Source organism: Hibiscus syriacus, unplaced genomic scaffold (genome assembly GCF_006381635.1).
Source record: "Hibiscus syriacus cultivar Baekdansim isolate YM2019G1 unplaced genomic scaffold, ASM638163v2 tig00015919_pilon, whole genome shotgun sequence".
In the NCBI taxonomy this organism is placed as follows: domain Eukaryota; kingdom Viridiplantae; phylum Streptophyta; class Magnoliopsida; order Malvales; family Malvaceae; genus Hibiscus; species Hibiscus syriacus.
The window spans coordinates 238,084-310,172 of record NW_024062375.1 but is presented as its reverse complement, the minus strand read 5'-3'; the positions used below and the strand labels follow the sequence as shown (position 1 = coordinate 310,172).

The window sequence follows — 72,089 nt, the reverse complement described above, 5'->3', positions numbered from 1 at the left end:
TTTTTCTCCTTTCTCTTGTTTTAGGAGGAAAAAATGTTGTAAAATATGGCTCCTTAATTGAATCAAATTGTAAACATGAGTTCAAAGAATATCAAAAGAATAAATAGCTCTTTCAGGCTTTTAGAGTTATAGCTCTTTGACAAATGTTCAAAATGGATGAGTTGATTTTAGGTTGGCCTCATATTTTCTAAGGTTTCAGCCATAAAAAGGTCATTTTTCTCGGTTATTGCAACATGCTTTGCTTTGGCTTGATATTTTAATCGGATGTGGACAAAATGACGCAACTAGCATTATCAATTACTAGACCTTTTATTTTGGTCCTCTGAAATCTTCCATTTGTTCAAGCTTCGTAGGCTCCTCTAACAAAAGCAGTGCAGAAATATCGGTCTAAAAATGAAATTCTTGAGTGCTCGTGTGAAATTGACTATAACATGTGTTCCTTAACTCCCTTAGTCCATCATTACCGAAAATTTCATGCTTATATAAATTTGATTTAACTTGTCGTTATCTGGCTAGCTGAATCCATAAAGCCGGGGCGGTTAACCAATTGCTTTAGAGGGACAACTTAACATTATAATCATTTTTATCAAGTTAACTGAAGGGTCCATCTCATCACAAAGTCTTCGGCCGGACAATAGCAGTGGAGCAAACACTGAGTTGCCAAGTGTCCGAGCAATGTCATGGTTTGAACGCAATCTATTCATAAAGCCAGGGCTTTCGAGTTTCCTCTATAACCAATTGCCTTAGCGGAATAGCTCAGTTTTTATGGATTTAATTTCTTAAGATTGTTAACAAGAACCTGTTATAGTCTAGGTGTTTGTTGAAAGTTAAGAAATCTCATCTTTAGAGTTCAATTTCCAAACAACTGACCTAGACTAGATTCACCTACTCGACTATTCCATCTGTAAAGATCATGATCATCATTGAACATTTTAAACAAAAAATATAGTAATTGTCATATGCAAAAGATGCCCCATGTTGTCCGCACCTATGCACATCTAGATACCAAGCCTTTTTCATTCATTTTATGAGAGGAGAAGGCTATATTGGTTACAAGAGAATGGTATAGTGTTTGAGCGTATCTTTTGGGGTAAGGTCAAAGTCATTGTTTTTTTTAATCATGTCACAATGTCAAATATATGTAACTCCGATCATTTGCAGAGTTTTTCAATTCATTTGATATTCAAAGAATTTCAATTTGTAAAGTTGATTCAATGCTCCGCATAAATTCATTGAAATGTCCAAAGAAATTTCAAAAAATAAATTCCAAATATGAGAAATTAAAAAAAAAAAAATTCAAACAAGATACCTCAAAATTGAATAAGGCCTCATCAGGATGCCCCAATATTTCCAGAATATTGAGGATTAGGGCCTTCATCTGTTTTAGTTGCCAGGACTTCTTTTGATGTAGACCAGATAATTTGGCCATAATTTGATCGACCAAAGACTCTTGGCTCTTTGTGATTGCATACAGAGTACTCCGACTGCTCTGGTCTATCTAGTGCACTCTGGCTATTCTGATTTATCTTTTCTTCTAGCTCTTTCTGTAACTTCAGCATGTTTGCCTCGAGTTGAGCAATTTTTGCCTCCATATTCTTCTTTTTCAAGCGGGTGTTATGCGGATGGGGTGTGTCCTGAGCTTGAGGTGGTATCTTCAGTATTTGTTCCCCTTATCCATGAGGCATCTTTTTTTAGTTCATGTGAATGCAATGAAAAAAGAAAAATTATGCGAAGTATGCAAGAATGCATGATGCATGAAATGTTTGAGGCATTGATCCAAAAATGAGTCTGTTATTGTAAATAATCCTTATTGGGGACAAAACTGTTACGTCTTAAGAGACAAAAAACATTTTAATGGTATAGATCCCGAACAGCCTCTGACGGGTTGATTCATCTTCCGTCTTTTTTGTCGCTGGTTGAATACCCTGTCGAACTGTTCCAACTCCTTTTGGCTAAATTGCGCAAGCGACGAGCTACTTGCCCCAAAAAATCTTGAAGGACTGCCTTTCCAGCTTTCACTCTCTGTTGGGTCCTAACGGAAATGCCTTCGGAAGCCTCTACTGAAAAGAGTTATCTGAAACTTACTTCTTGGATTTATCAATAATGGCATGTCGTCTTTGAAGGGACTCTCCAGGTCAGCAACCTTTTCTTGTCTTTCCCCTGCAACCTTTGTCGGCTCAAAAAGTTGACTTTTGGTGTGCTCGGTGTAAATCCCGGTCCATTCTGAGTATTTTTTGACCATAGTAGGATTTTTGAGCTTTCATCTCTTGTATTATAACCCCTTTGTCCATTAATGAGAATTATTCATGTTTAACAAACACGTTTTTGGTGGATCAACACCTCTTTTAAATGATACGAATGATGAAAACAAAATAAAAGAAAATAAAAAAAAGAGTTAGTGAGGCAAATCAAAACAATAATAAAAATGAAAAATCCTATCCCACATGATATCTACCCCACATGCTTATTATTCCTACCCGGACATGATCTCTATCCCACATGCTAATTTCAAACAAATCCTAACTGCATATTTGTCTAGTTCGTATGCTTTGAACAAAAAGTAAAGCAGGAAATAATTCAGGCATCCTAGGGTTTGAAATGAGGTTTCGGGGTGGGCTCTAATTCTTTGTACTCTCCCGGTTTAGGTTCTAAAAAAGGTACCCGAGTTCTCCTTGTTGGTGCCCCCTTGGGCTTGCCAGACCCTTAGTCCTAAGCCCATTACAAGCTTGTGTGGACTAAGTTAAACTCGAGGGGAAACATTCCCTTATGCCCATACGGAGAATAAATTCACACGAAGACATAAGGTATATGAATCCCGAAGGTTACTTGCTAGGCCCATACGGAGAATAAATTCTCACGAAGGCGTCGCTTTCACCCCCACTTAAAAGGGTTCGGAGCTCGGGTATAGAGCTTTAGATGGAAAAAGTTTGAAAAAATCTGAAATCATTAACAAACGTCAGTACAACTATTTATTCAAAAAAATAATCAAAGATAAATAATTGGAATCGAATAAATAAATTAAAATTTAAATTTACCATTTTCGCATAAAAAAGACAACCGAAAAATTAATTTCGGTCTGACTCACTTACCTGTCCCCAGCAGAGTCGCCAAGCTGTCGCGACCGTCTTTCGTTTGAGCCCCGGAATTGGGCTTCGACTTGAATTAATTGGGTTAGAGTCGCCACCGACCAGTTTAAAACGAGTTTAGGCGGGTCGGACACCATCTTACCTGATATGTGTTGTACCAGAAACGTGTCGGGTTCAGGAGTCGATTACGGTCAATGAAGGATTAGCATCCTTGAACCGCCCTTTCGGTACCAATTAATTTTTCGGTTGTCTTCAATTGCGAAAATTAAAAAATTAAATTCAAATTTAAAAATTCGGTTCGAATAGTTTACATTTGATTGATTGGAATTTCTCTAGAAAAGGCCGAAAAATGTTAGGAAAAAAATAATAACAAATAAATATCAAATAAGTAAAAAACAAAATAATAGAATAATAAAATAAGAAGTCAAAATGCAATAATAAAAAAAAGATAATGATAATTCTAATAAAGCACATAAATGAGAGAGAGAGAGAAAAATTAAATAAGTAAATTAAAGCAACTAAATAAAAAATAATAAAAAAAATAAGAGAATAAATAAAAAAAATAAAAGATATAAAAAACGAAATTGAATAATAAAAAAGGGTAAATTTAGAGATAAAGAAAAATATAAAAAAATTAAAAAATTAAAAAAATTAAAAATAAGTTAATTTTTATTAGTGACCAAAACATCAAAATTGAAACTTTCATGTTCGAAATAAAATAAAATGAAATTTAATAAATGACTGAAACAAATTCTCACAAAAGGATGGGGAACAAAACACAATTACTCCATTATGCTGAAATACGCGGACCCTATGAGCTGGATCGGGTCACACGTGCGGGTCGGGTTGGCCTATCGGGTTACCATAAAACCCCATTTTTTGCCCACAATTCTCATTTCTCCTATTATCTCAGAAATAAACAACCCCAAACTCTGGCGGTGGTCAGAAAAATAAAAAGGCCCCTCACGCGTCCCTCTCAACACCGTGAACCCAAAACTAGCCACCAAACCCCCAAAATCGACGCCAGCAACCGTAGATCTAACATGTAAGCCTCGGTTTTCACCTTTTTCGTCATGGCCTTCCTGACTCCCGTCGTGGTTGTTGATGTTTTTTGGTTTTGCTCCTTCCTTTTTTGTGTTGTGATATGTGTCTTTGGTTCTCTGTTTGATTTTTGATATATTGTCTCGGTTGGCTTTCGATGATGCTTTCGTTGAATGTTTTCGGTGTTCTGGGTTTCTCTGGTAGTGTACTGTTGATCGATGATTTTTGGTGTACTCTCTGTTGTTCCTCCCCTTGGCCGTGTTGATACTGGGGCTTTTATAGCCCTGGTGTGCTTGATGTTGGCCCCGAAATAGTTGGGATTGTGGCTGTTACATCCGATCTTCTCGGGCATGTGTGATCGGTCATTCCGGGATGGGTCAGTCTCGGGATGTTCGGCCGGTCGTTTCGCCTTTTGACCGTTCGATTACTTCTGTGTGGCGCCGTTGCAATATGTGTTGACCCAAATGATATATTAGGGTTTTGCCAATCCTAATCCCCTGTTGCGGCGCTGTGACATACGCTGGAACCCTAATCTGACCTCTGGGCTGGGTCAGGCCCAACTTGGCTCTCTTGGACTTATTTTTGGACCTGGACCACAAAACAAAATAAATTAAATTAAATTAATAAAATGAAATAAAATAAAATAAATAATAATAATACTATATAATATATATATTTCAAAAATATTTTTTAAACTATATATTATATTTTTAAAAAGAGTTTTCAAAACTATATATTATATAGTTTTCAAAATGTTTTAAAAATATTATATAAGTTTTCAAAAAAATATTTTTAAAACTATATATTATATAATTTTTCAAAAATGTTTTTTTAAAACTATATATCATATAATTTTTCAAAAAATGTTTTTAAAACTATACATTATATAAGTTTTTAAAATGTTTTAAAAACTATATAATATATAAATGTTTTCAAAAACTTATATATTATATATATTTAAAAATATTTTCAAAAATTATATAATATATAAATTTTCTAAAGTCGTTTTCTGAAAATTATATATTATATTTTGTCAAAAAACATTTTCACAAACTATATTACTATATACATATGCATATATATATATGTATATAATAAAATAAAATAATATATATATATATATAACAAAATAACTCCGGGCGAAAATGAGTGTCTACAGCATGCTTCTGTCTCTGCAACATTCATTAAGCAGATTCCAGAGCTAGTTACTCTCTCACTATTGCCAAAAAGCCAATGGCAAAGCTTGATCAATTTAGACATTATAAAGGTTGCTTAGATTTGCTTCTGCTCATACGGTGGTAGGGAAGCAGAAAATGAATCGCAATTAATAACCACTTCTGGAAGGGACCTAAGAGTTTAGTAGTCATAATAAACTCACCTGAGTTTTGACTGACCAGCATAATTTTATAGCAGAAGAGATAGATCATTATATTAAATATAGAAGCATTTTCTGCACAGGTGTTTTGCAACTGATTCATATACATGCATTTCTGACAACGATGTTTAACAAATAATTCTAATACATTGATTTCATGCTTATGCTGGTGACATATAGACGTATAGCTCTTAGAGCCTTGGAGATTTTAGATTTTGTGATACATGAGATTTGGTAGGATTAGTGGATATATGGTATCCATTAAGGTGATTTACTGATTTGCAACACTTGGAGATGTGCCATAGATGAGAGGTCCAAACAAATTTTGTTCAAGAATCTAGATACAATGATTCTCAATCAGAGCTGCCTCCTTGTTATGGTGCAAGATTTTCAATCAGAGCTGCCTCCTTGTTATGGCTCCTTCAGCTATACGTAGATTTTAGGATGATGATGATCTTTCTTGGTACAGAATTGGAGAATTCAAGAGAAAAAAAAGATGATGGGAGTTAGTTAGCTACACTGCTTGTCATAACATCTGTTGAATCCTTTGATCATCTTTGAAGTGTTATAATTTACATGCCTGACCTGCAGGACTAAACTTAGTTTGTATGCAGAATTCTATTGCTGCTTTTAACTTTTCTTCTGAATTTTATCAACACAGCAATATATGATCCATACATCTTTTTTTTTTCTTCTTCTTCTTCTCTAAATTGAAAATAAATAACAAATAGAGTGATGAATATAATTTGAGATGATGAAGATGATTTCTCATTTACACTTTTAATTTATACCTTTAGGTGCTAGCACGGTTGCTGTTAAAAGTCAGCACCGAAAGGTGCAAAATTAATGCACCGAAAAGAAGTTGGAAATTGTTGATTTTTTTCAACAATGGTAAAATCTCATTTTTAGTCATTGTAATTTAGGGTATTTACAAATTAGTCCTTAAGCTTCAACTATAAATACCCTAGCTCATTTAGCTTCAAAATCATCCCAAAGCATTCTAGCTTTCTTCCAATACTAGAGAATTTAGAGAGTTTCTTGATAGTTGTTTTCTCATTTTTATCAAGAGAGAATTATAATTGTTTTCTCCTTGGTAGATCGAGAGAAGTTGTAATTTATATTTTCTCATAGTGAAATTCTTCTACCGTTGCCCGTGGTTTTTACCCTATATTATTTAGGGGTTTTCCACGTAAATTTTGTGTCTCTTATATCTTCATTTTTATTTTCTCAAATTATTAGTTAGGATTTTGCTCTATCCGATAGCCGTCTTCCGCAACAGTTACTTCAAACCTCGTAAAGCTTTATGCTATATTGGTCCAATTTACATTTTATTGAGAAAGTGTAACATTTTATATTTATTATATAAATATATTTTAAAATTAAATTTAAATTTAAAATATTTTTATTATATAAACTGAAAATAAATAGAAAGTTTTACTGAAATTTGAGCCGATTTAGACAAAGAGCCGACCCACATGAGACGAGCCAAGAAGCAAAGAGCAATGAATAGAGTTGGTCCGTAGAAATGATTGGTTCAATATTAAACCTATTGAATTATTATAAAATATTATAATACCGTTTTAAGATAATTATTAAATTTATTAAATAGAGTTGGTCCGAGCCAAATTAGAGTGTGTAATATATACTTATTGTCTTTGTGGTTGCCACTAAAAGGTGGATCCTCCAACATAAGAAGGTAAGAAGTTATTACCCATTCTTTGAAGGTTCCAGAGAACTATTCACGATAGTGAAATAGTGGGAGCTATCCGTAATAGAAGCTATGGAAACGAAATTTGATATTGAAAAATTCAATGGGAGAAATTTCTCATTGTGGAAATTGAAGATGAAGGTCATCCTGAGGAAAGACGGTTGTCTAGCAGCTATCAATGAAAGGCCAGTGGATTTCGCAGATGACAACAAATGGATCGAAATGGATGGGAATGCTATAGAAAACTTTCATCTAGCATTAGCAGATGAAGTATTGTCAAGCATCGAGGAGAAGAAGATAACTAAGGAGATATGGGATCATCTCACCAAATTGTACGAGGCCACATCGTTGCACAATAAAATTTTCCTTAAGAGGAAATTGTACACTCTTCGTATGCCAGAATCTAATTCAGTGACGGGTCACTTAAACACACTGATTACTTTGTTTTCTCAGCTTACATCCTTAAGTTGTACAATAGAAGAACAAGAACGTGCTGAACTTCTACTTCAAAGTCTACCTGATTCATATGATCAACTCATCATCAACTTGACAAATAATAATGTCACCAGTCTAGTCTTTGATGACGTTGCAGCTGCTGTTCTACAAGAAGAAAATCGGCAAAAGAACAAAGAAGATAGACAAGTAAATCTACAACAAGCAGAAGCGTTGACAACGATGAGAGGGAGATCAACAGAATGTGACCAAAGCAGCAGTCACAAACATGGTAGATCGAAGTCGAGAAGCAAGAAGAATTTAAAGTGCTACAACTGTGGAAAAAAGGGTCACTTGAAGAAGGATTGTTGGAGTCTAAATAAAAACTCCAATCCACAAGGCAATACCGCAAACACTTCAGATGATGGAGATGCTCTATGCTGTGAAGTGTCAACCACCGTGGAAGGAAGAAAACGATTTGCAGATATATGACTCATTGATTCAGGAGCAACATATCACATGACCTAAAGAAGAGAATGGTTCCATCATTATGAACCTGTCTCAGGAGGATCTGTGTATAGTTACAATGATCATGCCTTAGAGATCGTTGGCGTGGGAACCATCAAATTGAAGATGTATGACGGAACAATTAAAGTTGTTCGAGATGTACGACACGTGAAAGGCCTGAAGAAAAATTTATTATCCTACGGATTGTTGGATAATAATGCAAGCAAAATTGAAACACAGAAAGAAATCATGAAGGTTTTCCGTAGAGCGCTTGTGGTGCTGAAAGGCGAAAAGATAGCTGCAAACTTGTACATGCTGAAGGGAGAGACTTTGCTAGAAGCAGAAGCCTCTGTTGCCTCATGTAGTTCAGATTTTTCAATGCTATGGCATCAAAAACTTGGACACATGTCAGAACAAGGAATGAAAGTCCTTGTGGAGCAAAAGCTACTTCCAGGCTTAACAAATATATCACTTACTTTGTGTGAGCATTGCATAACAAGTAAGCAGCACCGATTGAAATTCAACACGTCAAATTCTAGAGGCAAAAGTGTTCTAGAATTGGTTCATTTTGACGTATGGCAAGCACCAGTTACATCCCTAGGCGGAGCAAAATATTTTGTCTCATTTATTGATGACTACTCCAGGAGATGTTGGGTGTACCCTATTAAGAAGAAGTCAGATGTGTTTTCAACTTTCAAAAACTTCAAAGCGCGGGTGGAACTTGATTCTGGAAATAAGATCAAGTGTTTCAGAACAGATAATGGAGGATAATACACAAGTGAAGAATTTGATGACTTTTGCAGGAAAGAAGGCATCAAAAGACAGTTCACAGTGGCGAACACTCCTCAACAAAATGGAGTGGCAGAGCGGATGAACATAACCTTGTTAGAAAGAACAAGAACAATGTTGAGGGATGCAGGCCTAGAAAAATCATTCTGGGCAGAAGCAATCAATACCGCCTGTTATTTGGTGAATCGAGCTCCATCAATTACAATAGAACTGAAGACACCAATGGAGATGTGGACTGGAAAACCAGCTGATTATTCAAACCTCCATGTATTTGGAAGTATTTTGTACGTGATGTACAACTCCCAAGAAATTTCAAAGCTGGATCCAAAATCCAAGAAATGCAAATTCTTGGGGTATGCTGATGGAGTAAGGGGTATCGCTTGTGGGATCCCACTGCCCGTAAAGTGATCACTAGCAGGGATGTTATCTTTGTAGAAGATAAGCTACAAAGAAAAGAAGACGATGATAGCGCTGAAAAGTCAAAGACTACACAGATTCATGTGGAAAAGGAGGTTGAACAAGGAGATTATTCTGAAGCAGAACCAGCACATGATGAACAAGAACCAGAGAGTTCTGAAGCTCCAACAACTCGTCAATCAGATCATGTGAGAAGATGTCCCAATTGGAACTCAGATTATGTTATAGAAGGAAATATTGCATACTGCCTTTTAACAGAGGACGGTGAGCCATCAACATACCAGGAGGTAATAAATAGTTCAGATGTTTCACTATGGATGATGGCGATGCAAGAAGAAATTGAAGCCCTTCATAAAAATAATACATGGGACCTTGTGCCACTACCACAAGGAAGGAAGCCAATTGGTAACAAATGGGTCTTCAAAATCAACCGAAATGGTGACGATCAAGTGGAGATGTATCGTGCAAGATTGGTGGTCAAAGGATATGCTAAAAAAAGAAGGTATTGATTTCAATGAAATCTTTTCTCCTGCGGTTCGACTAACAATAGTTCGAGTAGTCTTGGCAATGTATGCTACATTGAACTTACATCTAGAGCAGCTAGATGTTAAAACAGCTTTTCTTCATGGAAATCTTGAAGAAGAGATTTACATGCTCCAGCCTGAAGGTTTTTGAAGAAGACGAAAATAAGAACTTGGTTTGTAGGTTGAACAAATATTTGTACGGTCTAAAGCAGGCACCGAGGTGTTGGTATAAGAGATTTGATTCCTTCATTATGTGCCTTGGATACAATAGACTTAATGCAGACCCTTGTGCTTATTTAAAGAGGTCTGGTGATAACGATTTTGTTATATTATTGTTGTATGTGGATGACATGTTGGTTGCAGGACCCAACAAAGATTATATTGAAGAATTGAAGGCACAACTGACTAGGGAATTTAAAATGAAGGACTTGGGATCAGCAAACAAGATTCTAGGGATGCAAATTCACCGAGGTAGAATTAATAGGAAGATTTGGCTTTCACAAAAGAATTACTTAAAGAAGATCTTGTCACGATTCAGCATGCAAGATTGTAAGCCAATTTCTACCCCTCTTCCTATTAACTCAAATTATCATCCAGTATGAGTCCTAGCAGTGAAGAAGAGAGGATGGAGATGTCTCGAGTACCGTATGCATTAGCAGTGGGAAGTTTAATGTTCGATATGATATGCACAAGACCAGACATTGCACAAGCAGTGGGAGTGGTTAGTCGGTACATGGCGAATCCAGGCAAAGAGCATTGAAATACAGTAAAGAGGATCCTAAGATACATCAAAGGGACCTCAAATGTTGCATTATGTTATGGATGATCAAACTTACTAATCAATGGGTATGTAGATTCTGACTATGCAGGGGATTTGGATAGAAGCAAATCTACTACAATATATGTGTTCAAAATTGCTGGTGGAGCTGTAAGTTGGGTTTCAAAATTGTAGTCAGTTGTGGCTACATCCACAACAGATGCAGAATATGTAGCAGCTACACAAGCCAGTAAAGAAGCAATTTGGTTGAAGATGTTATTGGAGGAGCTTGGGCACAATCAAGAGTATGTCTCTCTGTTTTGTGACAGTCAAAGTGTCTTGCATTTAGCAAGGAATCCAACATTTCATTCAAGGACAAAGCACATACGAGTTCAATACCATTTCATTCGTGAAAATGTGGAAGAAGGGATGGTAGATATGCAGAAGATCCATACCAAAGACAACATAACGGATTTCATGACGAAGGCGATCAATGCTGATAAATTTACTTGGTGCCGATCATCTTGTGGCCTGTCAGAGACGTAAGCAATGATGGTACAAGGTAGAAAGAATAATGTGAAGATATGATTGAATCAAATCTTCAAGTGGGAGATTGTTAAAAGTCAGCGCCGAAAGGTGCAAAATTAATGCACTGAAAAGAAACTGGAAATTGTTGATTTTTTTCAACAATGGTAAAATCTCATTTTTAGTCATTGTAATTTAGAGTATTTATAAATTAGTCCTTAAGCTTCAACTATAAATACCCTAGCTCATTTAGCTTCAAAATCATCCCAAAGCATTCTAGCTTTCTTCCAATACTAGAGAATTTGGAGAGTTTCTTGAGAGTTGTTTTCTCCTTTTTATCAAGAGAGAATTATCATTGTTTTCTCCTTGGTAGATCGAGCGAAGTTGTAATTCCTATTTTCTCATAGTGAAATTCTTCTACCGTTGCCCGTGGTTTTTACCCTATATTATTTAGGGGTTTTCCACATAAATTTTTTGCCTCTTTTATCTTCATTTTTATTTTCTCAAATTATTAGTTGCGATTTTACTCTATCCGATAGCCGTCTTCTACAACAGTTGCTTCGAACCCTGTAAAGCTTTATGCTATATTGGTCCAATTTACATTTTATTGAGAAAGTGTAACATTTTATATTTATTATATAAATATATTCTAAAATTAAATTTAAATTTAAAATATTTTTATTATATAAACTGAAAATAAATAGAAAGTTTTACTGAAATTTGAGCCGGTTTAGACAAAGAGCCGACCCATATGAGACGGGACAAGAAGCAAAGAGCAATGAATAGAGTTGGTCCGTAGAAAAGATTGGTTCAATATTAAACCTATTGAATTATTATAAAATATTATAATATTGTTTTAAGATAATTATTAAATTTATTAAACTATCATAAAATTATCATAAAATTTTATAAATTAATTTCATTAATTTATCAAATTAACACCTATCACATAATTGGATTTGGTTTAGGGTTTAGGGATTTAAGTTTAGGGTTTAGGGTTCATGGTTTAGAGTTTATAGTTTAGGTTTTAGGGTTTAGGGTTCATTACAAATACATTAATTAATCGACTTGGTACCGATTTATGAGGTAAGTACAATATAGTATCTTGATATTAAATGCTCAAACCCTTGATATTTATGATATTTGAACCCGAACCCTCAAAATATAACAACAATTTAAAAAAATAGTTATTAAAAATATTATCATTCGAAATATATTAAATATTTGTCATTAGATAAATAATTTTTTTATTAATTTAAAATAAATATAAGAATATTTATTCAAGAATAATTTTTAACCATTTTCAATTTTTCTATTGTTTGGTGGTTTTTCTTATTTCTTATTTTATTTTTCTACGTTGTCAAGTACTTGTGCAGTAAAAAGTTAAAAAATAAAGAAAAAAATCAACCAAACACTTGTAATCTAACATGTGCTTAATTAAATAAGCTTTTATTTTTCTTTTAGTAATATACAATGTAACAATTGGACTTGAGATGGTTAATTAAAAAAATTAAAATTTGAGGGTAGTTGTATTATAGAATTTTTAATATATTTTTAAAATTTTATAATTATCAATAATGTATTTTTAATATATTTTTAATAATGTAATTTTAAAAAATCTAAAATTATAATATAATATTTTTTTCGAGTTGCTCACGAGCTTTTCGAGTCGAATATCGAATAGCTCGTTTCGGCTCGTTAAAAACTCGAGTCGAGCTCGAGCTCGAGTCGAGTCCATTCGATCCGAGTATTTATCGAGCCTTGATCGAGTCGATCTCGAATAGCTCACGATCTATCTCGTCTCATTTACAGCCCTAGTAATAGGATGCCATCTCCACATGATATTCATGATATACCCATGAGCATTACTTTATCATATCAAATGATGATTTTAAAATCGTTGTGAGGAGACTGACTTAATTTATAAGGAAGTCTCTTTCGATGATTTTAAAATGAAAGCGTATCCCAAAAGTGAAACCCCTAAAATTTGACCTCACCTAAAATTTGAGAACTAAAGAAAAAGAAAGGTTCGTCTATTTAAATTCATCGAGAAAAGATCGTTAGAATTTATCTAAAGCCCGATCTCGGCGTCTTTAAATAATCGAATATCCTTATTCTTTCTAAAAGGATTGGCAATTTCTAATTTAAATTGATTTATTTTACCATTGTTCATGCATTTTGATTCAACAATGAATTTTCCAATGGAATTATAATATTTCTTTATTTCGATTGGAGTAATAATTGATTGCCTCAAGGTATGAGGGGTCGTTTCTTCTCGATAGGAAATAATTAAATATTATTAAGTTTTGTTCTAAATTCATAAAGTATTGTTTTAAGGGATCTTAAACTAAATTAAATTCGAACTTGTAATTTTCATCGCAAAGACAATTAATTAATCGACTAGGTACCGATTTTGGACGATGTGGGGGTGTTAATCCTTCCCCACATGTAACCGACTCCCAAACTCAATTTTCTAGTACGCATACCGTAAAGTTGTTGTTTTAACTAAAATCAATATTTTTATTAAAGTGACAAATATGTTTTTGGGTGCACAATCACACCCTAATCAAAGATTGGTGGCTACTCCTCTAACCATATTTTATTTTATTTAAAGGGAATCCCAAAATGTGTTTTTTTTTAAATATGGAAACGATTGTCTCGAAAAACGTTTTAGTGTCTAAACTATTTTTTTCTAAAAACAGGTGCATAATGTTTTTTCCGTTAACATTTTAGGTGACCGAGCGTTACCGTTGTTATAAATTTTCGTTAAGTGACACATGTCATGTTATGGTAATCCCCTAAATCTATAAATTCCTAGACATAAATCCTTCAAAACCTTAAAACGAAATCTTTCATTTACACCAGTTTGGGTTTTCGATCGGTTGCGAAAGTATGAGGATTTTAGTGGTGGGTGGTTGGCCAGTCACACGTCGTAGGATGTACAGCCGATTAACGACAGTGGTGACAGCCGTCGGTGACAGTGGGAGTAAAATTAAAGTTTTAAAAGTTTTTAATTTTTTTAAGATTTGAAAAAATTTAAGTTTTTTTCTTAAATTGTTTTTTATTGTAAATAAAAATTTCAAAATTATCAGAACATGACATGTGTCACTTAACAAAAAATTTTAACGGCGATTAATGTTCGGACACTTAAAATGGTAACGGAGAAAGACACCTATTTTGAGCGAAAAATTCTTTAAACACTAAAACGTTTTTCAATGCATTGTTCGGGCACTTATTTTTGTGTTAAGCTTTTTTTCATATAAAAAAGGTTATCCGAAATAAATAATTGCACTGGTGTGGTAATAATCCAAGTTATTTTGATGCGTGTAGAAAGTAGGAACGGGGAATTCCTGCCTTATCGAAAAAGAAAAAGAGAAGCATGAAAATCACATGCGAATGTAACTATTATATATGGTCTCTAAGAAGAAACTTGTGGGAAATTTTGACTATAAATACGAAGTATATAGCAGGAAATGATATGATTTGATGCAATTAGAACAAATTCAAAATTGTAGTAATAACAAAAGTTATCATGATCTTTCTAGGAATTAGGAAGGCATATTTGATCCTAAAAAAATAAGAAGAGAGTGTGAAAAAGGCAACACGATGACCGGAGTTTATAAACGACCGAGAACTAATATCTACAGTAGAAGTAATGGACGGCTGCTATGTATTTAGGGATTTACTAAAATGAAAATAGAAAGGAAATAATTTATTGAACTTGTATTCTTCAATCCAACGGTATTACAAAAGCTTAGCTCTTTAACCCACTGTATTAGTGGGTTTTTATACTCAAAGATTCAATTTCAACAATCATTCAATATTATCCAACTGAATTAATAACTTGATAATTAACTACTTATAGTTAACTTAATCTAATTCTCTAACACTCTTCAATTCTTCGAATCCTACCACCGTCACTCTCGGTACCTACATAAATCCCAATTGGATTTTAGGTATGTACTGGTCTGGGAGAATCACTCCTGACTAACTTTTTGTAACAAAAAAAACACTCTTCAATTCATCAATGTCGACCCAATAATCTTATCTATTTCTCTCTCGACCTCAACATTTTGATCTTCTGCTCAGGACCCTCACTCCTGACTTAAACTTTTGTAACAAAAAAAAAAAACAATTCAATTCATCATTGTCGACCCAATAATCCTATCTATTTCTCCCTCGACCTCAACATTTTTTTCTTTTGCTCAAGACCCTCAATTAATAACTGTAGCTCAATAGCCAAATTAGATATGTTGAAATTCACCAACAATCAAGATGATGATTTTTTTCTTTCATACAAATTTTACGTGTCACATTTTAACGGTTCCCAACTTCTTTAATACGAAGAAAAGTAAAATTTATTAAATATAATTATTTTATTTTATTCCAGAGACAAAAATTGTACTATAAATCTTTTGGATTTGAGAAAATCATTTTTATTCGTTATTGTATATATTGTTATTGAAATTAAGTTGTCGTTTTTCAACACCGCAAAAATGGCATTCAAAACCTTTAAATTGTGAGTAGCAGTTCTTGTCTCCGCTTCTCTATTGCATAGCTAGTTGTTGTGTACAAGAACTAGTAAAATAAGAAACAAGAGAAACATTAAAATCACATGCGGATGTATATACATTAATAATTAAAATAGATGATATGAAACAAGAATAATCAATGATTGGATACATTAAGATAAGCTCTCACGATTACTTCATATCTTCGATAAAGATTGTCTCCATCTCCCAAGAAATTTTCCTTAGTACATGTTCGATAGAGTTTCAAGAAAATATTGAATTGACAAGTTGCATACATTTCACGCACCTCTTTTTAATCTCAGTTCTCAAGTCAAATAAGGGAACCTCAAGTAGCCTATAAATTTGGGCACCCTGGAAATGATTTCAAGACAAAACAATCTGATTCATAGGAAAACTAGAAATGGATAGATCAGTAATGAGCTTAAGTAGTCTTTTGGTGTTAGCTTGTTTGGTTGGTTATGGCACAGCACAAAGCGTTCAAAATGTGTCTGCTCATTGGGTCGACTTCTTTGCCAAGGAGAACGACTGGGACATGAATAAAGCTAACGATGTTTACTGCAAGATATATGATGCCGATAAGCCCTACGAATGGCGCAGCAAATATAATTGGACCCACTTCGGTGATGTCGCCGGTCTTTCGATTGACGAAGCTTGTGGCAAGTGCATCCATGTAAGTAACGCTTTCAACAACTTAGTTACTCCGATTTCAATTGAAAAAGAAAGAAAAAAAGAAGCGCATATTCATCAAGTTTTCATTACCGATGCAGGTCACAAATAGAGCGATTGGCTATGAAACAACAATGAGAATCGTTGGCCCAACCGGACATGGCCTAGAGTTGGATAAGCCGGTGTTTGATCAGCTCGACAGTGATGGGCAAGGCCAAGATGTAGGACACCTTATTGTGAGCTATAAGTTTGTGGATTGTGATCCTACACCACCAGGTCTTGGCGAGTCTAATGTCCGAGCTGATTATTCTAAAGACTACAATCCTATAGAGAATGATTGGACCTATCCTTCCCATGCCGAGTGCGCCATCAAGGATGGCGGTAAACCTGTCAAAACTGTTTTTTTCTTAAAGAGCGAGATTTCAAAAACCACGTCGTTTTTAATTATTCTCTTTACGATTGAATTTTTAATTAAAAACGATATGATTTTAGAAAACCTCTCGTTTCGAAAATTTGGAAATTCTTTTACGATAAAAAACAAATATGGTTCGAGGAGTCGCCACCAATCTTTGATTAGGGTGTGATTGGGCACCCAAAAACGTTGTCATTTTAAATAAAACTTAATTTTAATTAAAACAACAAATAGTGGTCTACATTACCAGAAAATGAGTTCGGGAGTCGGTTACGTGTGGGGAAGGATTAGCACCCCCACAACGCCCTAAATCGGTACCTAATCGATTAATTAATGTCTTTGCAACGAATTTTACAAGTTCAACTTTAATTTAATTTTTTATCCTTTAAAACAACAAAAATGTGAATTTTATAACATTCAAAACCAACGAAATAGGTTAAATTAAAATTATCAAGCCATTAGAAAGATAAAGAATATTCGATTATTTAAAAATATTGAGACCAGATCTTTAGGTCAGTTCTAACGACCTTTTCTCAACAAATTTAAATAGCCGAACATTTCTTTTTCTTTCACTCCCAAATTTTAAAGTGAAGAATCAAAATTTTTTAGTGACAATGACGGGATACACTTGTAATTTAAAATCGTCAAGAACAACTTTCCTGTAAGTTAAGAAAAATCATTCTAACAGTTTTAAATTAAAAGATTATTACCCTTAATCCGATTATGTGATCAAGTTGAGTTATGCACGTAGGGCTATCATGCAAATCATACAAAAATGATGTCATGCAAAAATTAATTAAACAAACATTAAGATTAAACATATCATTCAATGTGACATTTTAATACAAAAATTCTATTAATATTTTTCATAGCTATAAATTATAAACTATATATATATATATATTAATATGTAATGCTCAAATGTGACTTAAGTACAACAAATAAAAACATAACATCTCAAATTATACGTTTTAGGAAATAAATATACTCATTAAAATAGGGACTAAATAATATTGAACACAACTCTACTGGCTTTATTACAAATAAAATAATAATTTGGGTAAAAACTAATATTATACTATAATAAATCATGAAGCTAAAACAAAACAGCTTAACATTATAAAGGATTAATATCGAAATAAGCCCTAAACATTTAGGATTAAAAAGAAACATGCAAGAATTAAAAATCCTAATGTCTAAACAAGCAGAAACTAAATATATTACTAATTAAGGACTAAAATAAAAAGTGCGCAATATATGGAGTCAAAATTAAAAATAGGAAACATTTCGATTTGAGGACTGAAATGAACTAGAGTGAAAACTAGCATGACTCTTACATAGATAAACCCATTCGGACAAACGTGGGCTACTCTAGTTCCAAACAGAACGATGTAGTTTCAATTAAATAAACCTAAATCTAAAATTGAAACTTAACCTAATAACTAAAACATAACTCAGCCGCTCCTCACTTCTAAGCCTCCCTCTTCTTCTTTGTTCGAGAGCTTCAAAGCTCCCTAGTCTCGCAAACCACCATTCAACGTCGCCGGTGATCTAGTCTGACCAGGCGAAAACTAAAGCGTCTCTTCCTCGTTTAACCCCTACAACCGAGTGCCTAGAAGCCCTAATCTGACCCCTAACACGATCAAAGGCCCCAACTTTCCACTTTCGGTGACATGGGACCATGGATTCTGACGATGAATATTCACATAGCAAGGTAAGTTAGATCGAGACACCCCCCGTTACTCTTACTCTTTTTTTTTTTTTTTAAAAACAAATCTAAAACTAACTTATAATCTACATGCAAGCCTGGATTTGAACCTTTGAGTCCTTGGACTCTCCAGTTTCCTTTTCCGACGTTCGACCCCCACAATCCTGAACTTTCTTGACTCTGGTGACTATCAAAAAGACCCCAATTAAACTATTTTACTTCCTTTCTCTATTTGCTTATTTTTTGCTTCAGATTTTGAGTACCCTAATGACTACTGATGATGATGGGTTTCGATTGGTCATTTTGAATATTGACTTTGGTTCTTTCTTGTTTGTTTCGGATATGGGAAAAAATATGTTACAATTTTTTAGAAAAATTATCATTCAATAACAATGACAAACATCTAAGCAGCACAAGTTACACAAAACAATTCAAAGTGTTACTGCATAAGAGTCTTATTTGTTTTAGTGCAAGAAATGTTTTTAACAACATAACTAAAGCAGAACAACTTACAAAGCACAAAATGAAAGTGTATTCTTCCTCGGGTGTAGTTCAATCCCTGAGAGAATCAATGACAGCCTTGATTTTACCATGATACTTCTGTTCCCATTTTAAGAAAATAGAAACAGAAGATATCTCTTTGAGCAGCAAACGTTACCCAAGTATCTTCCCAATCTTGGCAGCGGCCGCAACGCACCGGGTAGATTCCTCCTATTTTTCGTTTCTTGTGTTTGTTAACTTCTTCCCCCCTTGGTTCCTGAATCCTCCCTCTTTTTTATCACCAAATCCCATTGCATGTTGTTGGATTAGGTAGAAGTAGGTGAATTATTTCTCTGATTTGGTGAAGTGAAATCCCGAAAGTTTAGGGATTTTCGGTTGCTTTTTTCTTTTTCTTTTTTTTTTTGACTTGGATGATAATTTTGGTGATTGATTGGTGTTTGTTGTGGATGATTTGTGCAGTATCGGTATCAAAACTGGCATGATTGGCGGCAGCAGCTAAACATATCAATTCTGGATTCGGGTCACACTTGGGGTTCGAGTTTTAATTTCTTCAAGACTGTTGTAATTGGTCTTTGTAGTTTGGGCCTGTAAACTTTGTAAAAAAATAATATTAATAATAATTATAATTTATAATAATAATAATTATAATACAATATTTATTATAATATAATATTTATTTCTCGGACAAAAACGGGTGTCTACAGCTGCCCCTCTTTGCTCATTCTTGTGTTAACAAGAATAAAGCAAAGATAAAAATGACAACGCGTTTTTGTTCCGTTCTATATCTGTGCTTTAAAATTTGATAAGTGATCCGCTCCACCCTTTCTGCTGGGGAAGTCGGACTCGAAATCGATTTGTTTCACTACTCTTTGGTGAAGGCTTAGGATTGATTTGCTTCACTACTCTTTGGTGAAGGCTTAAAATGGCCCGGAGGACTTCATCATCATGCTTGGAAGGTTTATTGATGGATTTTCTTCACTACTATTCTGTAAAGGCTTAAGATGGATTGCTTCACTCCTCTTCGGTGAAGGCTTAAGATTGCCCGGAGGACTTAATCATCATGCTCGAGAGGCTTACTGATGGATTTGCTTCACTACTCTTCTGTGAAGGCTTAAAATGGATTGCTTCACTCCTCTTCGGTGAAGGCTTAAGATTGCCCGGAGGACTTAATCATCATGCTCGGGAGGCTTACTGATGGATTTACTTCACTACTCTTCTGTGAAGGCTTAAGATGGATTGCTTCACTACTCTTCGGTGAAGGCTTAGGATGGATTGCTTCACTACTCTTCGGTGAAGGCTTAGGATTGTTTACTTCACTACTCTTCGGTGAAGGCTTAAGATGGTTTGCTTCACTACTCTTCGGTGAAGGCTTAGGATGGCCCGGAGGACTTAATAATCATGCTCGGAAGGCTTACTGATGGATTTGCTTTACTACTCTTCTGTGAAGGCTTAAGATGGATTGCTTCAATCGTCTTCGGTGAAGGCTTAAGATTGCCCTGAGGACTTAATCATCATGCTCGGAAGGCTTACTGATGGATTTGCTTCACTACTCTTCAGTGAAGGCTTAAGATTGACTTGCCCCAATCGACCGATTCGCTTCTTCATACACAAAAATATTTGTTTTTCTTCTACATCTGATGGTCATCACTTCAGAGTAATTCTTCTTATGTGGATTAGACCTCTCAATTCTTCAGGGTATCCTTCTTTAAACGTGACTCCTTACGTTTGAGGTTTGAAATTTTCCTTTCAACTTGTTGGGCTTTTGACATCATGAATCTTCTCTTTTCACTGAAAGATCTGTCAAAACCATGTGTTTATGCATGAAACACGAATGCAATTAAAAGTATTAGTGTAATACATTTTCTTTTATGCAAATGATGTTCTCATGAATGCATAAATGTTGATTCAAACTTCATTTGTCTCCAAAGTGGCGAACTCATTCTTCGTCTACTTGATCATTCCTTTCCAGGGTCGGCTTTATATACTCGTGTAGCAACTCATAGTTTTCAACTTGCATTTTTTGACGAGCCCTTTGATCTTCTTCTATCTTCTTGTCATCTTTGTTTTCTTTCTTCATTTCGAAGAAAGTGTTTTCTCTCTCGACTTCTTGCTATGGTCTGAAATAGGACTTTGTTGTCCCATTTTTGGAGACTATGTATATGATTACGCCAAACTTCATAAAGATCAATGTGATATCAGCATCCATTCTGATTTGACTCTTGCAGCACATCCCAAGAACGATCTACCCCAATTCTTCATGTCACCACATCATTTCTCATTTTAACCTTGGAGTTGCGTAGGACAACCTTCATCTTGGGCAATAGAAACAACACATGATCGTTCGTAAATCATTTGACAACATATTCATCTTTTCATGCGGCTTTTGCCCATATCTTCCAATCGGATAAGCTCTTCACATAGCATTCAGAGTTTTTGTTTGGTATTACAAGGATACCAAAACTCAGCGGAAATCACAAGAGTAATGCAACTGGTGATTGACAAAATGATCGTATACAGTAAACCCCACTGTTTCACCATTTTCACTCTTCATATACTTCTATCCCATTGGAACTATTTATTCAATTCAATGATCTTTCCACAGGTTGTCATAGATGCCCCACATTAATACCTCTAGCTGAAACAGGCCTTCACTTGTGCCCCAACGTTATCTTATATTGGTACGAGTCTTCAAAATGCCCCAACGCCTCAAATTGTAAGGCTCATTCTCAATGCCTTCTTAGTTTGAATCTTGTCATCTCAACATGATGTGGGTTCAGTCATGCCCCAACATTATCTTATACTTGTACGGGCCTTCAAAATACCCCAAAACCTTAAATTGTAAGGCTCATTCTCAATGCCTCATTGGTCTGAATCTTGTCATCTCAACATGATGTGGGTTCAGTCATGCCCCAATGTGGGTATTCATGTCTCCCTTCGTACCAAAATCTCTTGACTTTGAATGCTCAAATTCTAGTGCCGCTACACAACAGTATAGCCGAATATCTTGAGGGCTTCTCTTCATGTTTCCCTAAACACTTAAGAAGTGATCAATTCTTCTAACAAATTATCTTGCACTGATATATAAGTTGTAATATATGATTCTTCTGAATGATGAGACCATCTGCTTCAAGATTGTGGAATGCTTCACGTTCTGACATCGCTTATTCTTTTTCTCAAATAGAGGCACAATGAGCATCACCAACTCCAAGAACCTTTCACATTTGAACTGTCCTGTTTAAAAATGTTTTTCCCCTTTCTCTTATTTTAGGGAACAAATAATGAAAGAATTTATAAAACATTACCCCTTAATTCAGGCTCACAATCAAATCAAATCATAAACATGAATTCACAGAATATCAAGAGAATCAATAGCTCTTTAATGTTTTCAGGGTTATATCTCTTTGAAAAATGTCAAAATTGAGGGGTTGACTTCAGGTTGGCTTCCTATTTTCTAAGGTTTTGACCACCAAAATGTCATTTCTTTCTTGATCATTGTGAACATCGCAACATGCCCATCTTTCTTGGCTTGGTATTTTAATCGGATGCGGACAAAATGACGCAACTAGCATAATCAATTACTAGACTTTCTAGAACACTTCTATTTTAGTTCTCTGAAATATTCCATTTGTTCAAGCTCCATAGACTCCTCTAACAAAGGCAGTGCAGAAATATCGATCTAAAAATGATATTCCTGAGTGCTTATGTGAAGTTGACTATAACAGGTGTTCCTTAACTCCCTTAGTTTATCTTTACCGAAACTCCTTATTCATAAATTTGATTTAATTTGCCATTGTTTGGCTAGCTGAAATCAGCTTTATTGTAATTTGTCTTTATCGGGCTAGCTAAAGGATTCATCTCATCACAAAGTCTTTAACTTGACAATCACAGTGGAGCATACACCGAATTGCCAGGTGCCCGATCAATGTCATGGTTTGAATATAATCTATTCATAAAGCCAGGGCTTTCGAGTTTCCTCTATAACCAATTGCCTTAGCGGAATAGCTCAGCTTTATTGTATACATATAATTACATTCTGGGTATACGGATTCAATTTCTTAAGCTTGTCAAGAAAAACCTGTCATAGTCTAGGTGTTGTTGAAAGTCAGAAAATCTCATCGTTAGAGTTCAATTTCCAAGCAACTGACCTAAACTAGATTCACCTACTCGACTATTCCATCTGTAAAGATCATAATCATCATCGAACTTTCATAAAAAAAGTGTGGTCTATTCAGTTTTGTAACATCATACACAAAAGATGCCCCATGTTGTCCGCTCTTATGCATACCTGAATACCGAGCCTATGGTTCATTCCCTTATGATAGAAGAAGGCTATATCGGTCCCTGCAATAAAAAGGTATTGTATTCGATTGTATCTTCTAGGGATAAGGTCAAGGTACTTGTTTTATCAGGTTTTAACCTTGTCATATTGTCAAAGATTTATAACTCTAATCATTAAAGATCTTTTAATTTAATTGATATTCAAAGAATTTCAAGTCATAAGTTCGATTCAATGTTCACCATCCTTAAAGTAACATGAATTCATTTAAATATCATAACAAAAATTGATGAGAAAGTCCAAAAAAAACATGTTCAAACAATATGTTGCAAATGACATAAAGTTTCATGAAATGACTTCTTCCTAATTAGGATGCCCCATTATTCTTCTGATGTAGTAGCGCTTAACTCGATCGGGTGTTACACATTGCGCTCTTATGCCCTACTCGAGTTCGTCATCCATTGTTCCACCAATTATTGTGTCAACGTCCCATTTTCAACAAGCCTCTCTATCTCATTGAACAACATCCTACAATTCTCCGTAGCATGCCCCAATACCCCTAAGTGGAAATCATAGACGTTATCTCGATCATAATTGTGGGCAAAAGGGTTTGGTGGTAACTTTGTTGGCTTCAGTTTGAGGTGTTGACATTTAATCAAATGTGGGTACAAATCTGAGATAGGAATTTGGAACACCTTCAAAGTATTTTTCGATCGTGGGACTTTCTTTAGACGACTCGAGCAACCACTTGCCCCTTTTCTTTTACGACTATGAGAGCTCTGGACGTGACATTCATTCACCTCATCAGCTCTTCCCTCTTGATTTCTTGGGCTTTTTGAAGTGACTTTCAAGTTTCCTTTGCTGATTGCATCTTCAATTAATTCCCCAGCTGTCATAAGATCCTTGAAGTCATTCGTCGAATTTCGCAGCATTAACTCAAAGAAAGGAGCTGGAAGAGAATCGTGAAACATATGTGATATTTCTTCTTTTACCAAAGTAGGTTGAACTTGTGCTGCCACTCCTCTCCATCTTAGGGCATATTCTTTAAAGCTCTCAGTAGTTTTCATCCTTATCTTTTGAAGGTGGTGACGTTTTGGGGCTAAACCTTTAACATATTGAGATTGCCCCAGAAAAGCATCAGCTAGGTTGATCAATGTCTTGATATGCTCTTTGTTCAAACAATTGTACCATACTACAGCTGGCCCAGTAAGACTATCATGGAAGTAATGAATCAACAGATTATCATCATCTAAGTACCCTTCCATCTTTCTGCAAAACATTTTCAGATGAATTAGGGGGCAACTGGTGCCATCATATTTCTCAAAATTAGGCACCCTAAATTCATGTGGGATGATCAAATCATGGACCAAACTGAGTTCTCTGGCTTCTAACTCCTTGTGAGTGGCATTAACAACCTTTATATTTTTAACGGCTTCATTCAACCACTTGAATTCGTTCTCAAATTGCTCATAATTGACGAGGCTCTTCCCTTTGTTTGAGTTAGATGCTCCGGGGCAAATTATCACTCTTGATGCATTAGTATGATGACATTGATTTCCTTTATCATCCATTTTTTCTTTACCAACAGCTCGTCGTGCCAACACCTGGATCATTTGATTCGATGCGCCTTGTAGAGAACCCGATACTTGATTCCTCGTACCTTGTTGTAACCCAACCAACTGCTCTTGCAACTGATCTTGCGATTCCTTATTAGATAGCTCCATTGCTTCCATTTATTTGTCCATGATGATGAGGAAGTAGTATGAATGAATGATCTTGTTATTACTGTCACATAATCTTCCATAAGTTATTTCCATGTTTTCATAATTAATGCATATAAAATACTTAAATAAATATATGCAATGTAAATGTAAATGCTAAATGCAAGTACAAAAGGTGTCATTCCAGAGTGACCATCTTTAAAAAAAACTTTCATTGAACAAAAAGGTCCCGGTACATCAAACAAACTTTACAAATAAGGAATGGCTTTCACTCCTAACTTTTCTATCTTATTCAAAAGCCAAAGTAACTTCCACTCATGTTCGGGGGTTGAGTTATCAATCTGCTTCAATTCTCTTGCAAAACCAGCTAAATCAACTAATTTGTGAGCCAAAATGCTTGCTTGGGTCATAGCTTCTTTCATGACGTCGTCCCTTTTCTCTATCTTGAGTGCCGATTCCTGGAGCTATAGACACTACTGTTGAATCCTCCTTGTAAGAAAGTCATTTTGGTTATGAAACTTGTGCATAAGATCACTACAATCATCCATAATCCTCATCAACTTCTTGTTCTTGGCTCTAGTGGCTTCTAGCTCGGCTTTATTCTCCCGCTTGTGGCGTTGATATGAAATTTCCATGTTGGCTATGGACCTTTTTAACGTCTGAATTTTGGCTTGATATTTTCCCAAATCATTTATAGTTGTATTGCGCCTCTTTTCTGCAGTCTGTAAATCATGAAAAAACTTCTCTGCTCGACTTTCGTGCACCTTGCAGTTCTTTCTCCATTGTTCAGCATCATTCTTCAGTTTAGCGACCCCTGTTACCCACTCATCTGGGACATTCCCCATACCAGAAAAGTTAAAAGCTTGACTGATCTTTTGAAAACCATCTCGCATGGCTTCCATATCTCTACTCAACTTATCATTTTCACTCTTTAAATGGCGAATCTGAGCTTCATATTTTGGCAAACAATCTTCCTCCTGGATGTCCTTACTAATACCCTTACCTTTGGTCTCTTTTGGCTCAAACTCAACAGGACAATCTGTTACCAAACTATGTTGAGCTTTCAATTCGAACTTCAATACTCCATGATCTAGAAGATGTTGGACTCGACACTTGAAGGTAGAGCAATTCTCGATAGAATGTCCTTGAACTCCAGCATGATAATCATAACGAACATTGACATCATACCAACGTGGATATGGAGGCTGTAAAGGTTTCACATAATGTGGGGCCACTTCTCGGGCTTCTAACAGTTCATCATACAACTCTTTATATGATATTGGGGTATAATCAAAATGAGAGCCACCTCTCGACTTGGATTGAACTGGAGCTTCAAGCTTTACTTCCTCTGATGTTGGGAGTAGACTATCACACACGAACGAGTTCTGACTGCACGAATTATTTTCATCCTTCTGAACTTCTAGAGTTGCCACTATTTCCCTGGCGTTTCCAAACAGCTTGTTGATACGGACAATGATTGTGCGTGGCTTCTCATACTGGCTAGAATCAGCAGGTTCTAAAGTAGTCCCTTGTGTATCTAACATCTCGAGATTGTTTTCATTGAGCTTTCTCCTTTCTTTTGTAGAAGTCTCTCTTCCTCTGGCCAAAACATCTATTCTATCCATCATCTTCGACATCTGCTCTTTCAATTCTCTTATCTCCTTTTGCTCTTCGTCAGCCATATGATCTTCGGGTGCAGATCTCTCCACTATTCTCGAAGTTTTCTCAAGATGCCATTTCTCAGTTGTATTATAGTTTGCTTGATCATGAAACCCCTTGTCCATCATGAAAACCTTCTACTCTGATGACCACTCACAAATCAACACCTTTTGATTATGTAATGATCATGCAATGCAGACAAAAAGAAAAACCACATTAAAAACAAGTTAGTACAAATAAGATAACAAAATGACAAAAAGAAACAATAGAAAAATAAATAAATTAATAAGCTAATGCAAAAAAAAAAAAAAAGAATGCAAATGAAAATGCACGAGGTGTTAATCCCAAAAGTGACCACTTATAGAACAACCTTTCATTTAGACAACAAGAATTCAGTAAGTACACCATGTAGTCAAAATACATATGTGATTCTTCATCTCTTCATTTCCTTGAGTCGTACTCTTCATGAAATCTAGTATTGCACCTCCAAAATTGTCGGCGTATTTGATCATCTTTGATGACGTCGGATGTCCTTAAATTGAATCTTGAAATCTCCATTCTTACCTCCAATGCGAAGTGGTCTTCATGTCTTTGTGAAAGGTCTTCTTGTCCTTGGTATGGCTATATCTATCTTCTGAGGGAATCTCTCGACCTTTGCTCCTTTAAAGGAAATCTTCAATCAGCTTCAGATTTCTTCATTCATCGGACGTCTTTCTTCATGACTCATTTGAAAATCTTTGGATCTCCCGGTTTTGACTACATGGTGGAGAATTTCTTGCCTCAATATGACCAGCCTTCTTGTTAGTCAATCACTTGCGAATTAACACCCCTCGATGACATGAGGATGCAAATGCAATAAAATCACAATAATAGACATAGAACGCAAACGAGTTAGTACACATAAGATAAACAACAAGATAGTAAGCATCGTAAACATCAAATAAAACCTACCCTCACATGCTGGCTACCCAATCATGCTTTAGTTGATCCTACCCAACATGATATCTACCCACATGCTTTTTCATTTACAACAAATCCTAACCTCATGATATCTAATTCACATGCTTCGTACGGAAACTATAAAACCTAACTGCATGTTTTTCTAGTTCTCATACTTTTTGCAAAAATAAATAAATTCGAGGAAAGTGTCAGAATGAGTTTCCTCTTCATGTCTGTGAACAGAGATTCAACGTAAGATGGGCAGAGGTTTGGTAATACTAACATGGTCCTCGAATTGTCTTTTGCTGGTGCCCCCTTGGGCTTGTCAGACCCTCGATCCTCACCCATTATAGGCTTAAACGAGTCAAGTTCAATTCGAGAGGATACATTTCCCTATGTCCATGCGAGGAAACTCAATGTTTCGCTCGTAAACATAAGGCATGTACCCCAGAGGTTACTTGCTAAAGCCCATGCGGAGAAAAGTAATTTTTCTCACGTAAGCGTAGCGTTCACCTCTACTTAACGGGTCAGAGCACAGTTAGAAAGCTCTAAAAATCGAAAGGTTATAGCGACAGTGGGGGAAAACTCATAATCTTTTGCCTCGATCCAAGAAAAACAACATACAAAAATAAAGGTCAGAAAGCTAAAACATGTAAATCACACGTTAGTACAACTATTTATTTGTTAATCAAATTACAAATTAAAATGCAAACAAAAAATTTAAAACAAACAAAGGATAAAAACCAAATTAGAACGAACTTATAACTTTCATTTGCAAAGACAATTAATTAATCGACTATCGGTCTGGCTCTCTAAAAAAACTCCTCAGTGGAGTCGCCAAGCTGTCGAAACTATTTTTTTCTTAAAGAGCAAGATTTCAAAAACCACGTCATTTTTAATTATTCTCTTTACGATTGAATTTTTAATTAAAAACGATGCGATTTTAGAAAACATCTCGTTTCGAAAATTTGAAAATTCTTTTACGATAAAAAACAAATACGGTTCGAGGAGTCGCCACCAATATTTGATTAGGGTGTGATTGGGCACCAAAAAACGTTGTCATTTTAAATAAAACTTAATTTTAATTAAAACAACAAATAGTGGTATACATTACCATAAAATGAGTTCGGGAGTCGGTTACGCGTGGGGAAGGATTAGCACCCCCACAACGCCCTAAATCGGTACCTAATCGATTAATTAATGTCTTTGCAACGAATTTTACAAGTTCAACTTTAATTTAATTTTTGATCCTTTAAAACAACAAAAATGTGAATTTTATAACATTCAAAAGCAACGAAATATGTTAAATTAAAATTACCAAGCCATTAGAAAGATAAAGAATATTCGATTATTTAAAAATATTGAGAACAGATCTTTAGGTCAGTTCTAACGACCTTTTCTCAACAAATTTAAATAGCCGAACATTTCTTTTTCTTTCACTCCCAAATTTTAAAGTGAAGAATCAAATTTTTTTAGTGACAATGACATGATACACTTGTAATTTAAAATCGTCAAGAACAACTTTCCCGTAAGTTAAGAAAAACCATTCTGACAATTTCAAATTAAAAGGGTATTACCCTTAATCCGATTATGTGATCAAGTTGAGTTATGCACGTGGGGCTATCATGCAAATCATACAAAAATGATGTCATGCAAAAATTAATTAAACAAACATTAAGATTAAACATATCATTTAATGTGACATTTAATACAAAAATTCTATTAATATTTTTCATAGCTATAAATTATAAACTATATATATATTAATATGTAATGCACAAATGTAACTTAAGTACAACAAATAAAAACATAACATCTCAAATTATACGTTTTAGGAAATAAATATACTCATTAAAATAGGGACTAAATAATATTGAACACAACTCTACTGGCTTTATTACAAATAAAATAATAATTTGGGTAAAAACTAATATTATACTATAATAAATCATGAAGCTAAAACAAAACAGCTTAACATTATAAAGGATTAATATCGAAATAAGCCCTAAACATTTAAGATTAAAAAAAACATGCAAGAATTAAAAGTCCTAATGTCTAAACAAGCAGAAACTAAATATATTACTAATTAAGGACTAAAATAAAAAGTGCGCAATATATGGAGTCAAAATTAAAAATAGGAAACATTTCGATTTGAGGACTGAAATGAACTAGAGTGGAAACTAGCATGACTCTTACATAGATAAACCCATTCGGACAAAAGGTGGGCTACTCTAGTTCCAAACAGAACGATGTAGTTTCAATTAAATAAACCTAAATCTAAAACTGAAACTTAACCTAATAACTAAAACATAACTCAGCCGCTCCTCACTTCTAAGCCTCCCTCTTCTTCTTTGTTCGAGAGCTTCAAAGCTCTCTAGTCTCGCAAACCACCATTCAACGTCGCTGGTGATCAGGTAAGCTCTAGTCTGACCAGGCGAAAACTAAAGCTCCTCTTCCTCGTTTAACCCCTACAACCGAGTGCCTAGAAGCCCCAATCCAACCCCTAACATGATAAAAGGCCCCGACTTTCCACTTCCGGTGACCTGGGACCATGGATTCTAACGATGAACATTCACATAGCAAGGTAAGTTAGATCGAGACACCCCCCCGTTACTCTTACTCTTTTTTATTTTTTTTTCAAAACAAATCTAAAACTAACTTATAATCATGCAAGCCTGGATTTGAACCTTTGAGTCCTTGGACTCTCCGGTTTCCTTTTCCGACGTTCGACCCCCACAATCCCGAACTTTCTTGACTCTGGTGGCTATCAAAAGACCCTAGGTAAACTATTTTACTTCCTTTCTCTATTTGCTTATTTTTCGCTTCAGATTTTGAGTACCCTAATGACTACTGATGATGATGGGTTTTGATTGGTCGTTTTGAATAATGACTTTGGTTCTTTCTTGTTTGTTTCGGATATGGGAAAAAATATGTTCCAATTTTTTAGAACAATTATCATTTAATAACAATGACAAACATCTAAGCAGCACAAGTTACACAAAACAATTCAAAGTGTTACTGCATAAGAGTCTTATTTGTTTTAGTGCAAGAAATGTTTTTAACAACATAACTGAAGCAGAACAGCTTACCAAGCACAAACTGAAAGTGTATTCTTCCTCGGGTGTAGTTCAATCCCTGAGAATCAATGACAGTCTTGATTTTACCATGATACTTCTGTTCTCATTTTAAGAAAATAGAAACAGAAGATATCTCTTTGAGCAGCAAACGTTCCCCAAGTATCTTCCCAATCTTCGCAGCGGCCGCAACGCCCCGGGTAGATTCCTCCTATTTTTCGTTTCTTGTGTTTGTTAACTTCTTCCCCCCTTGGTTCCTGAATCCTCCCTCCTTTTTATCGCCAAATCCCATTGTATGTTGTTGGATTAGGTAGAAGTAAGTGAATTATTTCTCTGATTTGGTGAAGTGAAATCCCGAAAGTTTAGGGATTTTCGGTTGCTTTTTTCTTTTTCTTTTTTTTTTTTTTGACTTGGATGATAATTTTGGTGATTGATTGGTGTTTGATGTGGATGATTTGTGCAGTATCGGCATAAAAAATGGCATGATTGGCGGCAGCAGCTAAACAGATCAATTCTGGATTCGGGTCACACTTGGGCTCCGGGTTTTAATTTCTTCAAGACTGTTGTAATTGGTCTTTGTAGTTTGGGCCTGTAAACGTTGTAAAATAATAATATTAATAATAATTATAATTTTATAATAATAAAAATTATAATATAATAATTATTATAATATAATATTTATTTCTCGGACAAAAACGGGTGCCTACAAAACCCTTGGAGTGGCGCAAAAGATATGATTGGACGGGGTACTGCGGAAAGTATAAAACTTTGAACCCGGAAGACAACTGTGGCAAGTGCTTAAAGGTAACCAACACAGACACGAAAGATTCGGTAACAGTGAGTATCATGGATACATGCGGCGGAGAAGTGGAAGCCTTGGTGTTGAACTACGAAACAGCTTTTAAACCGATTGACACTGGCGGCAAAGGGCATGAAGCAGGCTATCTTACTGTGGACTATGAATTTGTGGAGTGTGACGACGATGTTCTTGTCTATTCCCAGTAACTTTGCTTTATATTAATTACCAAAGGCTTGAGATCTCCCACTCCATTTCACATGAATCTTGTCAGTGTAAAAACCTGTGTAATAAACATGATAATGCGGAATCATAAATTCCGCTTGCAGATTGTAACATGAGATAAATAAGAAGTGGGATTGTGCCAACTGCTTAGGATTTCGTTTCTATAAATGGAATTATATGAGCTTTATAGATATTGAAATTTAAGTATTATATTTGAAGATGACTACACTTCCAATTACACTTCAATAACACTTTCGATCGGATAATAATTTAATATAACTGAATGTTATATCAAACACAAATCAATCATCTTTTATGCAAAGATGATAGCATTAGTTTGGTGCAAGGCATTGAAAGAAATTAACTTCCTAGATGAGAAGCTGTGGTAGAAATGATCTGGGGCATGAGCTGATTCGAGTGACGTTCAGATTAGATTGAAGGTAATTTGGCAGCCTCCTTGCATGGGTCAGATGAAGTTTAAGGTGGATGGGGCAGCTTTGAAGGATGCAGCAGGTTGTGGGGTGTGTTAAGATCAGCAGCTGGGTATGTGGTGGTAATGTTTTTTGGGCCCATCTCATGTGTTAATTCTGATTTTGCCGAGCTATTAGCTATCAAAACTGCCTTAGAGATATTTAATGAGTTTAGCTGGTTTGGGGAGACTGAGCTGATTATAGAATCTGATTCGAAAGTAACATTGAACTGGGTTCATTCCTCCCTCATTCGCCCTTGGAGGTGGCGAGCTTTATTTGAAGAGATTGATCGAAGATTAGTGACTGTAGGGAAGGTACAAACTTGTATATACTCCTAGGATATGCAACAACATGGCAGATTACCTCGCGAAAATCGGAACAAGCAGACAAGAAATGTTTAAAGCCTGTTGGTAAGATAGTCTTCGGCTCTGTGTCTGTATGCCCTGCTTAGTTTAAAGCCTATATGCTTTGCTTAGCTGGTCTTATCTAGTAGGATTACTGGGTTGTTTGGTAGCATGAAGTTATGTTGGTTGCTCTTTGTTATCAACTTCTTTTCGTGTTGACTGTCTGGTGTTGTTTTGTACGTTATGTTTATGAAGATTATTGCCTAGTTTTGGCATAATGAGAGCCCATGTATATTTTTTGGACCGGTTGTATGTATCCCAACCTTGGAGTACTCTTTTCCCCTATTTAGGCTAAGAGGAGTTTTTAATGAGGCTCTCGGTTGGAGTTTAAAAATTACATGTTGCTGAGTAAAAAAAAAAATCAAATAAGGCTTAAGATAAAATGGAAACAACGTTCATAAGAATTTCATTTAATGACACCTGAAATGATATTCATTGAAATTATCTGGAGTCCACACTTCACTAAATCATCTGAACACATCTGATCGACCGAAAACTCGAACCAAAAGGAATTTAATGATACATCTGAAGCATTTATGGAATAAAACTTACGGAACTCAAATTCATAAATCTTGGTTTTTAAGATTTCAAATTATTACAATCTCAGACCGAACAACTTCTCTCTCGACATACGCATGGATTATCACAATGTTGGCTCTTACAAGAATCTGTTACACAATTTCGAGATTTAGTTCTGCCATTGAACTCTATAGAAAATCGACTAAGTAACATCATTTTTAAAAATCATGGGAAGAAAATTATCAAAGCTGAGAAGACACTGACTTGTCGAAACATTAAAGAGCTCTATCGAATCACTCTAATTTTAGAACACACACAAAAACATCATCAATGAAATCAACCATAAAAAATGATAAGATCACATTGGAGCATCAGATTTAGAAAATTTGCAGAGGTGTCTATCAGAACGATTGACCTCAAAGGTACAGTAGAGAACTTTCGATTGATAGGAACCAGATGGAGGACCACTTTGATTATCATATAGGTTTTGCTAAACTTGCTTACACAGGTCATCGACTTAGTGAGTAAACACACACTTTTCTTTCACAATGACTTGATCAACTGACTCTGGTTCACACACGAAATTTTAGTAATTAACTGTTCATTTTCATCATGATATGTATATTTTGCTTTCGTTGTGCACTCCACTATTTGAGACATGACTGAGGGAGAACTTACAACTTTATTTTACAACCACGACATTGACTAAAGAAAGATATTCGAATCAACTCATTTTTTTAGGAATCAACTATTGCTTAATTTGTCGAAATTTCAATTCCACACATATCTTATCACTTAAGTACTAACTTTTGCATTGTAACCTCACGATATAACTTTTAATCAGCGTTTTCACTTTTGTTTTGACATTTTTTGTAACACTCTGAAAATTGGTGTAGAATTTTTTCGACGTCTATCAATTGGAAAAGTCCGTGAAAAAGATTTAATAACTAAAATGGAAGAAGTGAAGAATTTAAAAAAAAATTAGTGAAACTGGTAAAACTTAGGTGTCAAAGTGAAAACAAAGAATAAATTAAATGGCTAGTAATTAATTAGAACATAATAAATTGCAAGTGGTGGAGAGATGGATGACTAAATGGTGTAATTTCTTTGAATTTCTTTAATTTTACTTCAAAGTAAGCAAACCCAGTTGCCAAGAAACATAGAAAGCCTTTAGAAGCATGTCATCATTTTCAACCTAAGAGAAAACTCCATTGTTGCCGTGAGAAGCCTTATAACCCTAAAACGTCTCTCTAAAAATTAAAGACCTTTCTTTTACCCGATTTAGAAATTGATTACATATTTAGAATTTGTATGCTATAATTTTCATTGGTAGTGTCAATTTCAAGTTTAGGTAAGTTGATTCAAAACCCTAAATGAGATTCAAGTTAGGGTTCATAGCAAAATCAAGGGATTTTGCTTAATTTGATCATTTTTGTTGATTAAGTGTTCTTATACCTTTCTAGTGCAAGAAGGAACGGTGGAAGCCATCACTCCAAGAGGAAAAGCTAAGGTTATCGGGAGTGGATAATCGAGCTAAACCGAGCTACTTCAGTTAAGGTGAGTGTAGTCCTTATTCTTTGTGCTAATATGTATTTTAGGTCATAACCTTGTAGGTTATATCTATGTGAATTATTGGCTCACCTAGAGCATCAAAGGATGGCAACTTGTGCAAGTGGATATGTTGGTAAGATTGGTAAGTTTTGTGCATTTGATTGTTATTGAAACATGTTATGTATATTCATATGTATATGATGATGTCGGAGAGTTGCTTCAGACTTAATTCAAGCCTGTGAGATGAAATGTGTTTATTGTAAGTTATGTGTTAAATTGAAAGTACTCATGGTTAGCATATCGATTTTGAGATACAATTGGCATGCTATATGATCCATAGTGTTTATACGAGTATTGTTTGGACTTGGGTACCATTAGTGACAGAGGGATGATGATTTGGTCAGACTTATGTCTTTCGCAATTATAGAAGGATTGATCATTACGTGGGCTATATGCATAATCGGAAGTGAGAACAGGATTCGTATACCAATTGTTCGAAAGTGTTCCATCAGGCTTATGTTTAATGAATTTAACATGATATTGCATGACCACTGTTGTGCTTAATGTTAAAGATGAAAAGAATGCTATGTTAATACTATGATCATTGAACTTGTCATCCTAGGTAATGATATGTTTATGATTATCTCATTAAACTATATAAATTTACCTTGTGTGTTTCAGTAATTTCAAGACATCACTCTACTGAAAGGATTCAGGATTGCGGTTAAGGGTTGCAAGTCATCATCTTTTGGTCATGTAAATTTCTTGCTAAAAACTTATCGAATGGTTACTTTGTAAACCAATGTTATTTTGTGATACATGTTGAAATGTATATTTTGTATTGTTATTTGGTATGATGACGATGTTGAAAAGATTAGTGGAGCTCAAAATCCGGCAGACATGTTAACAAAGACGGTGACTACGGACAAACTGAAGTTGTGTTCAGCTTCAGTTGGCATGCTAGAGTAACAATACCAGAAATGCTGCATCGATCAAAGTGTGAAGACAGATTAAAATCAGTCTTCAAGTGGGAGATTGTTGAAAGTCAATTAAGGGGGCAAACAAAGTCAATTAAGGGGGGCATCGAATTCGGTGGATTGGGCACCGAATTCTGTGGATTGGGCACCGAATTCGGTGCATTTAATTTTTGTTGAAAATTGTAATGAGGGAATTGCATTTTAGTCCCTGCACTTTAGGGTATTTACAAGATTAGTCATTAAGCTTCAACTACAAATACCCTAACCCATTTAGCTTCAAAATCATCTCAAATCATTTCTTTCTCCCAATACTAAAGAGTTTAGAGTAAACACCTGTAAATTTTCTCTCTTTAGTGAAAGATCTGCAGCAGTCCGGAGACGTATAAATAATTGGCTGAACTCCGTTATCATTTTCGGGTATTATTTTTCCGCTTTTATTTCGCATTCTCACTAATATTGTTATAGGAAAATTACTCGTTTATTTCTCAACAATTGGTATCAAGAGCTTTTGGTGGTAAATTTTGTCACTTTTTCTATGAGGTTATTATTCACATGAATAATAAATTTTATGAATAGTAAAATTTGGTCGGAGATACAAATTTGTCGACGGAGGTATTCTAATACATGGTGGTTCGCAAGAATTGTCAGAAACAATCCAAAAGAAGCCAGATTCGAGTGGGAGCGATAGCTGCAGACGAAGGGAAGGTGAAAATTGAGAAGTTCGATGGTGCAGACTTTGGCTTTTGGAAGATGCAAATTGAAGATTTTCTGTACTAGAAAAATCTATATCAACCTCTCTCAGGAAAGCAACCAGAGGGCATGAAGAATGAAGACTGGGCTCTTCTCGACAGACACGCCCTCGGAGTTATCCGACTGACGTTATCTCGCAATGTTGCTTTCAACATAGCAAAGGAAAAGACCACGGCGGGTCTTATGGCGGCTCTCTGCAGTATGTATGAGAAGCCATCGACCTCAAACAAAGTTCACTTGATGAGGTAATTATTCAATTTGCGGATGGCAGAAGGGGCATCAGTGGCTCAACACCTAAATGAACTCAACACAATCACAACCCAGTTTAGTTCCGTTGAAATTGAATTTGATGATGAAGTTCGAGCTTTAATTCTCTTATCATCTATACCAGACAGTTGGAATGTTACTGTTACAGCAGTCAGTAGCTCGTCGGGAAACAGTAAATTGAAATTCGACTTCGGGATCTGGTATTGAGTGAAGAAATTCGACGGAGAGAATCGGGTGAAGCATCAAGCTCCTCAGCCTTGCACACAGAGTCTAGAGGGAGAACTTCAGAAAGAAATTCAAATCGTGGCAGATCGAAATCCAGAAGGGGAAAATCAAGAACGAGAAAGAAAGATTTTAACTGTTATAATTGTGGCAAGAAGGGTTACTTTAAAAGAGATTGTCGAGCACCAAAGAAAGATATTGGCGCACATGAATCTGCCAACATGACAGAGGAGATAGGTGATGACATGATTCTAAGTGTCAACAGTCTGATTGAATCATGGATCTTGGATTCAGGGGCATATTTCCACTCAACCCCATGCCAAGAAATCATGGAGAACTATGTCAGTGGTGCTTTTGGGAATGTTCATCTAGCTGATAATGAAACCTTGAAGATCGTCGGAAAAGGAGACATCCGATTAAAGTTTCCAAACCAGACCACCTTGAAGCTGAAAAGAGTGAGACATATTCCTGACCTCAAAAGAAATTTGATTTCTGTAGGACAGGTTGATGGAGAATGATATAGTACAACCTTTTCAGGCTGTGAATGGAAGATTACCAAAGGAGCACTCGTCATTGCTCGTGGTAAGAAGACTGGTACGCTCTATGTAACCTCAAATTTAGAGAATATCATTGCAGTAGTAGATGCTGATGGAAAATCAAACATATGACACCAAAGACTTGGCCATATGAGCAAGAAATGGATGAAGACACTTTTGTCAAAAGGGAAGATGCCAGATCTAAAGAGTATAGATGTCAGACTATGTGAGATTGCATATTTGGCAAACCAAAGAATGTTAGTTTTGCAAAGATTGACAAGACACCCAAGGCAGAAAAGTTAGAGTTGGTTCATACTGATGTATGGGGACCATCTCCAGTTCCATCTCTTGCAGGCTCACTTTATTATGTCACCTTCATCAATGATTCTACAAGGAAGGTGTGGGTTTATTTTCTGAAGAAGAAATCAGAAGTCTTTGATACCTTCAGAAAATGGAAGGCCATGGTGGAAAATGAGACTGGTTTGAAAGTCAAGCGGTTGAGGTTTGATAATGGAGGAGAGTACAGAAATAGTAGATTCAGAGACTTTTGCGTAAATAATGGGATCAAGATGGAGACAAAAGTTCCCATGACACCACAGCAGAATGGCGTAGCAGAGCGCATGAACAAAACTCTGAATGAACGTGCCAGAAGCATGAGGATACATGTCGGCTTGCCTAAATTGCTATGGGCTGAAGCTATCAACACTGCAACTTACCTGATCAACCGTGGGCCCTCAGTTCCTTTGGATGGTGGAATACCAGAGGAAGTTTGAAGCAGAAAAGAAATAAACCTTTCACACTTAAGAGTGTTTGGTTATATTTCTTATGTACACATAAATTCTGCTGAAAGAAGTAAACTTGATGCTAAGTCCAACAAATGTGTCTTTGTTGGTTATGGATGATGAGTTTTGGTTACCGGTTTTGGGACTATGGAAATCGAAAGATCATCAGAAGCAGAGACGTCATTTTCAATGAGAATGTGATGTACAAAGACAGGTCAACCATAGAATCAAGTAGCTCCAATACCGAAGCTGAAAAAAAGGAATTTGTTGAGTTCGAGGAGATTTCTGGAAATGATGTTCAAATCAGTCTTGAAGCAGTTCAAGAAGAACCAGGCACACTAGAACTGAGACGCTCCTCCTGAATTCCTAAACCAACCCAGCGTTATTCTCCTTCTTTGCACTACTTGTTGCTTACTGACAACGGGGAACCAGAGTGCTATGATGAAGCAATGCAGGTGGAGGATTCAGTCAAGTGGGAGTCTTCTATGAAAGATGAGATGGACTCGCTTATGTCAAATCAGACGTGGGAATTAACTGAATTACCACCAGGCAAGAAAGCGCTCCATAACAAGTGGATTTACAAGATCAAAGAAGAGCACGATGGGAGCAAACGCTACAAAGCAAGATTTGTTGTCAAAGGTTTTCAGCAAAAAGAAGGTATTGACTACAATGAAATTTTCTCTCCAGTCGTGAAGCTGTCTACAATCAGACTGGTGTTGAAAATTGTAGCTGCAAAAAATCTACATCTTGAGCAGTTAGATGTAAAGACAGTTTTCCTTCATAGTGATTTGGAGGAAGAATCTATATGAGGCAGCCAGAAGGCTTTATAGAGGCATACAAGAAAAACCTGGTATGTAGGTTGAAGAAGAGCTTGTATGGTTTAAAACAAGCTCTTAGACAGTGGTACAAGAAGTTCGATAGTTTCATGGGTAGCAATGGTTTTACCAGATGCCAAGCATATCATTGTTGCTACATCAAGAAGTTCGACAACAGCTTCATTATTTTATTGTTGTACGTTGATCACATGCTCGTTGCAGGCTCAGACATGCAAGATATTATAAACTTGAAGCAAAAATTGTCGAAGCAGTTTGCAATGAAAGATCTGGGCGTTGCAAAGTAAATTCTTGGGATGAGGATTAAGAGAGACACAAAGTCAGGGACTCTGATATTATCACAGGCTGAGTACATCCACAAAGTACTCTCCAGGTTTAACATGCAAGATGTTAAACCAGTAAGTACACCTTTAGGTGTTCATTTTAGACTCTCCAAAGAACAATCACCAAAGACGGAAGAGGAACATGCACACATAGTGAAGGTGCCGTATGCCTCAGCAATTGGAAGTCTGATGTATGCCATGGTTTATACTAGACCAGATATTTCTCATGTAGTGGGAGCTGTTAGCAGGTACATGAATAATTCGGGCAAGGTACACTGGGAAGCAGTCAAATGGATCCTCAGATATCTACGGGGTACTACAAACAAATCACTTTGTTTCAAAGGTGAAGATACGATACTGATAGGCTATGTAGATGCTGACTTAGCCGGAAATGTTAACATCAGAAGAAGCACTACAGTGTATGTCTATACTCTAGGAGGTACTGCAGTGAGTTGGGTTTCTCAACTATAGAAGATAGTTGCTCTCTCCACAACTGAAGCAGAATATGTCGCTATTACGGAAGCCATCAAGGAGATGGTTTGGCTCCAAAGTTTCTTGGAAGAGTTAGGCAAAAAACAAGAAAATAATGTCTTGTATTGCGATAGTCAAAGTGGCATCCATCTAGCGAAGAATCCGTCTTTTAATTCCAGGATGAAGCACATATAATTGCGATATCATTTTATCCGGTCTCTTCTGGAAGATGGGATTTTGAAACTTGAAAAGATTAGTGGAGCTCAAAATCCGGCAGACATGTTAACAAAGACAGTGACTACGGACAAACTGAAGTTGTGTTCAGCTTCAGTTGGCATGCTAGAGTAACAAGACCAGAAATGTTGTTGCATCGATCGAAGTGTGAAGACAGATAAAATCAGTCTTCAAGTGGGAGATTATTGAAAGTCAATTAAGGAGGAAAACAAAGTCAATTAAGGGGGGCACCGAATTCGGTGGATTGGGCATCGAATTCGGTGCATTTAATTTTTGTTAAAAATTGTAATGGGGGAATTGTATTTTAGTCCCTGCACTTTAGTGTATTTACAAGATTAGTCCTTAAGCTTCAACTATAAATACCCTAACCCATTTAGCTTCAAAATATCCCAAATCATTTCTTTCTCCCAATACTAAAGAGTTTAGAGAGCTTTCTTGTGAGTTGTGAGTGTTTTGTAAACACCTGTAAATTTTATCTCTTTAGTAAAAGATCTGCAGCAGTCCGGAGACGTAGGCATAATTGGCTGAACTCCGTTATCATTTTCGGGTATTATTTTTCCGCTTTTATTTTGAATTCTCACTAATCTGGGTATAGGGAAATTACTCGTTTTATTTCCCAACAGATGTCATGCCATATGTTTTGTATAAACATGTTAAAGTTATGTTTAGAGTATGTATGTGCTACAAGAAGGATCAAATGGCAAGGAGAAACGTATGTTATGTATTTGGTACCTATTTAAGCTTACAAGGTACTCGTTTGTTGAAACATGGTTGAAATGGATTTTACGTTGCATATTTGTATGTTATTACATGATATATGAGTTGCATATAACGTAGGCTAAGTTTAGTGCACGCTAAAGTATGTTTGAAATGTAATTTTGACTATTCGGTGCATATGGTATCAATACTAGAATAGAGTGTACTGATACTATAGACTTAAAATGAAACTTCAAGGTAATTTTTGATATCAGTACTAACATATGATATTGATACTATCCTGGTGGTATCGATAGAAAATGTCCAGTATCGATACTTGTGTATTAAAAAGTACCTTAAACCCTAAACTAGTATTAAACACCACATTCTGGTATTGATATTATAATTGGGTTAGAAGTTTAAAAAATAAATTAGGTATCGATACCAACTCAAAAACGTTATCAACATTAGATGAACAATATCGATATCAACTTAGATTCTTCATATTTTTCTGATATGCACTTTTTGGTGCCTAAGAACGATTCAAGAGTGCTTGATTTTATGGTCAAAAATAATTTCCTCGTACGTTTAGAGGATCATATCATATTCTTTATAAGAATCAATATTGCATTTTGGAGGTATAGTCATGTTCTTAAGGTACAATGTGCAAGAGGAATTCATGTTGGCACAAACACAATCCCACTTCTTATTAATCTCATGTTATAATGAACAAGAGGAATTCATGATTCCGCGGTAACATGCTTATTACACAAAGGTTTTTCACATAGATACGTTGTACATCGTTCAAGTGAAATGAAGTGGGAATTCTCAAGTCTATAAAGTTACTGTGAATAGATGAGAAGTGGGGAATCCACATCTCCATCACACTTCACAAATTCATAGTCCACAGTAAGATGACCTTCTTTTCTCCCTTCCCCATTAGTGTCGATAGGTTTAAAAGCTGTTTCGTAGTTCAACACCAAGGCTTGCGTTTCTCTGCGCATGTGTCCATGATTCTCACTGTTACCGAATCTTTCGTGTCTGTGTTGGTTACCTTCATTCGAGAGCCAAGATTAGATTAAACTATATATAGGCATAGGAATTATTTGAAGTCTAAGAATATATATATATTCGATACCTTTAAGCACTTTCCACAGTTTTCTTCCGGGTTGGAAGCTTTATAGTACTTCCCACAGTAAGCCGTCCACCCATATCTTTTGCGCCACTCCAAGGGTTTATCGCCGTCCTTGGCGGCGCACTCGGCATGTGAAGGATAGGCCCATTTATTCTCTTCAGGGTTGTAGTTAGAAAAATCAGCTTTGACATTAGACTCGCCAGGACCTGCTGGGGTAGGATCACAATCCACAAACTTATAGTTCACAACAAGGTTTCCTCCATGGCTTTGCCCATCGCTGTCAAGCTGATCAAACGCTGGCTTATCCAACTCTAGGCCTTGTCCGGTTGTACCAACGATTCTCACTGTTATTTCATTGCCGTTCGCCGTGTTTGTCACCTGCATCGGAAATGAAAACATGATGAATATGTGCTTCCCTTTTCTTTTGTTTTTCAATTATCCGGTAAAATATTTGAAACCAGATAAACTAAGATGATGAAAAAGTTACTTACATGAATGCACTTGCCACAACTCTGTTCAAGATCACCAAGATCACCGATGTTGGTCCAATAATATTTGCTGCGCCATTCGTAGGGCTTATCGGCATCATATTTCTTGCACGCAACATCGTGAGCTTTATTCATGTCCCAGTCCATCTCCTTCGCTAAGAATTCGATCCAATGAGCAGACACTTTTTGACGACTTTGTGCTGCGCCAGAACCCACCAGACAAGCTAACACCAAAACACTTAAGCTCATTACCGATCTCTCCATTTCTAGTTTTCCTATGAATCAGATTGTTTTGTGTTGAAATCATTTCCAGGAGCTCAAATTTATAGGCAAGTTGAGGTTCCCTTTTTAGACTTGAGATTAAAAGGACCACGTGAAATGTATGTAACTTGTCAATTCAATTATTTGTTCAACTCTATCAGACAGATCCAGAAATATATTTTATGATGGGCACACCACACACATGTATTAATAACACAAAATTTTTGTATGAGATGAGCACAAATAAAATTTTAAGGTAGACACAATTAATAAAATAAATGACTAATAAAAAAAATTCATATTTCAGGTGTACATCCTTATATAAGGGTGAATCCGCTCACTCATCAGACATGTACATTTTTCTACTAGTGTTTGCGGAAAACCTTTTCTTTTTCAGTCCACCAATTAATTGTCCTTCTAAGGTAGATTATTATCAGGTATATTAGTGGTGATTTATTTTTACAAGCATAATTAAAATGGTGACAAGTGTCTTATTATTTTATTTTTAATTCTTAAATTTATAATAAGATCACCTGTCATAATTCTACGGGTTAAGCACACAAATGATCATTAAACTATGTTAAAATAATCTTTTCAGCCATTGAAATTTTAAAAGTTATAAAATAATCACTAAACTTATCTAATTGTTACAAAATTTTCATTGCATGTTATTTGATAAATTTAAGGACCATTTTGTAACAGTTTAATGAGTTTTGATAACCATGCTGTGCTAGTTTGATAAATTTTAATGGTCATTTTATAATAATTCGATAAGTTCAATTATCTTTTTGTAACTTTTAAAACTTAAATGAACGAAAAGATCATTTCAATATAGTTCTATGTGAAACGACCCGCATTTCTGAGTCAATATTCGAGCATTGACCCAAAGTTCAATTGAATAGATTAAATATGGTATGGAGGTTCCATGGGTCGAATTTATGGAGGTTCCTTCATAATCCATATTTTCTTTTTCTTTTTTCTCTACATTCTTGCTAGCATAGATAAAGGCTCTATCTTTCACCACTCTCCTATGATCCGAAATTTAGAAATAAGATTCATGGTATATGGATCATAAGTTTTAAAATGAGTTCACCACTTCTTTAATTCTTCTTTAATGGTTATAAACATATTTAATGTTTTGAAAGAGTTTGAGCTTCAAAAATTTTCTCCCATAATTTTCATCGTAATTTTTTTTAAAAAAATTAATTTTGCTCATCCTTGACTTTTGTCATTTCATAGTAATTAAGATTCAAAACTCGTTAAAATTAAATTTATTAAATAAATATCATTAAATGTTACAAATTAAATATACATCGTTATCCTCGTCTACTTTTTTTTATTAATATGGGACAGGATATCACCCTCTTCAACAAAGATGTCTTCACAATCACGACATCATCTTTTTAGTGTCACATATAAAATAATTAAATATGTATACATGTATATATATAATAATATATATATGCCAAAATTATTTTCATTCCTAAGGATGCTTATCGAGTGAGTCGATCACGAGTTGAACGGTGTTCGATTTGTGGTCGTTAAAAAAATTATTGCTAGACTCGAATCATTGCTCGTTAAAATTTTACTCGACTCGTGCTCGTTAAAAACAACTTGTTGCTAAACTCAACTGGTTGCACGTTTAGCTCTTTGCTTGTTAAGCTTGTTAAGCTAGTTGCTCGTTAAACTCACTAGAAATTTTACCTTGTTTTTTAAACTATAGGTAAAGTCTACTAATATTATATAGAGCTTAATATAAACATAAATTAATAAATTTAACCAAAATATTATCAAAAGAGTGTATGAAACAATTTCAAATTCTAAACTTCAAAGTAAAAATCCATAAATACACCAAACCAACATATTAAAACTAAAGTAATAATCCACAAATACATCAATCTAACATATTAAAAAATATTCTTGGAAAAAAAAAGTTCAACGATACATAATCAGATCTTTAATTCAACTTCCAATATTTCGGGTTCGAATTTGGCAAAACGGACTTCGGATTCGGATTCAGGATGTCGAAAGCATAAAATATGACTTTTCGAAAATTTTAAATTTTCAGTCAAAGTCAAAGTCAACGGGTTTGACTGCCAATTTCGAGACCTTCGGGTTTGAATTTCGAAAAACGGACTGCGGAATCGGACTTGGAACATCGAAAAACATCAGGATATGTATACTCGGTTGAAGTCAAAGGTCGTTTAATGCCCAGTCAACACCGGTCAAAGTTCTGGTTAACTGTGGTCAACGTCGGTCAACGGTCAATGGTCAACAGTCGACCATTTTACACAAATATCACCCTAACAGAAATAAATTATAAAATTAGCCACCTTCTTCCATTTGTTACAAAACTAACACCCGAATTTTACACAAATAGCACCCAAACAGAAATTAATTCCAAATTAGCACCCTAAGCACAGTGGCGGCGCGTGCGGCGCATAAACAGTGATACGGTGTCGGAAAATTCCCGGAAAAATTCCTAAAAATTATTTTAAGGCATTTCGAGACACTTACCAAGCTCGGTTCACAATTTTGAACGGTGGAGAGCTCGATTCCGAAACATCGAAAACTTTGACTTTCTCACCCCTCCACTCGCCGGCGACGACGGAGAAAAGGAAAACACCGGCGGACTCGGAACGATGCAAAGAACACGATGGTGCGGAAGGTGTCGAAAACGGATGGTCGGATCGTCGTGAATCGACGAAAAACCAATTGAAATCGAGTTATTACCGACGATACTTCCGATTGAAATTAACGACGAACGACAACGATTCACGACAAAAGGTTTGAGGGGTTTTGTTCCTCGGTCGACAACGAACACGTGGTGGTTTCGGTTCGTCGATCGGAGGTCGGACGGCGAGTAGATCGGAGTTGAAAGGAGGGTTGAAGGGAAGGGAAAACTGAAAAAATGTCTCTGGAAAACTGACGGGGAGAGAGACTTATAATTGTCTCCAAAATAAAAATGGTTAAACTATGAGTTTAGCCACTGAATTTCCTGCACTTCTTAAAATGGTCTTCCAACTTTGAAATTTTACAATTTTATCCTCAATTTCTTCCAAAATACCAATTAAATTCACCACTTTATAATTTCTAAAAATTTAGCCCCTAAATTGTAGTGTTACATATACTTTGGGATGAACTTCACATCTACAAACATTCTCGCAACATTTGAAGTCTTTTAGGCAAAAGCTTGTCTCTATGCTTTAGGACTATATCTAGTTGATTAGTTTAGAGAGCATGATATTTAAGAGGAACTTCACATCTAAAGACATTTTGGCAACATTTGAGATCTTCTAGACGGAAGCTTACTTCAGTGCTCCAAATTATATCAATTTGATTGGTTCAAAAACATTCATGATAGTAATGTATGAAACATTTGATTTTATTTCTTGATTTTTATTCTCTCTATGATTTCCATGACTTTGTAAAAATTCTAAAATTTTCATCTATAAATTATTATTTTCTCACTTCGAGCCTCGATTTTGTTCGTTTACAAGCATCTTATAAGTAAAATAACATAGTTAAATATAAAACAAAAGATTTCTTGGTTTTACTTTGAACTAATCTTTTAAGTGCAAGGAATCCAAAGTAGGCCATAACCTTGACACTCGTGTTCATTATTGAAGAGTGTATGGTAAAGCATGACAAATGAAGATGTCTATGAGCTGAAATTACATGAAGGACAACGAAAATGTTGACATTTCAATTTGCCTCAAAAGTCTATTTTTGAAGATGTTATCATTTGAGGCAAACAAACTTGATAATCTCTCGAGAGTATAAGATGTCCTTGAAGCTGATGAGGATTATTTTGCATCAAATGCCCAAAAATAAGAAGTATGGCAAGAAGTGAAAGCTAGAGCAAGAAAAATGATTTATGAATAAACTTTTATCGTTAAACCATCAAATTAAAGAATATGAAAAGAAGACATTTGATGGCACTTTTGTTGACCCAAGTTGAGAACATGGGGTTGTCTGATAAATAGAAAGAGGATGAGGTCATTCGAAGTTAAAAATTTTGACACTCGATGAGCCATAAAAAGAATACCCATATTGGGCATTACTAAGACTTAGATCATGTTGAGAAAACAAGATTCAAATCAAGTAAATATGGAAGACAATAAGATCTATTGCAACAGGAATGATCTTTTTCACTTGGATTGTCAGAGGCAGAAGATGAAGACAAGAAGAGCTTATCATGAAAAGAAATCACTCATGCATTAATTGGCAGTAGAGTCATGAAGAAACAACTCCATCAGAGCAATTGAGCTTAGAAATAGAAGAGGCATCAAGACCATCATTGGCATACACATACATGATTTTGCATCTTTGTATCATTATCATGAAAATATGTATCGATATCATTGACATGCACATACATGATTTTAAATCTTTGCATCATTATCATTTATGGAAGAATGCATTTGCATCATTGACACATTTTACTTAAACATGCATCTTTGCATCAAGCATTCACCATTATATGTATCTTTAAAGAAATCCTCTCATGTGAACATTTTCAAAATTTTCTTTCTTAATATCAATTTTCTTCTTTTGAGGATGTCATTAAAATTTTCCAAAAAAAAATGTTTCCTTTCACAAAGATCATTTTCTCTTTTCTTGAGATTGTTTCCCTTGAAACATCAATTTGTCTCCCTTGAGATGGTTTCCCTCAAAACACTGAATTTCTTCTCACTCGAGACAGTTTCCTTTGAAACTAAAATCTTATATTGCTTGACGAATTTTCCCTTGAAACAAAACAAATCGAGATTGTTTTGATTGAAACAAAAACTTCATCTCACTCGAGATAGTTTCTCTTGAAACAGATTTCGTCTCACTTGAGATATTATTCCTCGAAACAATTTTTTTTCATCTTAGTCGAAATATTTTCCCTTAAAGTTTCTTTATCTCACTTGAGATAGCTTCTCTTGAAACAAATTTATACTCACTAATTCATTTACATTAAAGCATTTTATGTTTTGACAGGAATTCAAAAGAATAAAAAAAGATATCAATTTACTACTTCGTGTTCGAAGGATTAAATCTCAACAAAGATTTTGATCCGCGTGGATCTCAGCAAGAATCCAAGTTCTTCAGGTTATTACCTTTGGGTATCTTAAATATAAGATCAATGACAGATGATAATCTTTTACAAGTCTAAATTATTCAAAGATGAAGTATACCCATCGATATTTTTAACGAAGAGTTTATAATGAGAAGAACTTATACGAGGAGGGAGAAGAAGTTCATAATGAAAAGAGCTTGTTCGACGTTTTGTTCAAATCCATCACAGAAGGAGGTGGATCAACATTTTCAGAAAAGAGTTCATAATGAGAAGAACTCAACCAAGGATTGAGAAGAATTTCATAATGAGATGAACATGTTCGACCATTTTTTCAAATCCATCACAAAAGGAAGTGTATCAACATTTTCAGTGAAAGTTCATAATAAGAATAACTTGTCCAAAGAAGAAGTTCATAATAAGAAAAACCTGTTCGACCTTTCGTTCAAATCCATCACAGAAGGAGGTGGATCAACACTTTCAAATGAGAGCTCATAATTAGAAGAACTCCTCAAAAGAAGAAGGGGTTCATTATTTAAAGAACTTGTTTGATCTTTTTACTCAAATCCATAAAAAAAGAGGTGGGTCAACATTTCCAAAAGGGAGTTCAAAATGAGAAGAACCCGTCTGAAGAAGAAGAAGTTCATAATGAGAAGAACTTGTTCGACCCTTTACTCAAATCCATCACAGAAGAATGTGGATCGACGTTTCCAGAAGAGAGTTCATAATGAGATGAGCTCGTTCATAATAAGAAGAACTATGAGCTCGAGATTTGTTTGTAATCCGGTCGGATAAAAGTTGGTTTTTTATGTCTTTGTTCTATTCTCGTTTCACGTCAATAAGAAAATTGAAGCAGTTATAATCACCATTTTGTCTACCTTTATATATATTTATTATTTATTATTATTATAAAAGAATTCAAAAAAAATACAAAATAAAAAAAAAAGAATAAAAAAAACCAGGGAACATGATCCCTAGATATTCGGGCCATTCAATGCCTCGACTATTGGCTACTGTACTCTAACCCAGGGAAACTATGATGCCTGCAAAGACATGATTCACGCCGATCCTTAACAACACCAACACCAAACACGTCAGTCCTTTAACTTACCATCCTTTGGCTTCTAGTCACCATCTCCACCATATAACCTGCAAGAAAACAACAATCAAAGAGAGGAAGGAGATAAAAAAAGAAAAAGGAACCATGCAAAAGGGTTTTTAGAGGAACCCACATGGAAAAATAGAGAGACGACAACAACTATTCGAAAAAATAAGGAAAAGGATTTCACAAAGAAAATAGAACCAAAAAAATACTAGAGGAGAATATTTTCGAGAAAAAAGAAAGATCGGCAAAAAAAACCCATCATCTCAAAAGAAAACCGAGAACCAAATAGAAAATAGAAAAAGGATAGGAGGACAAAACCTTTTTTACCTTTAGAAGCCAACCGTCGTCACTGGGGAACTAAAATCCTTCAAGAAACGAAGGTAACTATCTTAGATCTAGATTTTGGGTTTAATATTTTAGGGAGAATGGGCTCAGTTTTCGTGTTGAAGGTAACGAGTTGTGCCTTCTAAGGTTTTAGGATCGTTCTGACAACTAAGATATTAGTGATTATTTGTGTAGTTTATCCTTTTTATATATCGGTCTTACCAATAGAATTAATCCATGTTATTTCGTTTTCCCCCTCGTGTCATACTTATAATCGGACAAAAAAATTAGGATAATTTAAATATTTACTTAATAAAGTTAAACTAAAACTAGTTATGGTTTTGAAAATTAAAATAAAATTTAAGTATTAAAATAAGATAAAAATAATAATTTAGATATTAAATATATAATTTAAATATTTATTTAATTAGAATAATTTAATTAATGATATGTTATAGTGTACGACGTGACTGTTAATTGTCCTTTCTGTTTAATACAAATATCCTGCTATTAATCTAAGAGGTTGTTGACATCTCCCCGCACGTTTTTATTTTTTTATTATTATTTCTCAAGAATGGGTCTTATTTAATCAGCTATGAATTTAAGTAGAAAATAAAAATTTCTAAATCACGTCAAAGTGATTTTGCTCATCCTTGACATTTTGCCATTTCACAGCAAATGAGATTCAAAACTTGTTAATATTTAATTTATTAAATAAATATCATTAAATGTTGCAAATTAAATATACATCATTATCCTCATGTATTTTTTTATTAATATGGGACATGATATCACCCTTGACTTTTGCCATTTCACATCAAATGAGATTCAAAACTCGTTCATAGTTAATTTATTAAAAAAATATCATTAAATGATGCAAATTACATATACATCATTATCCTTGTCCTTTTTTTTAAATAGGCCGGCAAAAGATGTTTTTATTTCAAAGACTGACGTGAATGTTGAAACAAAATAATATCGTTTTATGTGTGTTATGCAAAATTAGAATTTAAATTTCATTATAAAACAATCGCCATCCTTCAATTTTCACAATTTAGTCCTTCTTGAAAAGAAAACTTGATTTCTTTCCAATTTAATTTATTCAAATTTAATTCTAATCTTGTCGACACACGGTTTCGTCCGACGTTATTATTATTATTATTATTATTATTATTTGTGCAGGCCATTACAACATGCCCAATCGGGTCAAAAAATTAAAACCGGCCCAAAACTCATTACACCCAAGCCCGATACAACCGCAATCGATCAGTACCCAAAGAAATTAGGGTTTCCAAGCTCTAACCCCATTATGTCACCGCCGCCTTGCACCACTAGTCCCATGCCACCTTTATTTCCACCAATCATCTGCCACCGCCTTTCTGAACCAGTCCCCTACCACTGCCATCTCCGCCAGCCGTGCAAGGCAACCCTGTCATGTCAGTTCACCCAAGTCAGCAAGTAACCAAATACCAAGACAATGTAATGATGTCATTTTATTGAAAAAAAAAGAAAAAATTGTAATATCAAAGGTTATAAAACCCGAATGGTTGTAAAGAAAAAGGGTTCCCTTTTCGTTTCAGAAGCAATAAAAACAGAAATTTCAAGGTATCCATTTTTATTTTTTTCAGTTTTTAATAATGTAATAAAAAAATCAGGCTTTAGGAGAAAACAGAAATAAAGAGAGGATAGTAGATCTATACCTTAAGTGGGGAGTCAAACCGGGGGCGGTTCGTCTTCGCGGCGGTCGGAGTGTATGAGATCCGAAAAGTCAAGGCTCTTTGGTGGTCTTTAGGGAGTTTTTTAAGAGGTTTCGACCATAGATTTATGCATATGAAGGTAGATTGGAGAGTTTAGGGGCTTTTTGGGTCGATTTAGGTGTTCCGACCCTCGTGTGTGGCGGCCAAAATGGCGGCCAGAGTCTTGGTGAGGTGGTCGATAGTAGGCCGGCCGAGGGAAGAAGAGAGAGGGGAGAGGTTTTTGAAAATTTTTGTAGAAATATCGGTTCAAATGAAAAAATAGAAAAAATGGGATTTATAGGAAGACTTTATGGGAAAATCACACTTAGGTCCCCCTAACTCTCGCATGTTTTTGAATGTTAGTCACATGTAAGGACTGATTCTGCTATTTACCCATTTCTTATGCATGTTGTATATTTTTGGGATAATTGATGTTTAGTCCCCCATAGTTTAGCGTGTTTTTGCATGTTGGTCACCTGTAAGAACTGATTCTGCTATTTACCCATTTTTATGCATGCTACGTATTTTTGGGTTATTTTCTGTTTAGTCCCCCTTATTTAGGCGTGTTTTTACATTTTGGTCATGTGTGGTGATGATTTATTGTTTTAAAATGTTTCTAGACTGATTTAGCAATTTACCCATCTTTCTTTGAAAGCATGGTTTAGGCTAGTAAAATGAATAATTATGAAATTGTCCCTGTAGTTTCAACATGTTTGTATTGTGGCTTTTGACCTGTTTTTTATTTCTTTTAATTTAACCATGCAATTTCATTTTATTTTAATTTGGTCCCCATGTTTTATTTATTTTTATCTTTTGTAATTTTAGCACTTAATATAAAAAATGTTCATTTTAGTCACTTTGACACTTTATTTTGTTTTAATTTTTGACATGATGATTTATTTGTTTTTATTTTAGTCATATTTACATGTTGTTTTATTTTATTTTTTTCGATGTCACTTTCATGATATTTCATTTTAGTCCCTAAGTAGTTTTGTTCTATATTAATTCGCATGATACCCTCATAAGAATTTATTGACTCGAATCAAAATAATTTGACAAAGGTAATATTCGTTCATTTTAATATTGTCGTAAAGTGACTGTCTTAACGTATAAGAAAGTTACATTCGATAATTTTAAAATGAAAGTCTATCCCATTTAGTGACATGAATTAAATTGAATCCATTTTAAAATTTTGGGATTGAGAAAAAGACATTGTTCTTTTAATTAAGTTCACAGAGAAAAGACTGTTAGATCGAATCTAAGGTCTCGTCTCGATGTATTTAAATAATTGAACATCCTTATTCTCATTAAATGTTGGTAAAATAAATAATTAATTATACTTGCTTGATGTATCCTTTTAATTTGTTTTATTTTTGCATGTATTTTTTAATGGGATTTCAAAATAAATAACACTCGAATTAATATTGAAAATAGTAATATCTTTTCATTTCGGTTGGAGTAATCAATGATTGCTTAAAGGTATGAGAGGTCATTTATTGTCGATTAGAAATAATTAGATATTATTGTTTTCTCTCGAATTAATAATGAAAATAGTAATATCTTTTCATTTCGGTTGGAGTAATAAATGACTGCTTAAAGGCATGAGAAGTCATTTATTATCGATTGGAAATAATTAGATATTATGGTTTTCTCTCGAATCTATATTGAATTTTTATGATGAAATAGTGATATCTCTTCATTTTGATCGGAGTGATAAATGACTTCTTTAAGGCATGAGAGGTCATTTGTTCTCAATTGGAATTCATTATATATTATCGTTTTCGTTCTTAAAATTATTTTGTGTGATTATTTTTGAATTAATATTAAACTTTAGGATGTAATTATAATATTTTCTTTTTTCCATTGGAGTAAGAATCAACTACTTTAAGGCATGAGAGGTCGATTATTCTCGATAGGAAATAATTAAATATTATTATGTTTCGTCCTAAAATCCAAAGAATATTACTTGTATGGGAAATTAAATTAAATTAGCCTTGAATTATTAAATTTCATTGCAAAGACAACTAATTAATCAACTAGGTATCGATTTAGGGCATTGTGCTAATCCTTCCCCACTTGTAACACACTCTTGAACTCAACTTTTTGGTAACGCATACCGTAAATTTTTTGTTTTAATTAAAATGAATATTTTTTAAAATGACAAATACTTTTTAGGTTCCCAATCACACCCTAATAAAAGATTGGTGGTGTCTCCTCGAATCACATTTTGTTATTAACCGATCCTCAAATTATTCGAAACAAGACTCATTTAAAAAAATCGTTTTGACAGCTTGGTGATCCAGCTGGGGACATCTTTTAGAGAGTCAGGCCGATATTTAATTAATTAATTATCTTTGCAAGTGAAAATTATAAGTGCTTTCCAATTTATTTTTTGATCCCATGTGTGGTTTAAATAATTTTTTGCTTGCAATTCGATTAACCACTAAATAGTTGTACTCATTTTTTTGTTGGTGTTTTCAGAGTAAATAAATGTTCAAGATTTTGAGATTTCTATTTGGTGTTGTTTGATTTATTTTCACTTTCCCTCACACACTGCACAACTGCATTTTTATAACATGAGCTAAAACCCCACTCCGTCCTATTTAAGTAGGAGTGAAAACTACTCCATCGTGTAGTTTTCACATTCTTACGAGATAGTGAATCGCTCTTGGGGCTCACGCCTTATGGTACTCGTGATGGTTTTTTCCTCCGTATGGACATAAGGAGATGTGTGTCCCCTCTAATTGAACTCGATCCGAAAGCCTGTGATGGGTCAGGATTGAGGGGTTTAGCAGCCCAAGGGGCACCGACAAGGACAATTCAGGAACCTCTTACTTTAGAGCTGAACCCAACATTTAGTGAACTTAGAACCCAGATAGAGCCTTACCGAGATCTTAAGAATCCCGTGAGGAGAGTACACAAGGAAAAACCTTTTTTAGCCTTTTAATTTTTTAGGGTAATTTTAATTCCCGAATAAATGTATGTGAACTAGAGATCATGCGGTTATGTTTATTTTTCGAATAAGCGTGCGAACTAGATAACATGAGGTTAGGATTTTCTATAAACAAAGAATGTGTGTAGAAATCATGTTTGGGTAGGATCTGCTAAAGCATGATTGGGTAGCCAGCATGTGGGGTAGGTTTTATTTACAAATTATATAATGTTTGATTAATTTCTTTATGATTACTGACTAATTTTCTCTCGTCCTTTTGTTTTATTTTGTTTATATTTTTGTATTGCACTATTTATTCCATGGCGTTGATCCGTGATCGATGTCCATATAGAAGACTAATAATATGGAACGAAGGATTCAAAAAGTGGTAGAAGATAATGTAGACGTTCGAGTTAGTCCAAGCAATCCCAGCTACCAAATAGAGATAGCTTACAGCCTGGGTACGTGTCAGATCTGATTCGGTACACACACATCAATGTCCATCAAAATGACCTGAGTACGAGGAATGGAGAAGCAACAGAGTTAATGATAACATATCGATGGTCAATCCGGAAAATATTTAACATATGGAAGAATATCTCAAAGTGATATCATCTCCGCTAGAACTAGCCAGACATGGTTTTGAGGCTGAAAGGAAAAAATGAAAGGAGACGTTATAGAGAATGGAGGATGAAGTGTACCAGAAAAGTTTAGAAATTGACATCCAAAAAGGTCCAGCTGACCGAATTGAGAAAGTAGAAAAAAAACTCAGATTGGATTTTGACGATCTCTAGTTATCATAACTGTGAATGGTCAAAGCTCAGATGGCCACCAACTCAAGTAAATCGCCCATTGAATGGAGACAAGAAGTGGGGAGTTTAAAAAGAGAAGTTGGGGAAAGCAGCGAAGATCTCAATCATAGTAGACATCAGGCGAATCTACTTTCAAGAGAAATGAGTGTATTACAGCAACAACTGCAAGAGAGTCGAGCCCAGAATGTGAAATTGAAGAGTAGAGTCTTGAGTTTAGGGACATCTTTGCAATAGTACCGAAGTCGAGAAGGCAGTTCAAACCGTGAAGAAGTTGAAAACTTGAAGAAGCGTGTGAAGAAACTTGAGGTTATGGTTCAAGATTTTTCAGACAAGGGCAAGTGAACTGCCGATAGTCCACTATGAAAGAGTTATACAGTGGCTCCATCATTGGGAACAAGCTCAGTGGAGAGTTAAGCAAAGGGATGACCTAATCGCAAGCTACCTGCAACATGCTCAAGGAGTGGCTCAGTACTTGGTTGACTTATCACATGAAGTTGATGCCGTAAGCGAAGGATTGGAACCCGAGACTGAAAAAGCTCAGAGGATTTTGGATTTACTGGGGTACATGCAACAATTAGGAGAGATATCTCAGATTTATCTATGATATGTTTAAGCCTTGTAACCAAACTACGTTTCTAATATAAAAAGTTGTTCTAAGGAATCGTTTCAGAATCAACACCGTGTATTTTTGCATCTACATTGCATTTACTTTTCGCATTTAATTTTATTCATTAATAGTCAAATTTTTCATATTCATTAATAAAAATATCAATACTAATAAAAGGATTGTATGACAGAATATTGGAAACTTCTAAGCATCCATACCATACACGAAAAAAGGCAATGGACGAGAGAATTGCCCAAATCATGAAGACTCAGCTCGAAATGCAGGAGAGTTTCAGTAAAGTTCAAGAGGAGATGCGAGAACAAATGTTAAGAGCTCATAATATTATGATGGAAAAAGTGGCAAGCTTGTTACAAGTGAAGAATACAAGCCGTGAAGAGACTCTGATTGTCGGTGCTACTATCGAGGAACCTGTGTATCCCCGGGATTCAAACCACGAGATGATCATGGAAAGGCTCCCACTGTTGGTTCCTATGAAGAACCCTTATATCCTCATGGCATTACACCACCGCATTTTAGAGAACAACAAGCAAAGACTGCTCATTTAGAAGAATAAACATAAACTTATCTGGCACCTCTGTAAACCCGCACCTAGTTGAAGATGTCCCAAATTTCGACGATGAAGGAAAAAATAGCAGATTTAATAATTCGAGGAGAAATGGAAACAACTGGAAAGTGAAATCAGAGGTATGAAAGAAGACACTAGCATGTATGGGATTGATGTCGAAGAATTAAGTCTGGTCCCTGATTTAGTGCTGGCTCCCAAGTTTAAAATTTCAAATTTTGAAAATTTTGATGGCACGAGATTTCCCTCTACACACATCACTATGTTATGTAGAAAAATGACCGGCTATGTAGGGGATGATCAACTGTTGATCCACTATTTTCAGGAGAGTCTGGCAGGTTCAGTCATTCGTTGGTACATTCAGTTGAGCAGGGCTCAAACTAAATCTTGGAAGGATTTGGGTAAAGCGTTTCTAGAGAAATACAAGAACGTAAAATATGTGAGGCCTAATCGAATCATGTCGCAGAGCATGGAGAAGAGATCTAATGAAAGTTTCAGACAATATGTCCAGAGGTGGAGGGATGTGGATCTACAAGTTCATCCTCCACTTGAAGAAGAGGAAACCAACATGCTCTTTGTAAATACTCTGAGAGCTCCTTTCATTGGCCACCTTATAGGAAACTCATCCAAGAGTTTTGCTGATTTAGTCACAGCAGGAGAGATGATCGAAATGGCAATCAAAGACGAGAGGCTTGACGGAGGAGAATCTAACAGGAAACCACGAGTGAAAGGGAAGGATAATGAAGTTAGTAATGTGAGCAAGTATGACTTCAATAACATTATTATGTCTCGACATCAAGACACTGGATTATCCACACAAAACTCTGCTAGACAAGGGACAAGAGAACCAAGACATGAGAGGGAAAGAATTCAATTTGACATGATCCCCATGTACTACAAAGAGTTGTTTCAAATTTTATATGATAAGCATATGGTTCACCTTACCACAAGTCACCGATCCAGCCTCCCTACCCTAAATGGTATGACGTTAATGCCCAATGCGAATATCACACATGATTTTCGGGGTATTCAATAGAGAATTGCATTGCCTTTAAGAAGATTGTCCAAAGATTAAGGTAGTAAAACATAATCAACTTTGGTGACAATGAGCAACCAAATGTGGTTCAAAACCCACTGTTGAACAATGCAGGTGTAGGGGTCAATACAATTGCTGAGGAAAGAGAAAATAAGATTATAACCAGGGTAAGTGAGATGAAGTCACTCATGCATTGGGTATGGGGGCAGATGATCAAGGTAGGCTTGTTGGCCTCTAACGTTGACAAGAGTAAGAATACATGCCAATATCACAACTGTGAGGATCATACCATACAAGATTGTCCTGAGTTCTAAGTTTTGGTCCAAAGAATGATGGATGTCAAGCATATGGAATTTTACCAAAAAGCTATTGAAGAGGAAGAAATAACGATTTGTGCATCCGAGGGTTCTTCCGAGGGAGTTTACAATGCAATCTGTCCTCTAGTCATCGCACTAGAAGCTTGTTTGGAAAAGAGATTAACTCCTAAGGTGGTGATCACAACCCCATGTTCATTTTTTATAAGGACAATAAAAAAGTCCCTTGGAGATACGAGTGCCAGATGGATAACGCGGGTGCTTCAGAGATTACCAAAGGAGAATTGAATGAGGTAGGTCATTTCACCAGAAGTGGGATATGTTATTCTCCCAATCAGACCAAAGAACCCGAGAAAAGAACTAACGACAATAAGGGGAAGAATGTCAAATTGCTGCTGAAAGGTGATGAGTCGGTCATTAATGAGCCTGTGATAAAAAACGAGGCTTTGGAGTTTTTAAAATTTTTGAAACATATTAAGTATAGCATCATGGAGAAGTTGCACAAGCTACCTACTCATATATCAATCCTGGCTCTTTTACTAAGCTCTGAGGCACACCAAAATGCTTTATTGAAAGTCTTGAACCAGACTTTCATGCGAAGGATGTACCTGTAGAAAAGATAGAAAGGTTGGTTGTGAATATTCAAGTCGATAAATTTATATCTTTTTCCGATGACGAGATCTCGTCTGGGATGGTTGGCAATCACAAAACTCTGCACATTACTATTAGGTGCAAGGGGAATATGTTATCCCGAGTGCTAGTTGAAAACGGATCTGTGCTAAATGAAATGCCATTGGTGACCTTGAAGAAGTTGCCCGTCGATAGTACACACATGAGTAATTGCCAGAGCGTCGTTCGAGCTTTTGACAGAACGAAAAGGAAAGTGCAGGGGAAGACCGATATTCCTTTAACCAAAGGTCCATCAACTTACGAGGTCGAGTTCCTTATCATTGACATTATGCCGACCTACAATTACCTATTGGGAAGGCCTTGGATCCACTAGGCAGGGGTCGTGCCATCCACGCTACACCAGAAGCTCAAGTTTATAATTAAGGGAAAACTGTTACGCATTAATGTTGAGGAAGACATTATTGATTTCATGTCTAGCACCGCTCTATATGTTGAAGTGGAAGAAGAAGTTGTTGAGTGCTACTTCAGATCCTGGAGTTTGTTAACACCACATTTGTGGCTAAGGGAAAGAATATATCAAAGCCTAGGCTATTCAATTGTACCAGAATATAATTGAATATGACATTAGGAAGGGGAGCCAAGGTTAGAAAATGGCTAGGGAGCCGCCTACAGGGATCTATTAATCCAATTTTTTCCACCATCAAAAGAGACCGCTTTGGCCTGAGATATCACCGACCTTGAAAGAGAAGCTGAAAGGTATTCAGAAGAGCCAGGAAAGGAGGAAAGCAAGGTGATAACTCCGTAAAAGACTGTGTTATGTGTATTTTTACTTAGGTTATTATTTGTCTAAAAGCCATTTGTCATAGCATTTTAGTTGCATATAGTTGTATGTAGTATACATTTGCATATGGTGGATAATTTTTTCCGATGCAAACTTTATTTGTTTCAAATGATACTACTTTAAAGGAAGGTTGTTGGCGATTGTGTTGATGCAGGTGTCACGGGCTATGAACTTGGGTTCGAGACATTAGTTTAAGTGTCCGACAGATATGTTCAAGATAGAGTATCGAGCTTACCAAGGCCACCAGACGTGACCCATCACTTGGAGAATGCTATGGAGCCCGTCATATTGGTCTTGCAGAAAAGGAAAGTGGCATCATATCCGAAGATGACCACATAATATCGATAAATATGGCAAGAGACAACAAAATCATGAAGATATTGTGGGAGAATCTTACCATATCCGATGTGAACACCTATCCAAGGAAAGAATCCTACTAATGGATTTAATTAGGTAGGATTTGGTTGTAATTCCTTGATTTAGGGGATTTGTTATTAATTGGGCAGATCTTAGTTGTTGATGTAAAACGATCTGGGCCATTGATTGAGAGGGAGCTCAACTATAAATAGAGAGCCTATCCTCCTCATTCTCTTTGGAGATTAATAAAGCTCTAAGGCATTTACTCTATACTTTTAGTGTTATTTGTTCTTTATTCTCTTTGTGTTTTTTCCTATCTTGGTGGCCAGGAGTAGCCACACTTGTGTTTGTACTTCCACACAATAGGTTGACCTTGGTTGCTTGGAGTAGCAACGTTGGTGTTAAAGCTTCTGCAATCCTATAAGCCTTGAGGGCTTGGTTCCAACCTTTGTGAGTTTGCATGCTCACTAAGCTTGGGTAAGGCTTACTTAGTCGCAAAAGAAGACCAAGAAGTGTGAAGAAACGTCTAAGACCACACGACCCGTCAGATATTAACTCTGATATTCCGACGGTTTGGCCTTGAAGGTTCTGAGGGCATGACAAGTGGTATCAGAGCGAGTCGTTGTGGGTATAACAACGATTGTTTCGTTCGTGTTTGGTGGAAGGTTCGAAATCGGGTAAGTTTGATTTACTTATTGTTCAGTCAATTTACTTTGAAAGTTAAGTTGGCAAGAATTTGCGCTCGAGCTAGTCAAGGGTGAATTGAGCTAGTCAAGGGTGAATTGAGCTAGTTCGTGGAAAAATTAATTGAGATGGGGCACAAGAGAAAATGAGTTTCCGAACGCAAAGGTAAAGAGATCCATTGTGGGAAACGGGAAGAGAGTCCGGTGGGCTCGAGAGCATCGTCGATGTCCAAGCATGGGGATGCTGTGATGAGTTCGCAAGAAATGCTTGAGGCGAAAAAATCACATCTAGAGGAGCTAGATCTCGAGGTAGAGAGGCTCGATGGTGGAACCGAAGGCATGTTAGAGCGAGACAATACGTTCACTCATTAAGATGAGGAGAGTCTTGATGGGGAACAAGAAGAGGAACTGACAGTCTATGAGAAATGGGCTTATTTGGTGGAAGGTTTGGCTTTCCACGCAGAGAGGCTCATCAAGTTGGAGCAGATCTCAACTTCGTAATAAAAAAAGGGTTGGAAGACTTGAAAAAGAGAAGGATAAGGCCAAGGAGACCCAAGGTGTTATGGAGTCTCACCTTGGTAAATTGGATTCCATGGAGGACAGGTTTAAGGACGAGATGCACTGAGTTCTCAACGAGTTAGAGATGGTTCGAGGGAGTAATGCATATGAAGCCGAGGTGATGGCTTTGAGAAATGAGGTAGATGGGTTCAAGAAGGATCTGATCATATGCAAGGGAGCAATGAGTGAATGGGGTGTGCTGAAGACCTTCTTGGAAGGACTCAGACCATAGGTAATGCTCGAGGGAGAGCAAGGTGATGCCCAGAGACTTTCAGAGGCCATAGCTATAGCCGGAAAGCTAACTAAGCTTGCGGGAGACAAGACAAGTAGTGATGTGTCGTCCAGGCCCATGCCTAGGGATAGTGGCAATAGTAGGGGAGATCGATAAAAGGTGCAGCAGTGAAACGATAAAGGAAGCTCTTAGAGTGGCCAAGGTGAGCCATCGACTATTCGTAGCGAAGGAAAACCATCGAAAAGTAATAGCAATGCTAAGTCCAATGTGAAGAAGAAGACGAGCAAGGAAAAGCTGAAATGTTACTTCTGTGATGGTCCTCACTTGATTAGAGGATGTCCCGAGAAGCGTCACCTTGCAACCATCATGAAGAGGATGGGAGAATGAAAAGTAATAGAAATTGGCGCGGTCGCAAGTGTTAAATCTTCCAAGCCAGGGAAAAGACTTGGTTCGATTGAGGGGGTAAATACGACCAAGCGAGGAACAAGATGAGGTAAGACTATTGATGTTGAGGCAACCGGACCTAGAGGAAAGACTGATGCGATTGCGAGTGTCCAAGCAATCAAGTTAGGAGAAGGACTTGGTGAGGCTACATGTTTCAAAGTAGCCGAATCATGGAGCAAGCATGGTTTGACTTCAAGTTCTCCAGTAGTCAATCCAGGATCGAGACGTGACGAGATTGTATATGTCAAACCAGTCAAGCACAGGAAAAGTCCCGGTGCGATAGCAAGAGATAAATCCATCAAGCCGAGGGTACAAAGTGAACAAGTTCGTTCACAGTATGCCTGGATGGAGGCATGATCAAAGTTGAGGTGTCTTATGCATAAAGGGACACTTAAGGAGTATGTGAGCCGATTCCGAAAACCCATGCTCAAAGTCCTGAATTTGACTGAAGAATATGGGTTCTTCACATTCATGTTCAGATTGAAACCATCAGCGAAGAAAGTGTTGGAGCGAAGGGAAGTCATGGAGCTGTCTAAAGCCTTGAAAACCGCCGAGTCCATCAAAGAATTTGGAGTCAAGACGAATAAGACATCCAAAGCAAAGCTGAAATTCGAGGGTAGTGGCAAGCAAATCCATAATGAAGGCAAGTCAAAGGATGAGGAATGTTGTTCCTCAAGTGGCAGAGAAAGTCCACTCAATGATGAACCAGATGGTGAGTCTGGAGAAGATGTGTGCAGACTTGACACAATTTCAAGTGTCAAAGATGCTAAGCCGAGGGTAAGAGTCGAGCAAACGAAGGTTTACCAACTTAAGAAGCTAGAAGTGTTGCAAGATTACCCGAGAGGAGCTAAGTCATCCAAGGTGGTGGATGAGCCCATGATCGAGTTGATCAGAGAAGAGGACAAACCCAGGATCGAAGAGGTGTTAAGACTTGGCTCAATAAGGTTTGTTTCTGCCAAGGTGAGTGGAAACCAAGTGCAGAAAGAGTTGTCCATGTCCAAGGAGTTTTCCGAGCATGTTTGTGTAGAGAACATGGCTTCAGAGACCATCATAAGAGAAGGGTTGAAGGAGGGGCTTATCGAGGATGTCCAAGTAAAGAACAATCCTTCACAGACTAGTAGACAAGAGTTGAAGGGGGCCAAGATGTTGAGGGACAAGGCAACCATGGAGAAACTACCCATTTGTAAGGCGGAAAGTGAGCTCCAACCTTCATGTTATAATGAGGTAAGAAGTGGCATCGGACTTTGCCGTGAGAAAGTGTCGATGCATGGTGGCGCAAAGAACTCCAATGAAAAGGGTTCAATGCGAGAAGTGTCAGACTTCATGGAGTAAGAAGGACTGACGCAATTTTGAGTAAATGTTAACTAAATCAGAGGGAAAGGTACATCTCAACACTATTCTAGTGTTCTTTTGAGTTTGATTTGTTGTCTTTAGTGAATGTAGGTCGAGTAAGACCTAATCTTTTTCGCGGAGGAAACAAAGTTTGGAGGGAATCCAAGACTTTGCCGCAGGACCATGAGGGTCCAAGATGAGGTAAATCAAGAATTGTAGGAAAGGATTCGTACGGTAGAGATGTACTTGTGGGCATGTTAGCCCATTTCATCACTTGGCGGCAAGAGCCGAAGCAAGGAATTTACTCTATACTTTCAGTGTTCTTTTTTCTTTATTCTCTTTGATTTGTTGCCTATCTTGGTGGCCAGGAGTAACCATACATGTGTTTGCACATCCATACGATAGGTTGACCTTGGTGGCTTGGAGTAGCCACGTTGGTGTTAAAGCTTCCGTAATCCTAGAAGCCTTGAGGGCTTGGTTCCAACCTTTGTGAGTTTGAATGCTCACTAGGCTTGGGTAAGGCTTACTTAGTCGCAAAGAAGACCAAGAAACGTCAATAAGTGTTGAAGGCCGCACGACCCATCAGACCTTAACTCTGATATTCTGAAAGTTGTGCTTGAAGGTTATAAGGGCATGACACAGGAAATGACAAAGGAGGAATTTATTTACTGAGACAGAGAAATCTCTAGGGCTAGAGGAACACAAGAAGCTGACAGCGAGGAACAAATTTTCTTGCTAAGGTAAGATTTATCTTGCAAGTCTGACGTGGCTCAACAAAATCGCTGATGTCATTTGCCCACTTCATCCTCACGTTCAATCATGCCCTCATCAAGGAAATTGACCACTGTCAGCTGTTATATCATTTATAAAATGGGTATGTCAACAAGGGTATTTAGGGAATTTCCAAGGGCACTAAACCCTAGAAATTCCCATTATAAATACCTCATCATAGCTTTTCAAAAGGCGACGAAATCAAGGAGATAATATACCCTAGACTTGGAGTAAAAAATTGCAGTACCCTACTTTACACCATTCCCACTCAACCGTTCTTGGTGTCCTCCAGAGCCGAGCTTCATCGGAGCAGCGGTCAGGCCCTCGAGAGAGGCTGACCGCTGGAGCATGCATGGTAGTGGTCAAAATGTCATGACAGAGCTCTTATTTTGGGAGTATTTCTTCCTTTGTTCTTCATCTTCATATCCTGTTAAGGGTTGTACTTAAATGAATGATTTGTGGATGATATTCACCGTACCATGAACTATTTTACTCGGTGTTGGTTATTATTTTGTAGCACGTTATTTGCTTGTTAATGAATGATGCAGTTTGTTTATGCTAAGTGTTGTTTTGTTAATTGTTTAAATATTTTTGCCTTGACACTGTAAGAGCTTTTGAGATATTGTCTAGTGCCTTGGCAAAACACTCCTAAACTTTGTAAGAGCTTTTGAGATATTGACATTTTTCTAGGAATAGATGCCTAATATCGAGAGAGTTAGGGTATATCTACGTGAAAAATAGAACTAATCAAGGATGATGAGGTTCTAATCTGCCTTAGAGATAATGAAAGGGTTTCATTCAACTAAAAGTGGTAAATACTCGAGTAAGATAGGCAAAGACTACAATTTACGCTGAGGGGTATTGTCACAGCAACAGTTTAACAAACCAAGGGTTGTAGCTCACGATGAGTAGTATTGTATTAGAAACCGTCCTTAAATACTCTAGTAATCCTGTCGAGCAGCCTAAACATACTAAATCATTCTTAGCATAAAATAACTTCTCGCCATAGCAAAACTAACCTAATAGGTCTGTAAGAAGTATGATTGTGTGATATTTTCTGAATATATCGAACTCAACAATTTTATTTGGTTAGACAACTTTTATTTATTTACCTTTGCATATTTTTATTGCCTCGACCAAACTTTTCTGCACACCAAACTTTACAATATTTCCTGCCTCGGCGATACTTTTCCATCTGTTTAAATCATTTAATCCCATTTGTTTCCCTTTTTTTCAAGAACCATAGGATTAGTTTGTGACACCTAGTTCTAGCTGTAGCAAAACATCAAAAATTCCCACCAATCCCTGTAGAGACGTTACTCAACTTACTACTATATTATTTGTATCGATTGTGTACACTTGCATAGATTTGCTCACCTTAGCATATACATTTACAAGCGATCAAGTTTTTTGCATTGTTGTCGGGGATTTGCAACTGGAGGAATTTTTATAATTTTCGCCATAGCAAATTTTATTTTCTTGTCACACTTTCTTTATTTAGTTTAACTCGTTTGTTTTATTATTTTCTTTTGCAGGTTTTTGTCATTGCATGACCAGGAGATATGCTAACGAACCATTAATACCATTCGACCCTGATATCAAATAGTCATTCAGACAATGGCGACGTACTTAGCGTGCCAGAGACTATAAGAATCGACTGCAGTATCAAGCTGCTAATAATATGGAAGACCAGGAAGATCCCAACGTCGCATCAAATAATATTCCCAAAATGTTGCAAGACCACGAGCTATACGATATCATTTAAATCCTATTCTCGATGATCTCAACCCCAGAATTGTGGCATCGGAAATACAGGCAGCTCACTCCGAACTCATGTCGGTGATGTTCAATATGCTCAATTTTATCGGTCAATTTGGTGGCTTGCCTAATGAAGATGCTAGACAACATGTACGTGCTTTCATTGAAGTGTGTGACTCATTTAGATAACAAGGTGTGCACGAGGACGTGCTAAAACTAAAATTATTCCAACACTCTTTGCGCGACCGAGCAAAAGCGTGGTTGACTGGAGTCTCATCCGAATCAATAGAATCTTGGGCTGACTTATGTACAAATTTCCTACTTAGATACAACCCACCCATTATGCACACCCAGCTCCGCAATGACATTTCATGTTTTCGCCAAAGCGATGACGAATCTATGTATGAGTGCTGAGACAAATACAAAAGTTTGCTTCGCAAGTGTAGTAACCATGGATTCCATGACTTAATCAAGTCGTCATGTTTTATAATGGTGTCAATTCACCTACTCGCATGATGTTGGATGCATCGACGAATGGCACTTTGCTCGACAAGTCACCCGTGGAAGCCTTTTATATCCTCGATTAGATAGTCAATAATGACTATCAATTCCCATATTTAAGGCTTGGAACCGACAGAAAAATATATGGGGCGTATGAACATGACAGTAAGGATTCAGTTTCTGCCCAACTTTCTTCCATAACTAACATACTGAAAATTTTGCAGCGTTCCAGTGAGGTGAAAGAAGTCAAGACAACTAACTCAGCATACATTTTCTGCCGAGGCAACCATCATGAGAGTGAATGCCTAGAAAATCAAGAGTTCATCAATTTCTTGGGCAACTTCAATAGAAGAAATAACAACCCCTACTCAATAGAAGCGGCTACACGCTTCGAGCGCTTACAAACTGCCGAGGCCAAGGTAAAGTTCAAGGCCCTACAAAAACGAAAATTTTACTTGAAGAAAAACTTTTTCTTCCCTGAGGCTGACGAAGAACCGTTTGGGCCGGAAGTAATGGACATCGTCCCAAATCATAAGCGGGAGAAATTCGCCCGGCACCCAAAGGTGCTGGCGACAGCCATGGTCTGAGAGTTTTATGTCCACCTAGGCGACCCATCCCAGTACATTGTGTACGTTAGAGGGAAATCCATCCGGTTCACTCCATCGGCCTTAAACTGCTACTTTATGCTCGACAAGGTGGAGAATATGCATAAAAAATTTCTTACCAAGGCAGATTCTGAGACATACGATGGTGTGCTGGAGGATTTGTGTTTCGGCTGGGCGAAGTTTGAAGGGAATGTGGCCAACTAGAAGCATGTGGATTGTCGAGCCCTTAATCCAGTCACCAAACTATGGAACCACTTTTTGAAAGGCAAATTGATGCCTACCTTTCACAACACGACAGTGTTTGTGTGGCGCTTAATGCTACCCCACTCAATCATCTACGGGCGTGCGATTGATGTGGGCGAGATAATTTTTTAAAAGATCCACGAGTGTGTAAAGAGGACCCGAGGTAATCTACTTTTTCCCAATTTAATCATTGCTATGTGAAGGAAGAAAAATGTCCCTGAGAAGCCTTTCGAGGAATTTATCAAGTTGAAGGAAGGCATCACTAGAAAGAAGGTGACCAAGCTTATGAGTTTTGATGACAATGCTCCACACAAGGGCTTGGAACGAGGAGCAAAATCAGTTACCGCGACAAGAATAGCAGCCATGGTCATATCCACTCGAGAGACACGGGAACGGCTGGAACGTTTAGAGTGTCACATGGAGACCTTCTTCAAGTATGTCAAGGCGCGAGATGCTCAGATGAATGCTTTCTTCAAGGAATTGATTCCAGTTACCAATGAAGACTTGCCACCTTTTCCATATGAAACCATGTGCCAATCGGTCCCTATAGGCGGCAGTACATTTTTGCCTCAGCACAACATGTTCCACCCGAGACCCTCGTGGATATCACTCCTCTTGCCACGCATGTCTCCCCTATCCACAAAGAAGGCCATGGTGAAACTGATGACTATCTCAGCTCCTCCTCATCTTCTTTCGAGCACACTCAAGAAATCCCACCGCAATTCTTTGATGATGATGATTTGTCCCCAGCAACAGATTTTATTGTCCCAGTCCCTCTGATCGCTTCTAAATGTTTATGCTAAGGCAAGCAATTCTGTGCAAGTATACACAATCGAACCAAGTAATATAGGGTAAGTGAGTTATCGTCTCCTCAGGGATTGGTCGAAAGTTTTTAAGCTTCACCACAACCAGAACTAGTTGTCACAAGCTAATTCCTACTATCTTGTCAAACTAAGAAACTATTAGTAATAAAGCAAGAAAATATTGTAAAGTATGATTGCAGAAAAGTTTTGTCGAGACAAAATAAATATGCAGAACTATCGAAGTAAAGTAAATAAAACAAAGACAAACGTTCATTCAAATATATTCAAAACAACCTCACATATTCAGACTTATCACAGAGCACTCATGCTAATCTTTGTATTGACACACAATTATTCTAAGTCCATAATGAATTGTTATGACATGCTTAAGCTGCCCGACAGGATTACTAAGTATTCTTAGACGGTTCCTATGGCCATACTACTCAGCGTTAACTACAACCCTTGGTTTGTCAGACTGTTGTTGTAGCAATACCTCTCAGCGTAAACTATAGTCATTGTCTATCCTACTTTAGCGTCTATCCCTTTTAGTCGATTGAAACCCGCTCCTTATCTCTAAGGTAGACAAGTTAGAACATCACCATCCTATATCCATTCCATTATTCTCGTAGATCTATCTTAATTATCTCGAATCTAAGAATCAATATCTAGACAAAAGGCAATCTCTCGATGCTCTTACATTGTCGAGACATGTTTCACCAAGACCCCATGCAATCTCTCGAAGCTCTTACAGTGTAAAGGTAAAATATTCAAACAATGAACAAAACAGTCATGAGCATAATCATAATTCATCATTCATAAAGCAGAAAATAATTGTTTAGGCAAAACAAAGATTAACACCAAGTAAGACAGATCATGGTGTTATCAAAAAGTCAACAAAATATCATCGTTTTAATACAAACCCAAATACGTAAAGAAATTAAGAACAAAGGAAGAACAACTCCCAAGACCGGGGCCTCTATCGTGACAATTCTGATGAACATCGTGCATGCCTTGGCGGTCAACCTCTCTCGAGACCTGACTGCCACTCTGCTACAGTCTGGCTATGGAGGACACCAAATAAGGTCAGTTGGTAAACAGTGAGGAAGCACTACAGTTTCTCAATCACACTTAAGGTAAAGCTCTTCTAACTTCCTTGCCCCTTTTGGCGGCTATGGCTGGATATTTATAAAGGGAAATCTCCTAGGGTTTCGCATAAGTAAAGATTCACTATATACCCGTTATTGTCTTGTCCAAGCTAAAAAAGGAAAGACGGCTGGTTGTTGTCAAAATCTTTAGGGCATGCTTGCACATGAAGGAAGTCGTACAGCTGGCATGTGACATAGGCGATTTCGTCATATCCACTTCAGACTTTCCAGATAAACCTTGCCTTGGCGAGATAATTCTGCTCCTCACTTTGTTTAACTTCTCTATTCCATTGGCCCTTTATAAATTATGTTGTCGTGACTGAAATGTTCTTCCTAAGTAAATTTCCTGCACATACACAATCCACACAGACCCTTTCTCCTCAGCAGCATCAGTCAACCCAAATAAATTTTGCCAAAGCAAAACTTATCCATCACAAACAAATATAACCTAAATGCAGCTAAATGCAACTAAAATGTTGTGCATACTTTGTTTAGACGAACAATAACTTCAGTAAAAATTCTAGAAATTGAGTCTTTTTATGGAGTTATCACACCCCCAAACTTCAGCTATTGCTTGTCCTCAAGCAATGTACAATAGCTAAAAAATTAAAATTGTCATGACAAATCAATATTAAGAAAATCATGTGGTTTGAGATTTCAGCCCTCAGTAAAAAGTTGGCCTCAACATGTTCAACTATCATATCAGTCAAGTACATTCCCTAGTCAGGATCCCTTGCTATTGTGTGTGCGTGATTGTAATCAGTCTATGCATTAAAGTAATTAGAAAACTTTTAGTAAGTACTTGTGATTTGTCAAGGCATCAAATTATCTGTTAGGCTTAGTTTCCACTCCTAGTTATTTATCAACTTTTTTCTCTTTTTTTTATTATTAGGGGAGTCAGCTCATCACACCTACCCTCTCACACTCTAGGTGAAAGGGAGCATACCTTTCACCCCCAAGTTAGTCGGGTAGAGTCATCATGTGACTACTTTCATTCACTCATATGCCTCGGCAACTCTTAGTTTTTCATGTAGTTTTCTGATTATGTCATTACATAGAGGAGTGTCCCTTTTATTCTTCAAGTTTTAAATACTAAGGAGTTCAACCTTAACCTTAAGATTTTTCGATGTCTCGGCAAACAGAAAGCTCTTTCCTACAAATTTTAATGATTACCTTAAATAGAGACAACCTACAATCGTGTGTTTTTATATATTCAAAGAATCATGCCTAGGGTTGGTTCTCTTCTTTAGGCAGTTTTAACGATAATTTTGGCCTAGGCAATCAAATATGCATTCATCATTGGGCATCCCTAATCCATTCCAAACAACAAACTTAACATGCTTATATCATGACATCCAAAACTTTCAACCAAATATCATCAATTGCTTTTTAACAAAGTATGTTACAATACCTCCCCCAAACTTGAGAGATGCATTGTCCTCAATGCATGAAAAACTAAACTATACGTATCTATATGCAAATGCTTTTAAAAAAATTAAAATGCGATCTTACTGTGGTGGTGTGGCTTGACTGGACACCCTCGTTCGGCGTCGTTTTGGAGGAGGGGGACTCTCTGATCCTGAATCTACTGCTGCTATCGTCGATGGGGATGGCTGAAGGACACAACCCACCGTTCGCTTGATGCGTCTCTTGGTGCTCAGGGCTTCGTGCTGGTGTTAGTTATTCTTCGATTGAAGTGGGTTGTGCAGGAACTAGAGTTGGGCTCTGAGCTGTTTCAGGAGCTGAAATTGCTTGATGGACAGGGGAAAGTACTAGAGCTTGCTCAGAGTCGAGGCTGGAGTGAAATCTTCATCGGTGAAGAAATTGGGTGGAATCTCTTGAGTGCTTTCGGAAGTAGAGAAGGAGGATAAACTTAGGAATTCATCTGTATCATTGTGGCCTTTCTCTGGTATGGGCGAGACATGAGTGGCCAGTGGGGGAACGTCTGTGGGTACCTCTGGGGGAATATTTCATGCCGAGGCTTGGAATGTGTTGCCGCCAGCAGTGTGTTTCAGAATGATATCGGGGGGAAAGGTGGTACATTATCGTTTGCGATCGGGAGAAACTCCTTGAAAAAGACGTTGAGTTGTGCGTCCCGTGGATTGACATACCCAAAGAAGATATCCATGTGATTCTCTAGGTGCTCGATATTCTCACATGTTTCTCGCGTGTACGTGACCACTGCTTCTATTCTGGCCGCGGTAAAAAATTTTGCTCATCTCTCCAAACCTTCATGCGGGGCATTGTCATCAAAACTCATCAATTCTGGCACTTTCTTCTTGGTGATCCCTCCTTGGATTTGATAAAATCCTCAAATGGTTCCTCAGGGACCTTCTTTTTCCTACATAGAGTAGTTATCAAGTTAAGAAATAGGAGATTACCCTGGTTTCTTTTTGCACATTCATGGATTTGCTCGAAGATGAGTTCTCCAATATTGATTTTTCTCCCGTATATTATCGAGTGTAAAAGCATCAGTCTTTTCACGAGCACGGTCGTGTTATGAGAGGTTGGCATAAGTTTTCCCTTGAGAAAATGATTTCATAGTTTTACAACCGGCTTAAGGGCTCGATGATCGACCCTTTTTCTTATTGGCGTGTTTCCCTCGAACGTAGCCCACCCCGAAACAAAGGTCTTCGAGTACTCCATTGTAAGTTTCTTGGTCTGCCTCAGCCAAAAATCTCTTATGCTAATCCTCTATTTTCCCCAACTTGAAATATTTGTTGAGTGCTGAAGGGGAAAATCCTAGGAATTTCCCTCTGACATACTCAGTGTATTGGGATAGGTCTTCTAGATGAGCGTAAAACTCTCTGATCATTGTCGGTGCTACGGCTTTAGGGTGGCGAGCAAACTTCTCCCAGTTGTCCTTTCGAATCACATCCATACCTTTTGGTCCGAATGGCTCTTCGTTCTCTGATGGGAAAACGAAATCGTCCTCCAAATATACTTGCCGTTTTTTGAGGTTCTTGAATCGATCTCGGCTTCGGTTGTCTAGAAATGCTCAAACCTGGGTATTGGGGCTGGGTTTTTCTTCGATCTAGCCATGATAATTATTGGTACAGTAAGTTTCGCGGCGGTGATGGGGAGAATTTTTGAGGAAAAATTTTTGAAGTAGAGAGAGAATGATGCACGATGATGAAGATGGAGTTGAGGTTGGTTTTTTCTAGAAAGTTAATGGGTGGTTTCTTCGGGGAAATTTGGTCAAAGCAAGAGGGGAAAAGATTTTGCATTGATTGCTTGATATTTGATTGGACGTAAAGTGGGGGAAATATACTTTCCCTCTTTACAATTGCCGCCCAAATTTTCTGTGCCCTAGGGTTTCTCTTCCTTTCATGTGTGAGCTCTCTCCCCATGCTGCCACGTGTACTTTGCATGCCTACAATAAATAAAGAAAATTGAAATAAAGTAAAATATATAATTGGTGTATAAAATAACTTAATTTATTTATGTACAAAATTCAGATTTTCGTTTCCTAGGCCATGAATTTTGTTCAGGTAAGTAAGTCAAACTCTTGGGCATCATGTGCTGTTGATGTCGGTTTTTCGCGCATGATTGGTGCTCCTCTGTATTCCTTTAGTCTCTGACCGTTCACCTTGAAGATGGATCCATTATCTCAGTTTTTGATTTCTATTGCTCCATTGTTATAGACTTAATGTACGATGAATGGTCCTGACCATCGTGACTTTAGCTTGCCTGGGAAGAGTTTGAGTCGTGAATTATAGAGTAGTACTTGTTGTCCAGAATAAAATCGCCTAGGCAATATTTTTTTTCATGCCATCGTTTTGTTTTTTCTTTATATAGGCGGGTATTTTCGTAAGCGTAGGCTCTGAATTCATCCATTTCGTTCAGTTCCAAGAGTCGTCTTTCTTCAGAAAGCATAGCATTCATATTTAATTTCTTGATGGCCCAGTAATCTTTATGTTCATGTTCCACAGGCAAATGACATTCCTTACCATAAACGAGTTTGAACGGGGACATTCCAAGCGGTGTCTTAAATGTTGTGCGATAGGCCCATAGTGCTTCATCTAGCTTTGGCGACCAGTTCTTTCGATTCAGGTTGACCACTTTCTCAAGGATTGTTTGATTCCT

At 36.4% G+C, this 72,089-nt stretch overlaps 2 protein-coding genes and 1 long non-coding RNA gene across 3 annotated transcripts; 2 read left to right on the top strand and 1 right to left on the bottom strand.

Moving 5' to 3' along the window:
* Positions 1 to 16,093: 16,093 nt before the first annotated feature.
* Positions 16,094 to 18,166, top strand: LOC120208143 (pathogenesis-related protein PR-4B-like). The gene is made up of 3 exons (XM_039207488.1): positions 16,094 to 16,363; positions 16,461 to 16,757; positions 18,113 to 18,166. The coding sequence occupies exons 1-3, from the start codon at positions 16,094 to 16,096 to the stop codon at positions 18,164 to 18,166; spliced, it is 621 nt and encodes a 206-aa protein (XP_039063419.1).
* An 11,717-nt stretch (positions 18,167 to 29,883) lies between these two features.
* LOC120208152 lies at positions 29,884 to 31,259 on the top strand. Its single transcript, XR_005524271.1, has 3 exons — positions 29,884 to 30,159; positions 30,250 to 30,356; positions 31,113 to 31,259. It is a non-coding gene; the product is annotated as an uncharacterized LOC120208152 (long non-coding RNA).
* Positions 31,260 to 41,409: 10,150 nt separating this feature from the next.
* Positions 41,410 to 42,635, bottom strand: LOC120208133 (pathogenesis-related protein P2-like). Its single transcript, XM_039207480.1, has 3 exons — positions 42,332 to 42,635; positions 41,844 to 42,218; positions 41,410 to 41,759 (listed from the first exon to the last, which is right to left on the bottom strand). The coding sequence occupies exons 1-3, from the start codon at positions 42,590 to 42,592 to the stop codon at positions 41,679 to 41,681; spliced, it is 717 nt and encodes a 238-aa protein (XP_039063411.1). The 5' UTR covers positions 42,593 to 42,635; the 3' UTR covers positions 41,410 to 41,678.
* Between the last annotated feature and the right edge of the window lie 29,454 nt (positions 42,636 to 72,089).

What these genes read in the sequence shown, in the direction of transcription:
- LOC120208143 (XM_039207488.1), top strand. Translation starts at nt 16,094, where the DNA reads ATGGATAGATCAGTAATGAGCTTAAGTAGTCTTTTGGTGTTAGCTTGT. An exon ending in CTTGTGGCAAGTGCATCCAT is followed by an intron (nt 16,364 to 16,460) that starts GTAAGTAACGCT and finishes TTACCGATGCAG; the next exon opens with GTCACAAATAGAGCGATTGG. An exon ending in GCGGTAAACCTGTCAAAACT is followed by an intron (nt 16,758 to 18,112) that starts GTTTTTTTCTTA and finishes ACTCTTACATAG; the next exon opens with ATAAACCCATTCGGACAAAC.
- LOC120208133 (XM_039207480.1), bottom strand. Translation starts at nt 42,592, where the DNA reads ATGGAGAGATCGGTAATGAGCTTAAGTGTTTTGGTGTTAGCTTGTCTG. An exon ending in GTTGTGGCAAGTGCATTCAT is followed by an intron (nt 42,219 to 42,331) that starts GTAAGTAACTTT and finishes TTTCCGATGCAG; the next exon opens with GTGACAAACACGGCGAACGG. An exon ending in ACTGTGGAAAGTGCTTAAAG is followed by an intron (nt 41,760 to 41,843) that starts GTATCGAATATA and finishes TCTCGAATGAAG; the next exon opens with GTAACCAACACAGACACGAA.